The sequence below is a fragment of the Zea mays genome, chromosome 9 (assembly GCF_902167145.1).
Source record: "Zea mays cultivar B73 chromosome 9, Zm-B73-REFERENCE-NAM-5.0, whole genome shotgun sequence".
Taxonomy (NCBI): domain Eukaryota; kingdom Viridiplantae; phylum Streptophyta; class Magnoliopsida; order Poales; family Poaceae; genus Zea; species Zea mays.
Genome location: NC_050104.1, coordinates 49,775,112 through 49,847,200, shown reverse-complemented (window position 1 = coordinate 49,847,200; position 72,089 = coordinate 49,775,112). Strand labels below are relative to the sequence as shown.

The 72,089-nt window shown below is 48.5% G+C and overlaps 1 protein-coding gene and 1 pseudogene across 3 annotated transcripts; both read left to right on the top strand.

Moving 5' to 3' along the window:
• The first annotated feature begins 20,549 nt into the window (after nt 1-20,549).
• Nucleotides 20,550-47,247, top strand: LOC100277914 (uncharacterized). 3 transcript variants are annotated; one of them, NM_001279425.1, is made up of 10 exons: nt 20,550-20,821; nt 20,916-21,005; nt 22,220-22,485; nt 37,293-37,381; nt 37,471-37,574; nt 37,815-37,917; nt 38,010-38,085; nt 38,179-38,290; nt 38,874-39,405; nt 46,894-47,247. In NM_001279425.1, the coding sequence occupies exons 1-10, from the start codon at nt 20,602-20,604 to the stop codon at nt 46,982-46,984; spliced, it is 1,683 nt and encodes a 560-aa protein (NP_001266354.1). In that variant the 5' UTR covers nt 20,550-20,601; the 3' UTR covers nt 46,985-47,247. The 3 variants fall into 3 exon arrangements, with proteins under 3 accessions (NP_001266354.1, NP_001278536.1, XP_020399197.1); NM_001291607.1 differs by having other exon boundaries at nt 46,894-47,246; XM_020543608.2 differs by lacking the exons at nt 20,550-20,821; nt 20,916-21,005 and adding an exon at nt 21,864-21,943 and having other exon boundaries at nt 46,894-47,243.
• Nucleotides 47,248-50,132: 2,885 nt separating this feature from the next.
• On the top strand, nt 50,133-51,147 carry LOC109942443 (uncharacterized; annotated as a pseudogene).
• The last annotated feature ends 20,942 nt before the right edge of the window (nt 51,148-72,089 follow it).

Genomic DNA, 72,089 nt, shown 5'->3' with positions numbered 1-72,089 from the left:
GTATATAAGGCCTAGGGGGCACCCCTTCAGATCGATCGACCCGTTTCCACTTAGCCACCCACAAAAACTCTCTGCGCCATCTATCCAGAGAATTCTCTTGTAACCACGCTCATACACTCACCAGGACGTAGGGTGTTACGCACTTCTAAGCGGCCCGAACCTGTAAATCTTGTCCATTGTCCCTCGTGCGATCGGCACGAACCATTTTGCTACAGTTGTCGACACCGTCCTACTCCTAAAAACACCTTGAGGGGCAACCCCGGGTGTGCGGTCGGACCAAAAACACCGACAGCTGGCGCGCCAGGTAGGGGGTGTGTCGACGATCCAAGCTAGCTCAATGGCCGTCACCTTCCACAGCAAGATCACCATGCGTCCCGGATCCATATTCTGCTTCGGGACAATCTCATCCGTGGCGGACGAAGAAGGAATCCTACACCGCCTCGCGGATCTGCCGGAACAGAAGTCTCCTCCAACAAACTCCGAAAATGCTGGAAAACCGCTACCTCCGGCTCTTCGGAACAAGATCGTCTCCGGGGAGGCTGGAGCTAGAAGCTCGCGGACCCGGAAGACTCCGCTGTCTACTTCCCCGACGAAAGAATGGACACAGGTCATGAGAAGGAAGGAGATCAGGGATAGGCCAGTCGTTCTTCCCGTTCCTCCGACCTCAAAGGAGAACGGAAAGAAAGTCGCCGCGGCAGCAATACCGTTCTACCCCGACGTCCTCTTCATCGGGAGGGCAGAGTCGCCCGCCGTCTCCGACGATGAACCGACCGCGCCCGGAGAAGAACCGCCTCAGCGAGAATCCCGCCGACGAAGGAACCGACGCAGAAACGTTCGACGACATCACGCAGCTGGAGAACGGGATCCGGAGCAGCCTGTCTCGCGAGACGAGGTCTCAGAGATAGGAGAAACTCCGGAAGAACGCGTCTTCAGGGAACGAAGGAACTCCCGACGACGTGATCGCCGTCGGACTCAGGAGCAAGCCGAGCAAGATGCAAGGCAACGACGCGAGAATCCGCTCTTCGGGCGAAACATGAACCCTGACTTCGCCCGAGCTATGAACACGCCGAGCGAGGTCGGAGGCGTTCTAGCCCGGATAGCTGACGGACTTCCTCGGACCCCCGACGCCGAGGGATACCGGCGCCTGTTCACTCAGGCAGCCAACCATCTTCTACCGCTCGCTCACCCGCCGAACGATCTGCGACACGCCATCAACAGTCGCCGAGACGCGCGGAGCTCTATCAATGCTTCGCGCGAACGGCGGCACGAGAACGAAATTCGCCGTCGGGAGGAGTATGACCGAGATCATGGCTTCCCGACTCAAAGCCAGGCCACCCGAACTGAGTCGGCAACAGCTTCAACTGGTGGAACCACCCGGGGACGGTCGAGGAACCACCACCGCCACTCCCCTCCCCGGGACAGACGACATCCTCGACGACAGGAGGACACGTGCGGAGTATCTGCCCTTACTCCGTGCCTTAGGGCCATCCAATGGCCTCCCAACTTCAAGGTATCCAATGTCGACAAATATGAACCTAAGCAGGATCCAGGGGGCTGGTTGGCCGTCTACACCACCGCTGCTCGGGCTGCCGGGGCATCCGAGGACGTCATGACTGCGTATCTGCCCATCGTCCTCGGGCAAGACGCGCTGCAGTGGCTACGACATCTACCCCGACACTGCATCGACGACTGGGGAGACTTCAGTCGACGTTTCACCGCCAACTTCCAGTCTCTCTCCGACAAGCCAGCGCAACCATGGGACCTCAAATCCATCAAGCGCCGGGGGGATGAGACTCTCCGGTCATACCTTAAAAGGTTCCAGACCATGAGAAACCGCATCCCCGAGGTCACGGAGGCGGCCGTGATCGAGGACTTCTACAGAGGATCTAACGACTCGGCTTTCGTCCGAGCCATACTGCAAAAGGCGCCGACTACCTCCGAGGAGCTGTTCCGGGAAGCCGACCTCTACATCACCGCTGACGAGCGGGCCCAGGACCTCATTGGAGGAGCAAAGCCCGCACCGGCGGCACCACGACGCGACGCGAACCAGCCGCCCGACAAGCGCTGGGAGAAGAGGCCTCGCGAAGAGGTACACGCCGCCGGACCACCCGCCTCTCGCGCCCGAGGAGGACCTCGTGGAGGCGAACGCACGCTGGACGACATCCTCGACGCCCAGTGCCCGTACCACAAGGATATGCGCCACACTCTCCGCAACTGCCGGGATTTCAAGCACTCCGTCGGGCATGGCCGACCCTTCCAACCTCTACCACCTCCTCCGCCGAGGGGAGGACCAGATGAACCACGACAGCCCCATCAGCCGGAAGAGGGGGGAGGAGGAGCATTCCCGCGCGTTGACAGGGAGGTCAACGTCATCTTCGGTGGACATGGGTCGCAGGAGAACAAGAGACAACAAAAGCTCAACGATCGCCAGATACTGGTGGCGACCACCGGCCCTCCCGCCCCGTACCGGTGGTCGGAGCACCCAATCACGTTCACTCGGGAGGATCAATGGCTCAACTTCGACCACCCGGGCAAATACCCGCTCCTCGTCGATCCGGTGATCCGAGAGAGCCGGGTGAAGAAGGTGCTAGTGGACGGGGGGAGCAGCATCAACGTCACCTTCCCCCGTACGCTCCAAGGCTTGGGAGTTCACCTCAAAGAGCTCCACGAGTCAGATACTCCTTTCTTCGGCATCGTGCCGACGGAAGGGGAATACCCGCTGGGCCACATCTACATGCCGGTCACCTTCGGGACTCCGGATAACTACAGAACCGAGTTCCTGAGGTTCGAGGTGGCGAACTTCGACTGCGGGTACAACACCATCATCGGGAGGCCAGGGCTGGCCAAGTTCATGGCCATCCCACACTATACGTACATGATACTGAAGATGCCAGGACCACAAGGAATCATAACTGTGCGCGCCGACTTCCAAGGCGCCGCAGAATGTTTCCGAGTGGCCATCCAAGCAGCCCTCACCACCAAACCGTCAACGGTTCCTTCTACACCGGCGAACTCTAAGCCTAAAGAAGACCTCGCCGTGCCAGCAAACGAAGCTCAGGCCGCGACCTCTATGCGGCCGACTGAGGACACCAAGCGGATCAACCTGGGGTTCGCTGATGAGCGCAAGACGGCCATCATCAGCTCCAGTTTGAGCGACAAATAGGAAAGCGCGCTCGTCCAGTTCCTGCAAGATAACCGAGACGTATTCGCATGGCAACCTGCGGATATGCCGGGAGTCCCGAGGGAATTGGCCGAGCACAAATTGAAAGTCTATCCTCAGGCGAGGCCGATCCGGCAAAAGCTGCGTCATTTTACGCCCGACAAGAGAGAGGCCATTCGTGCCGAGTTAGCTCGCTTGGTCGCGGCCGGATTTATTAGAGAAGTATTACACCCCGGGTGGTTAGCCAACCCTGTTCTTGTACTCAAAAAGAATAAAGTGGATTGGCGCATGTGCGTCGACTATACTGATCTCAACAAACAATGTCCGAAGGATCCCTTCGGGCTCCCAAGGATAGATCAGGTGGTGGATTCCACCGCTGGATGTTCGATGCTGTCTTTCTTAGATTGCTATTCTGGGTATCATCAGATTAGTTTGGCAAAAGAAGACGAGGAAAAAACGGCGTTCATCACCCCGTTTGGTGCTTTCTGTTATACCTCCATGCCGTTCGGCCTCAAAAACGCTGGAGCGACTTATCAGAGAGCTATTCAAACATGCTTAGCCGATCACTGGGGCAAGCGTGTGGAGGCTTACGTAGACGACATGGTGATTAAAACGGAGAATCCGGAAAATTTCATTGAAGATTTACGGCTGGTTTTCAACAGCCTGAGAAGATATAGATGGAAGCTCAATCCTGAAAAATGCGTCTTCGGGGTACCAGCAGGAAAGTTACTCGGATTTATTGTCAGCCACCGGGGAATTGAAGCTAATCCAGATAAGATTGAAGCTATCATGAAGATGGAAGCTCCTCGATCGCAAAAGAAGGTTCAGCGACTCACTGGATGTATGGCAGCCCTGAGCAGATTCATATCCAGGCTGGGAGAAAAAGGTCTGCCATTCTATAAACTGCTGAAGAAGGTGGATAAGTTTCAATGGACTTCAGAGGCACAAGAAGCTCTAGATGCACTGAAGAAATTCCTGACAACACCGCCGGTATTGAAACCGCCCCGGCGAGCTACGCCGACTCAGCCGGCTGAAGATCTGCTGTTATATATCTCTTGCACGACTCACGTGGTGAGCACTGCGTTGGTAGTCGAGCGAGTGGAAGAAGGGCATGCCTACCCGGTACAACATCCCGTCTACTTCATCAGTGAGGTTCTAGGCCCATCAAAGAAAAAGTATCCTCAAGTTCAGAAGCTATTATATGCAGTACTTCTAACTGCCCGCAAGCTGCGCCACTACTTTGACGATCACAAAGTCACAGTAGTTACTGGTTTTCCAATAGGGGACATTCTTCACAACAAGGAAGCCATTGGCCGAATAGCCAAGTGGGCTTGCGAGTTGGGGTCCCATGATATCGAGTTCCGACCTCGCACTGCCATCAAAACTCAAGCACTGGTCGACTTCGTATCAGAGTGGACAGAACAGCAAGTGCCGGATAATCCAGAAACCGCAGAAGTATGGCGAATGTATTTTGATGGCTCGCTGAAGCTGCAGGGAGCAGGAGCAGGAATTCTCTTCACTGCACCTGGAGGCGAACACCTCAAGTACGCTCTCCAATTGCTATTCCCAGCCTCTAACAACGCAGCCGAGTATGAAGCCTTGATACATGGATTAAACATCGCTATATCACTGGGTGTCAAGAGACTGATGGTGTACGGAGATTCTCTAGTAGTCATCAGTCAGATAAACAAGGAATGGGATTGTTCAAGTGATTCAATGGGAAGATACTGCGCCGCCGTCCGAAAACTAGAAGATAAATTCGAAGGTCTGGAGTTTCATCATATAGAAAGAGATCGGAACACGGCGGCTGATGTACTGTCCAAGCTTGGATCCGGTCGGACTCAAGTCCCGTCCGGGGTCTTCGTGCAAGAAATTCTCCAGCCGAGCATCTCGACGGATCAAATAGAAGAGTGCATTATCATAGATCAACCCGAGTCAGACTCTGATGACTGGAGGCAACCGATTATTAAATATATAAAGAATGAAGAAGAGCCAGATGACAAGAACTCGGCAGAGCGCATTGCCAGACAATCAGCTCACTATACACTCATTGGGGAGGTATTATACAGGAGGGGCGCGTCAGGCGTCCTCATGAAGTGCGTTCTCCCGTCCACCGGGAAGCAACTTCTAGAGGAAGTCCATGCAGGGCAGTGTGGAGTACACGCAGCATCCAGAACGTTAGTCGGGAAGGTTTTCAGGTCAGGATTCTATTGGCCGACGGCGAAGAATGATGCAGCCGAGTTAGTTCAGAGATGCGAAGCTTGCCAATACCTGTCAAAGCAACAGCACATGCCAGCACAGCAGCTACAAACCATACCAGTAACTTGGCCTTTCGCATGCTGGGGATTGGATATGATTGGACCTTTCAAGAAAGCTCAAGGAGGATACACCCATGTATTGGTGGCAATTGACAAATTCACTAAATGGATAGAGTTCCAGCCCATTGCCTCTTTAACCTCTGCTAAAGCCGTGGAATTCATACAAAGCATAATATTCAGATTTGGGATACCAAACAGTATCATCACTGACTTGGGATCCAACTTCACCAGTTCAGAATTCTTTGACTTCTGCGAGCAAAAAAGCATTCAGATCAAGTATGCATCTGTAGCCCATCCAAGAGCCAACGGGCAGGTTGAGCGAGCCAACGGAATGATATTGGAGGCACTTAGAAAAAGGGTCTTTGATAAAAATGAAAAATTCGCAGGAAAATGGATAAGAGAATTGCCTTATGTTGTTTGGAGCTTGAGAACCCAACCTAGCCGGGCCCTGCATGGAAACACTCCTTTCTTCATGGTCTATGGGTCGGAAGCAGTGCTACCTGCTGATCTCAAGTTTGGGGCGCCAAGATTGATCTTCGAAAGCATAGCAGAAGCCGAAGCCACTAGGCTGGAGGATATTGACGTACTTGAGGAAGAACGACTGAACGCAGTGATTCAATCAGCACGATACCAGCAGACTCTAAGGCGCTACCACGACAAAGCTGTGCGGCAACGTTTCTTTTCAATGGGAGACCTCGTCCTCCGCCGAATTCTAACGGGGGAGGGACGGCACAAGTTATCACCCTTATGGGAAGGACCTTTCATAGTAGCAGAAGTCACTCGTCCCGGATCATATCGCCTCACCCAAATGGATGGCACAGAAGTCGGGAACTCCTGGAACATAGAGCACCTCCGAAAGTTTTACCCCTAGCTGTATCTCAAAACAGCCAGGGCGACCATGTATTCTGTATAAAGGAAATACGTCATCAATAAAGAGAGATTTCAAAGATACTTGGCTCATTTATGATTGACTTGCATTCTTACTTAACTCGGGGTGACCACTATGCCCTACAAACGGAGCTATCGACTTAAGTCGGCAACGACTTAAGACGGTGCAACATGCTCACGCTTACTTAACTCAGGGTGACCACTATGCCCTACAAACGGAGCAATCGACTTAAGTCGGCAACGACTTAAGGCGGTGCAACATGCTCACGCTTACTTAACTCGGGGTGACCACTATGCCCTACAAACGGAGCAATCGACTTAAGTCGGCAACGATTTAAGACGGTGCAACATGCTCACGCTTACTTAACTCGGGGTGACCACTATGCCCTACAAACGGAGCAATCGACTTAAGTCGGCAACGACTTAAGGCGGTGCAACATGCTCACGCTTACTTAACTCGGGGTGACCACTATGCCCTACAAACGGAGCAATCGACTTAAGTCGGCAACGACTTAAGGCGGTGCAACATGCTCACGCTTACTCCACCGGGGGTGACCACTATGCCCTACTAACGGAAGTTACCGGCTAAAAGTCATTGGCGGTTTAAACCAGTATAGCATACTCGCGCTTATGCGGTTCAAGGGATGATCTCCATATCCCACAAACAAACTTCATAATCATCGTGCAGCGTTACCACAAACTTGCGAACTAATAAATTCTGATACAATAAGGGAGTAATCATGTCATTCGAATGATAAGCTGATAACCTCTAGCGAGTACTTGATTATGCTAAACTGCGCGCTCAGAGCACGCGAACTGTTTCTTTATTTTCCAATGTCTTTCTCAGGAACGACCGACGAAGAAGGGCGATTCGAGGAATCAGGGGCAGCATTCACGTCGGCTCTTATATCTTCAGGGACAACCACGCCGGGTCTTCTCATCAAGATTCGTCCCGCCCGAATGGTCTTGTCCAAGGCCTTATCGCGTTGAGCTTTGAAAGTGACAGCAGCTTCTTCAGCAACTTTAACAGCCTGCTGAGCAGTTTCTAACTCCTGAGCAATGGATTTCTTAGAAGCTCGGAGTCCCTTGATGGTGGCGTCCTTTGCCGATAGCAACTGTGTAAGGCGGGCCACTTCGTCCGAGGATTCTTGCAGTTGACGGCGCTGATTGTCAAGCTCCTCCATCGTAAAACGGTGGCTCCTCTCCAAGATGGTCAGCGAGTTGCTGGAATCTCGGTACAATCTGTCCAAGTTGTCGCGAGAAGCAGCAAGGATGTGTTTTTCTTCCTACAAGCAAAAATCAACTCATTCAGAATCCAAGAGCACGATAAGGCGAAGCACAGGTTCGTAAGTTACCTTCTCAGAGTCAAGCTGAGCATGAAGAGAAGAACTCAGAGCGTTGGCATCATCCAAAGCCGCAGAGACCTGACTCAACTCGATCTGACTTTGAGAATACTTCTCCTCGAAGTCAGCGCATCGTCGAGCCATTTCAGCTTGATCTTGAGAGTGTTTTTCTTCAAGAACTGCGATCTGCCGAGTCATCCCTATCAAGAGGTATTCAAACAAAATGAGGTCAGAAGGTAAAACAACCCACGGGCAAGAACAAAGAAGAAGAAGAAAGGACACTAACCAGCATTGGTGGCCTCCAACTCAGATACACGACCCCGAAGCAACACCGGATTCCAACGCTCAAGAGATGAAGCCACCTCCGGGATGGAAGCACCCTGCGACTTCAGCTGGCCGACCATTCCATCCACCAAAGCCTGATAAGAAGAGCGGATGAGCATAATGGCAACAATTCATGCAACATAAAGATCAAACTAAAGCACAGCACAGCACCTGGAGGTTGGAGAAAAGCGAAGGGATCCCCAAGTCAGGAGAAATCAGCTGATGACCAGGTGCCAGACCACCACTCGAGGCAGCTTGCAGCAGACCAGCAGGAACGAGCTCAGTACACTCAGCAGAGCTTAACGCCAGACCAGTGGGGATGCTGCCCTCCAAAGCGACCCCCTGATCCGGAGTTTGAGCCACCATCATGCCGCCAGAGTGTGGAGGTGAACCCACATGAACATCCATGGAAGTGCAGGAAGGAGACCTCGCTCGGACACCCTCGGGGGCTGGGTCAAGGTTGGCACTGCCCACTCGAGCCGGGTTACCCCCGGCAACACCCTCGGGGGCTGGGTAGTGGCCTACACTCCTCACCTGAGTTGAGTCCTCCCCGGCGACACCCTCGGGGGCTGGGCACATGTCAGCACTATTTAAGGGATCCAAGCTCTCTGCCGTGACCACCTCTAAGGTCGACGGGCCTTCAGCTACTTCCATAGGATCAGGACGATCCAAGTCATCATCCCGGCCCTCGAGATCGTGCTCTAAGGTCGACGAGGCACGGGACGACCTCAACCCAGCATCTGGCACGGCCGCACAAGTTTCTGTTGCATCAACGTCTGCAGGTTCCAACAGCAAGTTCTCAGGGACCATATCCTCTAGAGCTTGATCAAAATTGGCCATGGACAGTTCTTGCAGACCAATAAGAGCAGACAAGGCAGGAGAAGGAACCCCACTACTACCACCGCTAGCAGCGAACTGCCGGCTGTTTTTCCGAGTTAATGGAGTTTCATTCTCTTCCTCCTCATCTTCCACAGCAACAGCACAAACAGCATCCTCATTGGGGTCAGCAGCAGGCGGAGCACACCCATTGGGATCAATGTCAGCAAGGCCAGTTGCAGTCATTTCTTCGGCAGCAGGAGCTAAGGTGCTGGCATCCTCATCAAAGCTAGACACTCGCCGGAGGCGTCTTCTTTTCTTCTTCTGCTCATCAGCAGAAGGCTCGGGCTGACTGGTTCGGCTGGGACGCCTCGGGCGAGTATTGACAGGTTTCGAGACATCCAAGGTCGCATCAACCTCTGGAAGCGGCACCACTGCCAATGTACCATCAGGAGCAGTATCAGATGAATCCTCAGCTAGCAGATCGAGCATGTCATTTATGTCTGCGTCACTAGGGTTCAGGGGCACTTCAAAATAAATCTGCCGTTCATCATCAGGTATCTCCCCGAGCGAAGCAACTAAGGAACGGACCTCTTCAGTAGAAGGTCGCACTCTAAGACCCAAATTGCTATCTGTCACGGGCGAATTGGACACAAAAAGAGTGAAATCTTTGGGAGAAGGCAGGTTCCAAGCCGAGTATGCCACTGGAGCTCCAACGTTTGAAACTTTACCCCTGAGGATCATTTCGAGTCGGCTCACCAAATCAACAGAAGGAATTCTCCTATTAGTAACTCGGGTTGAGTCGGCCAGCCCTCGGTAAAGATATGCCGGATAGGCCCTGTCCTTCAGCGGCTGAATGTTTTTGAAAACAAAATCTGTGACCACAGCTTCGGCAGTCAGACCTCTTTCTTTCAGTAATCCAACTTCAGTAAGCAACACGCCTGCCTCGGCCACTTCTTGGTCCGTGGGAGACTCAGTCCAACTCGGAGTACGAACGTCCGGCTGTCTTCCTGAGCGGGAAGGGAGAGAATTTCCATAATTATCCATTATAAACCACTCCAGACGCCAACCTTTAATGCTGTCTTTGAGGGGTATCTCGAGATACTCGGTCTTCCGCCCCCGGCGCATCTCTAAACTGGCACCACCGACCAATTGATGTTGCCCCCCGGCCATCCCAGGACGGCAGTGATACAGATACTTCCATAAGCCAAAATGCGGCAGCACGCCAAGATAAGCTTCGCAAAGGTGAACGAAAATAGAGATTTGGAGAATGGAGTTAGGGTTCAAGTGAGTCAGGTTGATGTGATAAAAATCAAGGATGCCACGGAAAAAAGGAGATATGGGAAGGCCGAGGCCGCGAAGAAGGAAAGGAGTGTAAACCACTGACTCGTGGGTATCTTCGGTTGGGACAGTAGTCCCGTGGCAAGCACGCCAAGAGCAGAGTTCCCGTGGAGGGAGAACACCGATGGAGACAAGGCGGAGAAGCTCAACTTCAGAAATCACAGACATATGGTTACCTGCGAAGGGTAACTGACTGTTGGGGTCGATGGCGGGGATCACTGCAGCAGACGAGTTCGCAGTCTTCCTCTTGGGCGCCATTTTGCTTCTCGCTGGCGAAACAGAGCAGGAGGCGAGTGGCAGAGGAAACTCAGATGCAGAAATGCAAGAACTAGGGCACGGAAAGCAAAGGCGGCTAAAAGCGCGACTCTTAAGGGGTATTCTTGAGCCAGATACCTTTTCAAAAGTGCCCAGTCATCACCCGGCGGTCATCTCCGAAATCCCAGCATGCCACGTGGATATCCAACAGTTATTTCCAAGAAAGCCAATGTGCCACCTCATCACTCGGTCATTTTCCTCAAAGTAACTTGAGAAGCTGGCTATCACTCGGCGCTGCCTCTAAAACGCCGACCACGTGCTCACTCGCTCGGCATTACTTCTAAAATGCCGACGCCGACCTTCAATCACTCGACGCTGTCCCTAAAACGCCGACCACGTGCTCAATCGCTCGGCATTACTTCTAAAATGCCGGCGCCGACCTTCAATCACTCGGCGCTGCCCCTAAAACGCCGACCACGTGCTCAATCGCTCGGCATTACTTCTAAAATGCCGGCGCCGACCTTCAATCACTCGGCGCTGCCCCTAAAACGCCGACCACGTGCTCAATCGCTCGGCATTACTTCTAAAATGCCGACGCCGACCTTCAATCACTCGGCGCTGCCCCTAAAACGCCGACCACGTGCTCAATCGCTCGGCATTACTTCTAAAATGCCGACGCCGACCTTCAATCACTCGGCGCTGCCTCTAAAACGCCGACCACGTGCTCAATCGCTCGGCATTGCTTCTAAAATGCCGACGCCGACCTTCAATCACTCGGTGTTGCCTCTAAAACGCCGACCACGTGTTCAAACGCTCAGCATTACTTCTAAAATGCTGATGCCAACATTTAATCACTCGGCGGTATTTCTAAAATGCCAGCCGCGTATTTTGTCGCTTGGCATTACTTCTAAAATGCCGATGCCGACCTTCTATCATTCGGCATTGCCTCTAAAACGCTGGTCTTGTGTTCGATTGCTCAGTGTTACTTCTAAAACGCTGATGTCAATCTTCACATCGATCGGCGTTGTTTCCACTATATCAAAAGAATCAGTTCAACATTCAGCAAAAGCAATGACAAGTCATCAAAAAGAGGGGATAAACGACAGACTTCATTAAAGGGAAGTTAACGAGCTTACAAACCAACTCTTTACAAGTTGGTACTTCCCTAATTCTACTCTACATTACTACTACTACTAAACTACAATATACTACTCTACATTACCACTACTACTAAATTACACTAATTACTACTACATTATTCTAGCTATACTAAACTATACTAATATCTAAGAAGACCAGTGGCGTCTAGCCACTGGCCCTGCCCCTGCCGCCGCCGCCGCCCTTGGTGCTGCCCCTGCTGCTGTCGCCCTTGGTGCTGTCCCTGCTGCCGTCGCCGCCGCCCCTGCCACTGCCGTCGCCGTCGTCGTCGTCGTCGTCGTCGTCGTCGTCGTCTTCACCCTCGTCGCCGTCGTCCGAGTCCTCCTCATCCGAGGAGTACTCCGACTCATCCGAGCCTTCGAGCCCGGCGCGCTCGACGGCCCGGATGTACGTCCAGACCTCCGTGGCTATCCCCTGGGAGTCGTCCGAGTCATCGGACGACGCCGGGGGAGAGACGGGAGCCGGAGACCCCTCGGGCTCGGAGGAGAACTCCTCCTCCGAGTATTCCGAGTCACCAAACTCCTCCGATGGAGGAGTCGGCTCGCGCTTGCGCTTGTTGTTCTTGCCCATGGTTGAAGCTTTGGAAGAGAAGAAAGGGAAGAGGCAGTAAGGAGCAGCGAAGAGATGTGAAGAAACCAGAGAAGCAAAGGGGTTATTTATAGAAGGAAAAGGCAACCGCTCACTTCTAACCGCGGTCACTGAACAGTCGCAAGGCATTCAATAAGCACTTCCACCCACCCGAAGACACGTCAGACGGCGGACGCCGTTTCATGCAACACTACACCCATTGGGACTCCAGTCAACAGCGCAAAGGATATGATTACACTGGCCGTCCCATCGCATTACTACTCAGAGGCAACCGGCTAAAACACTCAGCGTACCAAGCCGTCCCTTGCCCACACCCATTGGGGGGGACGCCCAGGAATTATCAGTATATTTTTCAAACGGTCACATCCGTGCAGGGCATGCAGTGAATACCTCAAGACAAAAATGAGATATCAGTAAGGATCAGAGGAAAGCCAAATATAACCAGCAAAGTACAAGATATGGCCGACAGAAGCGACGTGAAGACTAGACAGAGAGCGTCCGTCAAACGTCCAATCAATCGCAGAAGCAAATAAATTGCACTACCTAGCAAGATATGGATGGATTGCAAACTCGGCTGCTAAAGACAAAATATACGCTGACCTTTGCAGCAAAATATTGATGACATAATGCTGACCTCAAAAGCATAATGCAAAATAGCTTCATGCCAGTTTCCACAAGCGAAAGGAAGACCTTCGAATGGATTATCTTTAAAAAATCCATTTGAAGGTCGGGGGCTACACCCATTGGGTGCACCTCCGGTGCACCCCATGGAGTATTATTCTAAACCGATATAGCGCCGACTTCTAAGGCGTAGAGCAAGATTGAAAAGACCAATCCTCAACCAAGATGCAGGAGCGCGAATGGAGATAACCTTTGGAAGAAGACCTTCGAGTATATTATCTTCTAAAATCTACTCAAAGGTCGGGGGCTACAACCATTGGGTGCACCTCCGGTGCACCCAATGAATTCCGGAGCCTTACAATCCAAAATGCCGACCTCTAAGGCACGAGCACAAAGCCAAACTTTGGTCGGACGAGTGATCAAAACCAGAGAAGACAGCAGGGAATCATTTTTTGGACCTTGGATCTTTGAGTTGATTACCTCTAAATCAACCCAAAGATCGGGGGCTTGTGGGGGATAGATATCCCCTGGGTCCACTAAAGAAGTAAAAGGCCTCACGAAAGGCCCAAGGGCCCAATAATTCGTAAGGTCATTCTTTCGTGGGCCTAGGGAAAGACAGCCAACAAAGAAGACGTGAGACTGATTAGTGCAAACACAGGCGGCCCACAACGTCGAACGAATGGATCACAATAGAGACCCGACTTTCCCGCGCTGAAGCCCTCATGCAACAGAGCCATGCGAGGATAAGTCGGCGAAGGTTACGTAGGGATAAACTCAAGAGGTTCACTATCTTTTAGCTACTTGTCGTTATCGTATCACATGTACTGCTCCACGGTCGAGTATATAAGGCCTAGGGGGCACCCCTTCAGATCGATCGACCCGTTTCCACTTAGCCACCCACAAAAACTCTCTGCGCCATCTATCCAGAGAATTCTCTTGTAACCACGCTCATACACTCACCAGGACGTAGGGTGTTACGCACTTCTAAGCGGCCCGAACCTGTAAATCTTGTCCATTGTCCCTCGTGCGATCGGCACGAACCATTTTGCTACAGTTGTCGACACCGTCCTACTCCTAAAAACACCTTGAGGGGCAACCCCGGGTGTGCGGTCGGACCAAAAACACCGACAGCTTCTCCTGCGAGTTCCTCGGGCTCTTCAACCGGATCGTTCTCTAAGCGGGTGCAAACATACATACATCCATCCATTGAAATTAGGAAACCAACAGTACACCATACAAGAGAACAAGTAAAGCAAATATGCATAGAGTACCACATACGATAATGAATTTACCTTGGTTAGAAAGAAACGAGGGAAAGTTTCGCAGGGGTTGAGGCTTATACTCGAGGAACACTACGGGTAAACGAAAGACTAGACGTCACGTGCTCTAGTTTTAATTAGTTCTAACAAAAGAATTAGCTACATGCACTAATGTAATCGCAACCACTTTTAGTAGATTAACATTGAACGAGATAGATGATTAGTTATACGAATTAACTAACGTAACCAATTTCCAAATTGAGACTCCTATCTTATTAATATAAATGACGTGATTAGCGCATATAGGAGACGGGGGGGGGGGGGGGGGTAGACGAGGGGTTAGGGGGTAGACGAGGCACGACGAGTCGTGCCAAGGCACGCGCACTACGCGGGCACGCACGCGAGGTCGCACGCACACGCTACGGACTAACCGTACGCACGTCGGGGCCGTGCGCTAGCCGAGCTCAAAGCCGCGCGCCATAGGCACGCTGGGCCAAGCTCGAGGCCACGCAGGGGCCGACACGACGCGAGCAAGGCACGGCGGGGCGAGCGGGCAAGCACGCCGGGGCCAGCGAGCGCGAGCGAGCGAGGGCGCGACCGGACGAGGCCGAGCGCTGGGACGGGCGGTCGAGCCGGGGCACGGGGGCGGTTGTACCGGGGGGGGGGGGGGGGGCGCCGAGCTCGCCGGGAGGCGGGCGCGCGCGGGCGGCTCGCCGGAGCGGGCGCGAGGGCGGGGTCGAGCGGGGCCGGGCGAGGGCGGCTCACCGGAGGGCGGCGAGGCGGGGCCGACGCGGGCGCGGGGCTCGCCGGGGGCGAGGCAGCCGAGGGCGGCCAAGCCGGGGGCGGGGCCGAGGCCGAGGGGCGGGGCCGAGCGCGGGACGGGGCGGGGGCTCGCCGGAGCGGCCGGGCGCGGGCTCGCCGGAGGCGAGGCGGGGCGGCGCGGGGCAGCCGAGCTCGCCGGGGGCGGGGTCGGGGACGGGTCGGGCGGCTCGCCGGGGGCGGCCGGGGCGGCGAGGCGGGGCGCGCCGGGGCGAGGCGAGGGCGGGCTCGCCGGAGCGGCCGAGCCGGGCGGCCGGGGGCGGGGACGAGCCGGGCGGCCGGGGCGGGGAAGGGCCGGGCGGCCGGGGCGGGGAAGGGCCGGGGGAGGTCGGGGCGCGGGCTCGCCGGGGGCGGGGGCGGGCGCGGCGGCGCCGGCCGAGGACGGCGCGGGGGCGGCCGGGGGAGGCCGGACGCGGGACGCCGGGGCGGGGGCGGCCGAACCGGGTGGCCGGGCGGGCGAGGGAGGAGGAGGGAGAAGGGGGAAGGAGAGGGGAGGAGGGGGGCCTCACCGGAGGGGGGGCGGCGCGGCGGCAGCGCCGGGGAGGGGAGAGGCGGCGGCGGCGGCGCTAGGGCAAGGGCGGCGCGGTTAGGGTTTGGGGAGAGAGAGAGAGCGAGAGAATGACGGGCGGGGCCCGCGGGGGGGGGGGAATTTTTGGGAAAAAAGAAAAGGGTGGGGGCGGCTGGGCCGGATGGGCCCAAAGTGGGGGAAGGGGGGGGCGCGCGCGGCTGGGCCGGCCGGGGCCCACGCTGGAGGGGAGGGGGGAGGCGCGGCTGGGCCGGCGCGCAAGGGGGAGGGGGGGCGGCTGGGCCGAAATGGGAAAGGGAGGGGGGGAGAGAAAAAGAAAGAGTTTTCTTTTTCTAAAATCTAATTTTCTCGGGGTGAAAGCTTTTACGTTTTAAACAACCAAAAGTATGCATGGTTCGGCATGGTGCATCACACGAAATAAAGTGTTTTAAGGTTTTGCTTTACACGAGGTCTAAAGCCAAAACCCGCTGCGACTTTGGAAAAGATCAAGGCTTAGCGAGAAGAAAAGGGAAAAGGAAAGAGTAACGCCTGAATTTGGTGAGAGAAAAGAAGAAAAAAAATTCTACCCCCAAATTCAGGGCGTTACAGGTTTTGTTAGTCACCCACCTTGGTGAGGTGTACTGCGTTTGTACGACTGACGAAACCTAACGAGCAACTATGCACCAGGGGAGTCTTTGTAAAGGCTACGTAGTGAAACCTCGCCGACTCACCTTGGTAGCGTTTGAGGATTTGATCGACCCGAAGCAAAAAGGGATCACGGCTCATGGGTAAAGTGTGCAACCTCTGCAGAGTGTTAGAAACTGGTATATCAGTCGTGCTCACGGTTAAGAGTAGCCTTGGGATCCTCTTTGATTAGAAGAACTTTGGACACTTTTATGATGATATTCAATAATGATAGTTATAATTCTGGTCTCTGGTATTTTCTCTTGGAGGGAGTACTTTTGGGTAATAGCTGGGTTTAATACTAAAATTTGGCTCTACTATCAGTAATAAATACTTGACCAACTAAAAGCAACTGCTCAACCTTAACTCCACATACAACTAGTCCACTTTAGCCAAACGGGACATTTGCTGAGTACGTTGATGTGTACTCACCCTTGCCTTAAAAACCATCCCACCCCAGGTTGTCCCCACTGTATTCAGTGCTTAGTAGGATATGCAGGCAACATGGATGACTTTGAGGAGTTTTAGAACTACGACGAGTTCTAGTTATGCTAGTGGCGCACCCCCATTCAGCTGCCTATGAAGGCCTTATCTACTACGTTTCGTATTCCGCACTTTGATGATATTAAATGACTATGTTATATACTCTGTGGATGTCTTGGACATCTTGATATAATAAAAGTACCTTTCTGCTATTTACTTTGAGCAATGTATGATGATGTCCAATTATGTAATCGTTGTGTACGTGAGTTTCTGATTTTGGCACTTAGATAGTTCGCATTCGGTTTGCCTTCCAAAACTGGGTGTGACATTTTGTCTTTTGATCTTCATGAAATATCCTATCTCCATATATCCAAATGACCTTGCTTATGGAATATCCTCATCATTGCCTATTATGAGCAATCTGTGTATATGCAACATTTTCATATCAAACCATGTCTCTGGACTATTTTCAATCATGATTGCCTTTTCAACTTTCTTGTTCAACACTTAGCAAACTAATTAATCCTTTAAGTGTGTTGTTATCCAAATCACCAAAACCCACAAAAGGGATGGATGCACTTTCAACCTTGTGTTGTCGTGTGGGAGAAGACCTGTGCGTGAGAGGAAAGCAGATGGGGGCAACGACTGGTTGTGGGGAGGAGAAGAGGGATTTTCTCCAATTTGATGCATATTTATACTAGGCATTCAGGGTTAGGGTTTAGAGGGAATAAATGGGCTAAATGGGCAACACAAAATCCCAAACGGGCTCCACTAATTTGTTTTTTATCTACGTTTGATTAAGTACATATTTATGAAATCCGACACTTGCAACTACTAACTATCCGAATACTTCGATTAGTAACCTCACACCTGATTCGGTCTGGTAACGCGAGCATTCCAACGTATAACAATTCAAGTGTTTCGCAAATGCGGTGTTATATTTTGATCTTCGAAACAGGGATCTGAATTAGTCAATAATTAAATCAGCTTCGATAAGTTCGGTTTATTTGCTGAGATATATTATGGTCGAGTTCTAATAAATTCGCCTGGGCCAAAATAGCGAGATCGACTAATTCTCTAGATTCACATTGGCTTTACAGTTAAGCCGAGTAGGCACTATTCTCGTTATTTGCTGTGGCAAAATAATTCTGAATTCCACAAGATCCTTGATATCATCGAGAAAGACAAAGATGGATGTGATATAAAGATCATTATCCTCGCTAACCTACTTGCTGTGATATCCTAGCCCCGATGGATGGTGATATCCTGGCCCAGGGCTTAATATAATTAATAGAGAACTCATATCAATAAGGTGCATCTTCTTTTTTGGAAGCCTATCTCGAAAGAACCTCGGGGTTATGTGTGCTTGGCCTAGAGTAATCTTGGGATGGGTGACCGACCGAGAAGTCTTCTCCGGTGCGCATGAGTGAGGACAAAGTGTGCACAAAAGATTCATGTTGGTCTGTGGAGATGATATATGATCCTAGAAGGCTGCTAGGAGTAAGTACCGCCGGTTCAGGAGTGGATATGATGTTACAAATGGTATCAGAGCCGACCCTCGCGGTTTCACAGGCGCGTGTGGGCTAGGGGTTCGGGCATATGGTGCATGGCGCATGTGGGTCCAGAGTGGTCACATAACATGGCATACGACAACACTAGACACACATACGTGGCTTAGAGGGGAGGTTCCTATATTGGGGTTGACTGATGAGGACATCAGTTTTCTAAGGGGGTAGATTGTGATATCCTAGCTTAAGGCTTAATAGAATTAATAGAGTACTCATAACAATAAAGTACACCTTCTTTTTCGGAAGTCTGTCTCGAAAGAAACTCTAGGTTAAGCGTGCTTGGCCTAGAGCAATCTTGGGATGGGTGACCGACCGAAAGTCTTCTCGAGTGCGCATGAGTGAGGACAAAGTGCACACAAAAGACTTGTGTTAGTATGTGGGGATGATATATGATCCTAGAGAGCTGCCAGAAGTAAGTACCACCGGTCCGGGAGTGAACAGGGTGTTACACTTGCTTAGTTTACAATCGTGGTTTAGTTCATATAGAACACCTAGGGTGTTACAAGAAGTCCATCCAGAGTAAACAATGAGACTAAACATGTAGAATAGCGTGCTAGATACGTATCGATCTCCGATCTCTTGAGCTGCCATATGCACATGTTGCAACTTGCTTGTTGTAGAGTGTAGCAACCTATCAAGAAATACACATCTAGCGATGTACAATCATTATAATAACATGAAGTTTAAGACATAAATATATTGGAACTACACATGATAAACACTCAGTACAAGATCTACCAAGGTAAAATGATAATATTGTACCTTGGATAACCCTTGGAAAAGGGGCGACAATACACCAGGAGATGAAAAGCATGAGCTACTTGGTGAACGAATGTCTTCTATTTATTATGATAGTAAAATATTACATTATGTAGTCCCATGGATTTGAAGTCATAAGCACCTCCTAACAAATCTTTTAATCTAATCTCTTACATGTCTATGATATAATGAGCCATACTGTATGTCCTTCCATCTAAGCCGAATACATTTACTATCGAGTCCATCGACCAGAAAAGGTTGCACCGATACAATTAGATTTTGGTGCCAACAATAATATGCTAGTGTGGTCAATAACTAAGGCTTTCTGTAATGGCACCATGCATCACTCCTGGACTAAACATACGGACCTCGTATCGGCTCCAATGCCCCCAAAGCTTCACTGTACGTGCCAGGAGAACAGATTCACCCGGATATATACCAGGAAGCCAAGCTCCCCGCAAAGCACGGTAAAGGCAACCGCTGGCGCAGGAACCACTCACAGCTTGTTGTCCTCCACGTCCGCGACCGCAGAGAGCATAACTTTTGTGTGCGCCCTCTCCATCATGATGCCTGGACGACATCCGCAACGTATGTAATGCTCGACGTCCGTGTCCTTGTTTCCTCTAGCGTCAGGCCAACGACCTTGGTTGCCGCATACGCGCATCCTCTGGCGTCGACGAGAGGATCTCGACATCCACGTCCTTGCCGCCTCCGACGTTGTGGCTGGTGAGTCGACGTCCTCGTCTACTACTCCGTCGGCGCATTGACGACGAGCGTCTTTGACCGCTCACTATCCAAAAAAGATGACCAGTTCCTCAAGGACAACACCTCCATCCATGGATGGAGAAACACCAGGTCGGTTGCACGGCGTGGCGTGAGTGGTGACATCAATGAGTAAGAGACGAAGAAGAGACAACTACATGCAGCTAATTGATTTAAGAATCATGGAGGAAGGGGAAATCTGGGATTTTGAGGGAAGCATGGAGGAAGGAGACTTGTGTACATGTTTTTTCTCCTTTTTCTATATTTTAACCAATAATTGATGTACGGTGAGATGGATATAGGGAATGGTAGGAGACATATTGAATATAGATGGAGAATTTTTTGGAGGGAGATGATAAAATATATTAGATAGTATAAATAAGGGAGGAATATATGAGGAATTGTTGGAGAAAGTCTAAGGTAGATCTATTCAAATGTCGGGTTGGATCAAGATTGTGTCGTGAGTTGTTTGACATGTTTTGTGCTTGACCCGTGTATAATGTCGGATCGAGTCAGGTTGTCTCGTGTCTATCCGTTAGACATATTGAGTCGGATTTTTTGGTTTTGAATCGATTTTTTTCGGGCTCAGTCAGATTTTAAATAAAAAATCATGACATGTATCTGGATTGTGAATTATTACGACTAAAAAACTATAGCCTCTACCTATCTGCTATGTTAATCGGGTCAGATCGAATCAGTTTTTTTTGGCGGGTCGAATTGGGGGTCGAGTGGACGACAAATGTTTAGTTCTAGCGCTCTAGCTTAAGGTATTGTGTGGCGTGGAGGAATGGTAGACGTGGCCCCATGTTCTCGACTCGGTGCTTTCTATCCTATAAACATGTTGCTACAACAAATGGAGAAAAAAGTCGTATATGATACACTCGACCCGAAATGGACACTTGAATGAAACCCGATTCACAAAACCCTAGCGACCTCGATTCCTCACCAGCATGGCCGTCGGCCTCTACTCTCTCGGCCTCTCTCCGCCGCCGCGGCTTGATACCATCCTCTTCCCACAGCTGCGGCCTCACCTACGCCGCCGCGTGCCCGCTCGGGTTGCTGCAGCCGGCACCAGCTGGTCTCCCGCCGCCGGTGACTCCGAAGACGGGGTCGGCGGCTGGTGGTTTCCCGAGTACGAGAAATCGATGAAACAGGCGAGGGGGAGGATTGGTAAACTTATCGTTTCTAGACAAGTCAATGGTGAAATATTATTCCTTCGAGCAGATGTTCTGTTTTTATCGCGAATATTGTTGTTGATTTGTAGGGTTTAAGAGAGCTGTCGTGGTTGGGTTGGGAGCTTCTGCGGCGATCGCCTTGGCTGGGCTGGCGTGGCGCTTCCCATCTTCCCAGAAGCGTGAGTTGATTAGCTTCTGTAGCTTCACTATATTCATTCCCCTCTTTGCGTCCATGTGGTTCTGAAATTTCAACTGTGGATTGCTGTCCTTGTTCTTTTAATCTATTTCTAAATTTTCTGAAGGTTGTGATACATTTGCTTGCAATGTATCTTCTAGTCTACCTGTGAAGCGATAACCTTTGATATTACTCAACTGTATTACATTGCCAGGATCCATGTTCCATATTTGAAGTGGGTTTACCACTATGATTCTATCATGATATAATCCTTTTACTGCTTACTCCTTCAGTTCGTCTTGAAAAATATGGTTACAAAAGGTGTCTAATTGAATTTTTAGTTAGGTTTTGTAGTGGGATGTAAAGCTATGACAGCTTAAGAAATATCTGCAGCAGCTAATATCAAGTGGATATGTGGACACTGGACAGGAACATGACCTAGTTGTTGGAGTTCTGGTCTGCAAGGTTTCATGTTAGACTCAGTTCGTCACTAGCATGCCTCATTTCTCAGAGAGGACATATCTGGTGCACATAGAAGATTGGTGCACATGGTGCATATATTAAATCATCACCACTTATTTTAAATCTAACGTCTATAATTGATCATTCAATTTACAAATAACACCTTCCACCACTACACACCACCACATTGGAGGGTGTCCTTAGCAAAATATACCAAACAAATAGAGACGTTAGATCTAAAATGAGTGGTGATGATTTAATATGTGCACCATGTGCACCAATCTTCCATGTGCACGAGATATGTTTTCTTTCTCAGAACCAGCACATCTGTGTGCATGATACGTGCATGTTCACTTTCAATGAGATCGAATCATGACTCCACAGCCTTTGATGTGTGTAGCAGGAACCTTTGATGTGTGTAGCAGGAACCTTTGATGTGTGTAGCAGGAAACATAGGATGTGCACACAGGTGTGAGTGGGGTATGTTCATCGTATCTTGCACTCTTGAAAGAAACAAAAATTTGTATAATAGAAAGAACGTTCATGTTGTAACAATCTTTAGGAATGTGTGCAATGTTACAATTTGGTCTATTTTGAAAACGTTTTTGTATCGCAAATTATTGCAATAATGGTGGTAGCTGTTCTTCCTTTTGGATTTGCAGTTTAGGGAAGTCTGTTTCCTTCCTTTTTTTTTGGAGAATTTGGGTCCTTTTTGGAAGAGAACAAATTGAATTATGGAATGGTGCTGATTTTCAGGTATACAGCAACTCATTGTTGCTCCATTACACTATGTTCAAGAGAAATTGCCAACAATAGAGTCAACAGAGACAACCAAGGAGGATGCAAGTGACAGGGAATCTGATGAAATTGAAGTTTCTAGTGCAACGCATGATAAGAAGGCTGAAGCAATAACTGATGATTCAAGGCAAAACTACAGAACAACAATTGCCAGCCCTTTTCCATTTGGAGTTCCTACAGATCCTGTGCATGAGGAGGCTTTATCTGTATTGAAGAAACTACAGGTACTTTAGCATTCTGAACTATTGCCTACTAGATTTAGTTTGCTAAACTATCTTAACCGTGCATGAAGGAAATCATTTCATGACTTGCGTTGTGCATAAGGCACTATTTCCTCTTACATTTTTGTATCAAACAACTGTGGAAAATGTTTTTTTGTTACCTTCCCAATGCTGTTTCATCTCTAAACACTAGTGTCATATTATGTTTGGTGGGAAATCAATATTCACTGCATCTATGTATGTTCTTAGTTTTACTATTCATTCGTATTGTTTTGAGCCATACTAACCAGAAATCTAGGTCAACTAGGCATGGTTGAGTGGGATGCGGGTACCCGGTTTCTAAAAACATACGTCAAGGTGTTAGTTCAGATCGAGTGGTTTCATCTAATCTGGATCTATTACCTTTGGTATGCTACAAATGAGTATTTATAAAAGATGAATACAAAGCTACAAAAATGGATTCGGTACATAATGTGTGTCATTGGTTCCTTGGAAAATTCGAATCCTGCATAAGCCCAAGCCAGTCTAGCTGCATGCAATATGTTGGTGTTTGGTTGGGTTGCATAGGTCATTGTAATCTTGTGCATTGTCACACAAAAGCTTCTCCACCCAAAACAGACCCAGTTTCTATGTAATCTTGTGCATTGTTGCATGAAGCTGTTTGTCTCTCTCTCACCAAAATGAACTAACACTAGCTCTGGCAGCTCCATGTAACTGTAGCAGGGAGCCGTACTTATGGAGCTGGGATAAGCCCTCTGAAATAGCCCTAGATGGGCTTCTGTGCTCTGGCCCATACAACTTTAAGCCCAGCTCCTTTGGAACATGGGATTTCAGAAACATGGGAATAGGAAAAACACAGGAAATAGAAGATATGTTTTCTAGGATCCTATGGAATTAAAAACCGAAGGAAGTTGGTGGATGACTTGTTTGGCACCACAGGAAAAAAAATAAAGGAACTAAAGTAGTTGAAATATAATTTTTTAAGTTTCAAACTAGCCGTTGCTTGGTCATGTGGGCTCAGGCTCTCTAGCCGTTGGGTTATTGCATACACATATATTATAATTATTACAACAACAGTAAACCAAAGGTTTTAGGACCGGCCTTATGCAAAAATGCAAGCTGCCTATCCTTATGCAAAAATGTAAGCAGCCTTATGCAAAAATGCAAGTAGTTATTTATGGACGAGTGTTTCTCCATTCCATCCCATCCCAAGCACGGGAGGGTGAGCCAAGCGTGGGAGCGTTCTTTGGATTTTTTCCATGAGGTCGGAGCTCATTTTATTTTTCCTATGGAATCAATATGGTGGAACTAAATCCTATGGACTTCTTTGGATTACAGGGATTTTGAAGGAATAATGTTGGAATAGGAAAGTTTCCTATCCTATAGTTTGGCTGGCATGATGCACCAATTATATTCCATAGGATTTTATCTCTTTATGTGTTGATTCCATAGGATTTCTAACATCCACTCAGAGCTCTTGGAAAAATTCCTACACGCGAAGCACGAGAAGTGGAATGCTAATGCTAGCAACTAATGGCCCATTATAGCTTGTCCTACCCAAATTTAAATAGAGAAAAACACATACAAAGCACCCATTTGATATTGTTTTTATCCAAGCTTGACATTCATGCAAAATGAACCCTTCGTTTTTCCTTGCCCCAACCAAACAACCTTCCACTCAATATTACTACGTTTTTCAATCCTCTGATTTGCACATACAATCCTACGTTTTTCCTATTCCTATATTTTTCAATTCCTACATTTCAAAGGAGCCCTAAGGAAGTTTTCCTTTATTTTGTACCAACCAAAGGAGCCTGCTAGGATTTTTTTTTTTGCTTAGGATCCAAATCCTTTAAAATTCCTATAAATTTCCTTGAATCCAAATGAGACCTTAGTCTTTCTCTCTCACTGCATATGCATGCTACCTACAGTTTCCTTCTTCCTCGTTTCTCTCTGCTCCCAACTCCATCAGCATCACCAGTACTTCACTGCTGCCCAAATTTGTTTCCCATGGCTGGTAAAGTTAGCTGCTCTTGTGCATGTCTTTGCTCCAGTATTCTTGGTTCCATTGGAGACCTCCGTATTGGCTGTGGCTGCACTGTCAACAGTGTGATGCTATCTGTCGCCGGTGGTGCTCTTCAATGTTGGGTGCTTCCCAGATCTTAGCAACAACATGTTCCTCCATAGTAATGGGGTGGCAACCAGCGACTCTTGTCACAGTAGAGGACGGATATAAATTAAGGTGTGGCACAACTACAACGATAGAGCTTCATAGCTCAATTTATGGTGGAGACATATGGGAAAGTACTAGGGAAAACCGAGATGCAAAAGATGGAAATATGATGCACTAAAATCAAGCTATGGCAGAGATGCTACCTAGCCATGTTGAGTCTTCTGCCTCTGCCTTATTGTGGGGGAACCTCCAATTTGCACTCGGTCTAAATAGATTGGTAACCACTCCATCATGATTAGAGAAGACATGTGCCCACGCCTTGGCTATTAACATGAGTCACCACATCAAAAGGTACATGGTCGCACAACAACCCATTTAAAACGAAGGCAAATCTTATCGTCCCAGTACATGTCACACCAGGATTGACACATGTACCTCACAAGTTGCACATTACCATACAACCAAGAGAGCAAAATTTTAAAGTGCAATATTACATCAAGCTAAGATACATTTGTTCCCAACATAAATAGAAGTTCAATGTTTCATCTTCTTCAACGACATAGCCCTCTACTATACGGTGACACCAACTCCTCGCACAACATCTTTATTATAGCAAAATGGTCAATAAGCAATATGGCTGTCCACAAAGCATTGCTTATTAGCCACAAAAGCAACAAGGACCATAATGGCTCACTCCTCTCCCGTCGAAGGAACGACAAGAAGGAAGTAGCCATATACAACATCTGGCCCACCTGCAAACTTATCCAACATAGCACCATGAGTACAAGAATGTACTTGCAAGACTTACACAATATAAATAGATACAAGGAGTATGCATGTGGTAGTAGCAAGGGAAGCTTTAAAGGTTAAGTAACATTTGCTCAAAGCCGACTATAACATGTCCTTAGTTTTTAAGAGTTAAAGGGTGATACAACTCCTATACCTTTGAGTTGCTTTTACTTGTCTTGCCCATCCCACGATCAAGTTTTAGTTGCAACATAATACAGAGTAAGGACAATAAGTAAAGCAACATTTACAACTTTTAAACACAACCGTAAACACTACGATGTATCCAATGGCAAAGAGTATTGCTCGTAACCGTGAGCACGACAATTCAAATTGATTCATGAATCCTTGCAAGGGGGTGCCACTTTACCCACATGAGAAAGGACCATATAACTTATCCACTGTGAACAAGGAGGTACTCATGTCAACCGTTTACAAAGAGCCTCAGACATATGAATGCACACCTAGCTCATGTGGATGCCTACCTAGGTCCACCGGGGACAACCCTAGGCATCCTCTACCATAAAAGGTCCACCGGGGACAACCCTAGTCACATGGGACCACATGTCTAGGACTGTGTCCATAGGAACAAATCAACTAAGGTAATTAGCTCATCCTTCCCATAAAAGGATATGTGGTAGCACGGAAATTTGCTCACAACAAAACAACGGACGGTCCTTAATCAATTCAAGCGGTATATGCCATCGAGACTCCATTCTCATGACCCTACAATCCGCTCAAGTCTCGCATTACTTTTATCAACATTTCAAGTGTACCAACATTATACAAGGACACTTCTAGAATGAGGTTGATTATCCTACAAAAAGACTTCATCTCATCATAGTTCTTAAAGCGGTAAGGCGAGACAAGGCGTTGGACCTTTGCTTGGACGCCTAGGCGAAACCTAAGGCGAGCAAGGTGATGCCTTATCTATCTAAGAACCAGCAAGACAGTAGCATGGAGAGGAAGAAAAAGAAAAAAAGAAAAAAGAAAAATGAATGGGGGAAGGGGTAGCAGGCCCAGCCCACCATCTAGCCCATATATCCTCCATGTTGCCCTCCTCGCGCCGATGGAGCCGCCCCCGCCCCGAAGGAGCCGCCACCACCCCCGATTTGGCGCCGCCGTTGCCGATTCAGGCACTGGCGACCCCGATTCGGGCCGCCGCTGATGGAATAAGTCTTGAGCATCTAGAGGACAGCAGTCGCTTTTGACTGTCCTCTGTAGTCCCTTTAGCATCTAGAGGACAACATTCCCTTTTGACTGTCCTCTGTAGTCCCTTTAGCATCTAGAGGACAACAGTCCCTTTCGACTGTCCTTTGTAGTATCTTTAGCATCTAAAGGACAACAGTCGCTTTTGACTGTCCTCTGTAGTCTCTTTAGCATCTAGAGGACAATCCTGTTGTGTAGTGTGTGTGAGAAGGTGTGGTAGTGCAGCCTCTAGGGCTATAAATATGTGTCTCCAACCCTTAGATGGGTATGGCATTGTGTAGTGTTTGAGGATATAAACAGAAAAATTGCCCCAACTCATAGTGTCATCCTCTTGATGAGAGTTAGAGTCCCTCTACTTACAATTGGTATCAGAGCCAAATTATCCTGCAGCCTAAACATCTCTTGCTCATCTCCTTCCCGCGCCTCTCCCCACACTCAGTCGGCAGCAAGAGCTCCAACTGTTCCTTCCTCTCCTGCTCAGACGAGCAGCCTTTCGGCTGAGACAGCCTCTTCCACACGCAGCGACCCCTCACTAGCCCACCATGTCCCTACGCTTGGTCACTTCGAGTGCGCGGCGCCAGCAGGAGGCCGAGGTCGCCGCGACACAAGAACGCGAGCGAGCAGCAGCGGCGGCTGCAGCGACAACGACGAGGGTAGCACGGCTGGCGGCGGCGGAACTAGCAGCAGCGAGAGCGGAAGTAGAAGCAGCGGAGGCTGCACGTGCGGCGGCAGCAGAGCTCGAGGTTCTGCGCGGCAGTAGAGCTGACAGCTCTGCTTCTGTCGATGACAACACCGACGAAGAGCTCAGGCTGGCGAGGGAAGCAACGCGAGAGCAGGCGGCACAGTGGGCAGCCGCACATCCCCATGGGGGCGCGCATGGCAGCAGCCCAGATAGGCGCCAACGCGCTGACGGCGCTCCGGGCGAGGGCGCACGCGGCGGCAGCCCAGACGGGCGTAGACGCGCCGGCGGAGCTCCCGGCGGCGGCGACCGAGTCGACGGAGACCGCGGCCTCTACAGGCGGCGCGACTCTCCCTCCCCGGATCGGTACCATGGTCGCCGCATGGCCCAGGCCATTATCAGGGACATCGGTCCCGGCGGTGGGTGGCCTACCCTCACCAAGACCAACTACGTCGAGTGGGCCGCGGTGATGAGGGTACGGCTCCAGGTTCGCCACATGTGGGAAGCAGTTCGGTACGGCGACGTCGACTACCACGAGGATCGACGGGCGCTGGATGCCCTCATTGCTGCAGTCCCGTCCGAGATGTAGTTTTCGCTTTCCCAGAAGCGGACTGCCAAGGAGGCCTGGGACGCCATCGCTGCGACCCGCATCGGTAGCGACCGTGCCCGCAAGACCACACTGCAGGGACTTCGCAAGGAGTGGGAGAACCTGGTCTTCAATCCAGGTGAGGATGTTGATGACTTTGCTCTCCGCCTCAACACTCTGTTGCAGAAGATGGTGCAGTTCGGCGACGACACCTACGATGAGGAGAGAGCTGTTGAGAAGCTCTTCCGTTGCATCCCCGAGAAGTACAAGCAAATTGCTCGCTCGATCGAGTCTCTGCTAGACCTCTCCACGATGACGATCGAAGAGGCGATTGGTCGTCTCAAGGTGGTCGACGGCCACGAACCACATGCTCCCTCTGGGCCTATCACTATCGGCAGGAAGCTACATCTCACTCGGGAGCAGTGGGAGGCCTGTCAGGGTGACAAGAAGATGGGGGAGTCCTCCTCGACACGAGGCCGCAAACGCGGCAAGCCGCGCAAGGCGCGTGGAGGCGCCCAGGCCGGGGCGCGAGGACATGCTGAGGGTGGTGCCCGTGGAGGTGCCCAAGGCGGCGCCGTCGGCAACAAGAAGCCGGCACGAGACGACGGCTGTCACAACTGCGGCAAGCTTGGCCACTGGGCCAGGGACTGTCGACATCCACGACGTGGTCAGGCCAACGTCGCACAAGCGGAGGCGGAGGAGGAGGCTCTGCTCCTAGCACATGCAAGCATCGAGCTATCTCCAGCGGCACCGGCCGCAGTGGCACTCCACCTTGATGAGTCGAAAGCACGCGCTTTCCTCGTCGACGGCTCCAACAAAGACATGATCGAAGGATGGTGCCTCGACACCGGCGCCACTCATCACATGATCGGCCGACGGGAGTTCTTCACCGAGCTTGACTCTAGCGTCCGAGGCTCCGTCAAGTTTGGGGACGCCTCCGACGTAGAGATCGAGGGTGCCGGCTCAGTCGTCTTCACCGCCGCGTCTGGTGAGCACAGACTGCTCACCGGAGTCTACTACATCCCCGCGTTGAGGAACTCTATCATCAGCTTGGGACAGCTGGATGAGAACGGTTCGCGCGTGGAGGTCGAGCACGAAGTCATGAGGATCTGGGACCCCTCTCGTCGCCTTCTTGCCAAGGTACGCAGGAGTCCAAATCGACTATACATCCTCAAGGTGAAGGAGGCACAACCTTGCTGCCTTGCTGCTCGTCGAGACGACGGGGCATGGCAGTGGCACGAGCGTTTCGGGCACCTTAACTTCGAGGCCCTGAAGCGGCTCAGTAACAAGGAGATGGTACGAGGCCTGCCGTGCCTTGACCATGTGGAGCAATTCTGCGATGTCTGCGTGTTGACAATGCAGAGACGACTCCCCTTTCCCCAGCAGTCGAGCTTCCGAGCCAATGAGAGGCTCGAGCTCGTGCATGGGGACTTGTGTGGCCCGGTGACACCAGCCACACCAGGAGGACGACGCTACTTCTTGCTGCTCGTCGACGATCTCTCCCGCTACATGTGGGTGATGATCCTTGGTAGCAAGGGAGAAGCTGCGAACGCCATCAGGCGTGTGCAGTTCGCTGCGGAGGCGGAGTGCGGCCGCAAGCTGCGCGTGCTGCGCACCGACAACGGCGGCGAATTCACGGCGGCTGAGTTCGCGTCGTACTGCGCGGATGAGGGCGTTCAGCGCCACTACTCCGCGCCGTACAGCCCGCAACAGAACGGTGTCGTCGAGCGGCGCAACCAGACGGTTGTGGGGATGGCTCGGGCTCTCCTCAAACAGAGGGGAATGCCGGTTGTCTTCTGGGGAGAGGCGGTGGTGACAACGGTTTACATCCTCAACCGCTCGCCCACCAAGGCTCTCAACGGGATGACACCGTACGAGGCTTGGCATGGGCGCAAGCCGGCGATCTCTCACCTACGGGTCTTCGGCTGCCTCGCGTTCACCAAGGAGCTCGGCCACATCAGCAAGCTCGACGATAGGAGCACCCTGGGGGTGTTCATTGGCTACGCGAAGGGCTCGAAGGCCTACCGCATCCTTGACCCAGGAACACAGCGTGTGCGCACGACGTAGTGTTCGACGAAGGGCGAGGATGGGCGTGGGACAAGGCGGTGGACGACGGCACGACTTCGACGTACGACTTCACCATCGAGTACGTCCACTTTGAGGGAGCTGGGGGAGTAGGCAACTCTTCTCCGAGCAGGTCTACCCCAGCCCCCAAGTCTCCACCGACTCCAGCGCCATGCTCTCTAGCTCCGGCTACAACGAGCTCTTCACCGCCACGCACTCCAGCCACGCCTCCGGCTACAGCGAGCTCTTCGCCACCACGTACTCCAGCACCGACGATACCCTCTCCGGGAACGTCCTCTCCGACACCAGCTCGTGTCGAGCACGACCCAGTGGAGCTCGTGACCCCGCTCTCCCACGACGAGGAGCGCGTCGACGCGTGCTACGACGGCGAGCCGTTGCGGTATCGAAGGGTGGAGGGCCTTCTCATCGACCCGTCGGTGCTGGGCCCGGTGTCTCGCATTCTGGCAGGAGAGTTGCATCTTGCATGCGACGATGGTGAGCCTCGGTCTTTCGCGGAGGCCGAGAAACATGCAGCTTGGCGTGCCGCGATGCAGTCGGAGATGGACGCGGTTGAGACGAACCGCACCTGGGAGCTCGCTGATCTCCCTCATGGTCATCGCGCGATCACCCTTAAATGGGTCTTCAAACCGAAGAGGGATGGAATCCGTGCGACTCCTCCTTGCGCTGTCAGCCCAACAGGGCTGGCACGTTCATCACATGGACGTCAAGTCGGCGTTTCTTAACGGCGACTTAAAGGAGGAGGTCTACGTACACCAGCCGCCAGGTTTTGCGATCCCTGGCAAGGAGGGCAAGTTGTTGCGCCTGCGCAAGGCTCTCTATGGCCTGCGACAGGCACCGAGGGCGTGGAATGCCAAGCTGGATTCCACGCTCAAAGGAATGGGTTTCACGCCAAGCCCGCACAAGGCGGCCATCTATCGGCGGGGCAATGGAGGAAGTGCCCTGCTGGTGGGTGTCTACGTCGACGACTTGGTGATCACCGGCGCCAAGGATGCAGAGGTGGCAGCGTTCAAGGAAGAGGTGAAGGCCACCTTCCAAATGAGTGACCTGGGGCATCTCTCCTTCTACCTGGGGATTGAGGTGCACCAGGGAGACTCCGGGATCACACTTCGCCAGACTGCCTACGCCAAGCGCATTGTTGAGCTGGCTAGGCTCACCGACTGCAACCCAGCTCTCACTCCAATGGAGGAGAGGCTGAAGGTGAGTCGCGACAGCACGACGGAGGAGGTGGATGCTACACAGTACCGACGTCTTGTGGGGAGCCTTCGCTACCTCGTCCACACACGGCCTGACTTGGCATACTCCGTTGTCTACGTTAGTCGGTTCTTGCAGCGACCGACGACGAAGCATGAACAGGCTGTGAAGAGGATCATCCGCTATGTTGCGGGGACTCTCGACCACGGTCTCTACTACCCGAGGTGTCCTAGGGAGGCACACCTTGTCGGGTACAGCGACAGCGACCATGCCGGTGACATCGACACTAGCAAGAGCACAAGCGGGATCCTCTTCTTCCTCGGCAAGTGCCTCATTAGCTGGCAGTCGGTCAAGCAGTAGGTGGTGGCCATGTCCAGCTACGAGGCCGAGTACATAGCGGCCTCCACTGCTTCGACTTAGGCGCTCTGGCTGGCTCGACTGCTCGGTGATCTCCTCGGGAGAGACACTTTTGACTGTCCTCTGTAGTCCCTTTAGCATCTAGAGGACAACAGTCCCTTTTGACTGTCCTCTGTAGTCCCTTTAGCATCTAGAGGACAACAGTCCCTTTTGACTGTCCTCTGTAGTCTCTTTAGCATCTAAAGGACAGCAGTCGCTTTTGACTGTCCTCTGTAGTCTCTTTAGCATCTAGAGGACAATCCTGTTGTGTAGTGTGTGTGAGAAGGTGTGGTAGTGCAGCCTCTAGGGCTATAAATATGTGTCTCCAACCCTTAGATGGGTATGGCATTGTGTAGTGTTTGAGGAAATAAACAGAAAAATTGCCCCAACTCATAGTGTCATCCTCTTGATGAGAGTTAGAGTCCCTCTACTTACAGCCGCCATCCCGATTTGGGGCCGCCACGCTGATTTGGCCGCCGCCGCCCTGATTCAACGCGCCCCTTCCCCTTCTCCCTCTTGCTGGTTCTTCGCAGTGCTCATGAGAATGTTATGAACATGGATGATGCAAGAATATGGAGTAAACATCACATCATACAACACAAGGGTGGAGGTTAAGGGGTGCATAACATGTATAGAGATGAAAAACAAGCTTAACACATTTCCCAACTTCAAGGGACATTAACCACCATATATACTTTCACAAAATAGAAAAGATGACTTCATTTGTTTCATCATTTATGCACACTTATCCTTTATCTACTTTCATTTTTAGATTACTTAGAGAACAAGTTAACACATAACAGGGAAACATTACTTTACAAAAACAGCAAGGTTATTTTAACTAACAAATCTACTTATCAAAACTGAGTTCATATTTTTAGCATGCATCAATGTATTTCTACACATTAAACCATTTTCCAAGCAATATATGTGAAATAAAAGCATAAACAGAGAATATATTATTTCCAGGTCCAAAATTTCAGATTAGGCAGCCTTGCATACAAGAAAGTCAGCAAAAGTGGTTTTACCATTTTTACTACTTTACATTTTTTTCTCGAACGCGCAGGAGAGCTGCGCATCATTATATTAAGAGAGGAAAGGTCCAAAGTGGACCGAAATACAACACACAGAGGGCAGAAAAAGAAAAACAGACCAAGACCAAACCCTCAAGCCTCCTCTCCAGCACCCCAGCAAGGTGAAAACATAGGGGAGGGGAAGCCTGACAGGCCCTACTAGACCCTATTTAAGGTGACAATAATCCCCAAACTGTCTAAATGCTTCGCTCCCGCCTTATTCCAACTGATCAATTCATCTAAAAACAACCTCTTAGTCGAACTAATGGAAGGGCTCACTCCATCAAAAAATATTACGAGTGAGCCATAAGCACCAAGCTCCAAGAATAATGACAGTATTGAAGCCCTTCCTCTTGCACCTATGCACTTTTTTAGAAACCTTCCCCCACCACTCAGCAAATGACTGTTCAGCAACAATCGGAGTGAGGTTGCCAAGCCCGATGGACGACAAAATGAGGTGCCAAAAATCCCTAGAAAAACTGCAGGTGCAGAGGATATGCTGAACTGTTTCCTGCTCCTGATCACATAAGGGACAACACACCGGGTATTGCAAACCTCTCCTTTGGAGTCTGTCTGTAGTCCAACATTTATTCCTTATAGCCAACCAAAGGAAAAACTTGCATTTAGGGGGCCCAAGTCTTCCACAATCGTTTCCAAGGCTCAAAGGAGATGGACCCCAAGAAGAAGGCATTGTAACAGGACTTTGAGGAGAACTGCCCAGAAGCCGTGTGCCTCCAAACAAGCCTGCCCGCCTCCTGTGAAAGCGTCACCTCTCCAATTACATCCCATAACTTCAAATACAGCTGCAGCCCAACCAGAGAAAGATGACTCCCAATATCCCTAACCCATCGCCAGTTGTCCATAGCCTGAGCAACCGTCCTGGTAGAGCTGACTCTACTGTCCACCAAACAGACAACATCTGGTGCAATTTCAAAGATAGCCTTCCCATTCAACCATTTATCTAACCAAAAAAGAGTGGTGGTCCCATTTTCGACCATAGTTAAGACCGAAAGATTGAAAAGCTGTCTTACTTGCTGCTGAATAGGAAGATTCATTCCATGCCATGGTCTGGACGGATCAGTTTTTTGCAGCCATAACCATTTCACCTATAAAGCCCAACTTTTGAATTGTAAATTAGAAACTCAGGCCGCCATTTTTTTGAGGCCTTGTAACTATCTCCCAAGGAACAAGACAGCTTTCACCGTTAACATTCTTCCTTCCTTTCCATAGAAACCCCCTCCGGATTTTATTGATGGACTTGATCACCCATTTGGGAACACTCTGGCCATAAGGAGATAAACAGGAATCGCCGAGAGCACATGCCTCACTAACGCTGTCCTACCAGCCAGACTGAGCAAACGAGCCTTCCAGTTGGGAAGCCGGTCAGCAATCTTATCAACCCACACCATAAACTCCCTTCTCCTTAGCTTCTTATCAGAGATAGGCAGCCCCAAATAGCTGCACGGAAAGGATCCCGAGCTGCATTGCAAAATATTACAGCCAGCCTGAACCTCCAGCCCATCACACCTAATTGGTATAGCAAAACTTTTGCGCAGATTTGTTACCAGCCCCGTTGCTTCACCAAAGCAATCCAAAATCAATCTAACACAATTCAGGTCTTCAACCAAAGGTTTAACAAAAAACACCACATCATCAGCGTAGATCGAAAGCCTATTCCGGACCCTAGCTTCCTCTAAACCTTGTAACAGCCCCCTGCTTTCAGCTGCCCTAAAAAGACTATTAAGAACACCCATAACCATCACAAACAACATAAGAGAAAGGGGATCACCCTGACGAAGGCCTCGCCGATGAGCAATACGATCACCAGGAAACCATTTAGAAATACTTGCGTAGAAGATGTGTAAGTTATGCATTTAATAGAGCAAACCCTAGTTAAATAAATAGAAGTATAGTCTAAACAGTAACATATGCCAAAACTATTTTTAAACTGAAGACAAACATATTTCCTAGCCACAACACAAATTTCATAATTTTTGGATCAAGCAAATTCAAGATATAGCTTTTTCAACATTCAAACATTTTTTTGAAAATAGAAAACGAATTTTCTTGGATTTTCTCCCGGTGTTACACTATTCCTACCGAAACTCATCTAGCCCATTCGGTTGGCAAGCTGGTCTAGGCCAGGTTGGCCGACAGCTAGGTCAAAACTGACCCGAGGCCAAGGCTGGAACGCAGGCGCGGATGATTCACGTCTACGGTGTGGCCAGAATGCGCACGACGTGACGAGCCGGTGGTGAGGCATGTGTCTGGGCGGAGCAGCGAGAAGAGAGGAGAGGAGAGTGTGTCCATGCACTAGCTCATGGCTCGCTGAGGCTTACCACGACGACGGGGAGCAGTAGAGAGGAGTGGAGGGGGCTTGTTGGCGTTGAGCAGAGTTGGTGGGTGGAGCTCCGCGCGGACAAAGTCCATCGAGGCTTTGGGGAAGGCAACAGAGGGCCAGGAGACGAAGAGGGGGACAAGGCGAAGCTCAGTGAGCTCCCATTCGGCCGGAGAGGGGGACGACGACGGCGAATCGACGAAGCAAAGCTCAACGACGACTATGGTGGAGGAGAGGAGATAGGGTTCGGGGAACGGGGCCAATGACTTTAAATAGAGCGTGTGGGTTGGGGGAGAGTCGGACAGAGGCTGTTAGCACGACCATGGTGGCCAATCTATCGCGGCAACTGACGCGCATTGCGGTTGTTGCCCAACGGGCGTGCTCGGCTGACAGCATGGGAGGGGAAGGGACTGACAGGGCGGGGCCACACGGTAGAGAGAGCGGAGCGCGCGACGTGCTAGGTTTTTTTCTAGGCATGGGCGCGACGGCTGACATACGGGACCCACATGTCTGTGAGAGAAGAGGGGTTAATAAAAATACATCTTACAAAATCTGCAGAGAAAGCTCCATAAATTACATAAAAGATAAAAATATGAGGATCCCTCCTTTATAAACCATATAGCCAACGTAACTCAAAAATTGCCTTTATTAAATAAACATGTCTCTCCCTTAAGACGAGGCGATTTTTCTTGGAACTTAACTTATTAAAAGCATATTAATGGAAAGTAGCATATAGCCTGTGCTAACGCTACGACCCCGAGAGGAGGTGAGGGGTCGACAGCGGCGACAACGCGAGTCACCCAACCAAATCACCCAGTGCGTCGGTCCTGTTCATCGGATCCTCTCCCGGTCTGACGGTCTCCCCTTTTCGGAGAGGAAACCCCATCTCCGTTCCCATTCCCACCTAGGCCCTTGCTTCCTCCTATTATGCTATTTCCTGTTCCTGTCGTCCGGCACACCCATAATCTCCACTAAATCCACCAATCTCTAGCAGCGCAACTTTCCAACCCTAGGATGAATCCTGCCCGCGAATTTCCCAACTCTCCAAGGCCCATTCCGCTAAGCGCGCACGAGAGTTTTTAGGGGTTTTCTCTTCCGCACGCTAGACTCCACCTCCACCCACACAACAACAAAGCAGACCACCCAACACCCCTCCCCCCGAAATAGATGCCACCCTTCTCCGCCTTGTCTCCTTCCGCTTCGGCCCGGCTTGGCTCTCGCCACCCTAGCTAAGATGCGGTCGCCGCCGCTCCCACCGTGGCGGCCCCGACACCTCCATTCTCCGGTCCCCATGCTTCTGCTCGTTGTCGCGGCGCTGGTGGGGGCTGACGACCTTGCGAGCGACGCGTAGGCGTTCCGTGACGCCGTGGGGCGTCGCTTGGCATGAAATGCCTCGGGCGTCGAGGGAGCGTGCTCGTGGATGGAAGAGGGGGAGGGATGAGTGATGATCCAAATAATATTGTCCATTAGATTTGAGTAAGGGAGAGGGGGTTATCCAGCGATCTGAACAGTTGGTTTTGATGGCGTGTTAAGTTTGTGTGCAGTTTGTTTGGTGGATTTAGTGGAGATTATGGGTGTGGCGGTGATTTGGTTGGGTGGGCTTTGCAAGTTTAAACTGGTGGATTATATATTGGTATAGATGAAAAAGGTTGACCTCATTCCTTATGAAACTCACTTATGGTAGGAAGCATCACAACAATTCTATGTTACTTTTGTGGTTATTTAATGCATAAGCTCAAGTTATAACATAAGCAATCAAAGCAATTATTTCACAACATGCATATGAGTGCTTCATGAAATTGTAAAATGATGCTCGGGGCATGTCTTAAGAATCAAAATTTAGAGGCGTGTGAGTCTGTGACAATTGTCAGTTTGAACCCACTATTCGGGACAATGTCGATCCTATGATCGGTCTTAATGTCAATCTTAATATCGTTCTTAATATCGTTCTTAATATGGTATCAAAGCCCAAGGTCTCGAGTTTCAATCCTAGTTGACATAATTAAATAAAATAATTGTTGCTTGCTCCTATTCCATGTACGAGGCATGTTAGAATGCAAGTGACCATCAACTTAAGCTTTTCGGTTGAACTGGTCGGTGCATGCAATTTAATACACATAACATATTGCTGTTTAAATTATTACAAGTAGTCTGAACTTATCACCTACGTATGGCTGTTTCAATGGTGATGTTGTTTCATGTATGATTACTCATTCCTAATTTTATACTGTAGGCAACATTTATTAGGAAGCCATATATTAATTATGTTTTACTCATATACTGTGTTTGATCAGATAATTGAGAAAGATGTTAGCTCCAGTGATTTTTGTACACGGAAGGAATTTGCAAGATGGTTTGTTAAGTTGTGCTCAAAGTTTGAGAGGTAATGGGGCAAGAGAGTATACAATATATTTTAAAGCTATGCATCGCGTTTGCTAGTTTCTTTATGTTACATTTTTTTGCAATTTGTAGGAAAAAGATGCAAAGAATTGTTCCTAATAAATTAACTTCTGGCACAGTCCAATGTGCCTTTGATGATGTAAATATAGACCACCCAGACTTCCTGTATATCCAATGTAAGTTGCAGTATTTATCATATTGGTATTCTAGAAGGTCTTCCTACATTTTGGAGACAGTCCTCTTTATCTAACTATTCCGCGTTGCATTTGCCAGTGTAACATGTAGTGAAACTTTTACGATATTGTCCATTTTCTTTTCTTTTTCCTTACACTAGCTTCTCTCGAAGTTCCAGATTATGTTATTTGAGTAGCTGACACTGTAAAAAAAAATCTAATTTCTGAATTGGTGATGGAAAGCTTTAGGAGAATCTGGTATAATATCCAGCAAGTTGTCAAACTCCTTGGAAACATTAACAACTGGCTCTCCTTCCCAGGGAAATTCCTTGTTCCTACCTGATAGGTACTAGCTTAACATATGGCATTTGATTGTTCGTACTGTTCAATTTGATAATTGAAATGTGATTCTTGGTTATTTGATCTTTGTTGTTGTAGTTACCTCTCTCGTTTCGATCTTGTCAACTGGAAAGTGCTTGTGGAGCATCCATGTGCATTGGAAATAGACCAAAAGGTACTCATGTCTTTTATTTGATATTTTCTTTCAACTTTAGTTAGATGCTTTGTTTCATTCTTTTTGTAAATTCTGACTCTGGTTACAGTCCAGATGCTGAGTCAAAATGTTTGCATTTTGGATCTGCGTGCTTGCCCAGATGTGTCTCCATCCATGCTCATAGAGCTAATGGCTGGTGAAAACAGCATCATCAGCAGAGTTTTTGGTATGATCTGTTAATATTTATCTGTGTTTTTCAGTTACATGCGAGTAAATTTCTGCAACATGCAAGAAAAATAGTAGAGCAGCAGGACCTCCTTTTTAGTATTTAGATTGACCATTATAGTGATCAAAAGCAACTTATTTTGGCATCTTCTAATGGTGTTTCTCAAGTTATGTTAATATGTTTCACTTTTCTGTTCACAAGTGGAGGCATAAGCCTTTTTGTCCTCTATTCAAATGAATGCGGCAGTACTCAGAACTGTTATCTACTACTTAGTACTTTATGTTGCATTGGTTTGGCCTCAATGTTGAGGTGATTGCTTTGACATTAAATGTCAAACTCGTACTCTTTCTGCTTATACTTGAGGTTGCCATGCTTAGCTAGTTTTAGTCATTCTCTTGAAAAATATTTTTTATCTGACTTGGTCATGTATGAACTTACCAAGCAGTACCTGATTTGTTGCTCCTAGTAGGCCTTACCCTCTTCTGGCAGCTCATGACTATGGTTTACAATCTTGGCAAGGCCAATTGACATACATCAATATTCTTGCTATCTTTATTCTCTCTAAAATCATGGAACATTACAGGAAATACTAGGCGCCTTCAACCGCACAAACCTGTAACTAAAGCGCAAGCAGCTGCTGCGCTGACCAGTGGTCGAATGAAGGAAGCAATTCAGGAAGAGTTAAATAGACTTGAAGCAGATAACCAAGCCCGTCTTTCTGTTATAGCTGAAATAACAGAAGAATTAATTAATAGGGGAGATATACAACAACAATGGGAGGAAAAGATGAAAACGGAGCAAGAACGGGCTCTTGAAGTTGACAATAATCTTCAACATGTGTTGGATGAGCTTGCAAATGAGAGGGCAGACAGAGAAGAGGAACTAGCAGTCTTGTTGAAAGAACGAGCAGCTTTAGAACGCAAGAACCAGGAACTCATAAATTTAAGGTTAGAAGTTGATGGCATGTACGATAGATTGGCAACTGAGAATGAAGAGGTCATGGCTGATCAGCAAACTTTGGAAAACCAGTTGTCTGACATGACCAGTAAGCATCAAGCTGTCAATGAAGCTAAATCATATCTTGAAGCTGAGAAGGAAGCTCTTACAATGCTAAGGTATGTATTCTATACAACCTTAATATTTTGGTAATCACATGTTCAAATTAACTAGTTAACTGTCCGTGCATTGCTACGGTTTCTATATATTATTTCTTCCGTTTTAATTTATGATTCGTTTGACTTTTTTACACTAATTTTTGACTGGTTGTCTTATTCAAAAATTTTCATTTATTATTGCCCGCACATTGCTACGGTTCCAATTTATGATTCGCCTGACTTTTTTTTGACACTAATTGGACCGGTTCGTCTTATTCAAAAATTTTCATTTGTTATTGTTAGTTTTTATTTTCAAATTATTATTATATAGATATTTATAATATCTTTCTCCCTCCATATTATTTTTTATTATTGCCACGTGGCTCTAGAACGCTCGAGCGCTGTAGGGAGGGAACACGCATGGAGAGGACGCCAGACGTACGAAGGGAGATTATTCCTACTTAAATAAGTTGGAATGAAACCCTAACTCAGGGTTGGGAGTTGTATTAATAGACTCATGTTGTTGGTCCTAGCCCATTACACAGGGGTAACTGTAATTACAATGGGCTAACCCCAAAACCCTAAACGGGTACTCTAACACCACCCACATTCTCAACTCTATCCTGTACAGATGTTGAGACTAGATCGAAAATCGGCGAATACACTCGACGATAGCCCATTGTTGAAGATGTCGGCGAACTGTAGCATGGTTGGGACGCTGAGAACCCGAACGTCACTGGCAGCGGCACGCTCGCGGACGAAGTGCATGTCGATCTCCACGTGCTTCGTGTGATGATGTTGCACGGGATTGGTGGAGAGGTAGACCTCGCTGGCGTTGTCGCAGTAGACGAGGGTGGCGCGCTAGAGGGGGCTGTGGAGCTCCTGGAGAAGCTGGCGTAGCCAATTGGCCATTGCCATGCCGTTGGCCACATCGCAGTACTTGGCCTCTGCGCTGGAGCGGGAGACGACGGGCTGCCGCTTGGCGGCCCAGGAGACGAGGTTGACGCCTAGGAACATGGTCTAATCGTAAGTGGACCTGCGTGTGTCGAGACAACCAACCCAGTTAGCGTCGGTGTAGACCACGAGCTTCAACGTCGGGGAGGGTCGGAGGAGAAGGCCGTAGTCGAGGGAGCCACTCAGCCACAAAGGTAGTGCAGGATCCGCTTGAGAGCGGTAAGGTGGGGCTCCCTCAGGGTGTGCATGTGCAGGCACACCTACTGGACGACGTAGGCAATGTCGGGCATGGAGAAGGTCAGGTACTGGAGGGCGTCGATCAGGCTCTGGTAGGACGCCGCGTCGACGACTGGGGGCCTATCGTCCTCAGAGAGCTTCACCTGAGTGTAGACATGCGTGGAGCAGGGCTTGTAGTCGGACATGCCAGCTCGCTTCATGATGTCGATGGCGTACTGATGGAGGAAGAGACCCTAAGGCCGATGCTTGGCAGTGATGCCGAGGAAGTGAAGAGGCCCTAGGTCCTTCATCACGAACTCCCGTTGAAGGGCGCCGATCGTGCGCTGTAGAAGGTCGGCGGTGGACGCTGTGAGCACAATGTCGTCGACGTAGAGCAGGAGGTAGACGATGTCGTTGCCGCGTCGATAGATGAACAGGGACGTATCCGACTTTGCTTCGATGAAACCGATGGAGGCCAAGTAGGAGGCGGAGCGATTGTACCAGGCTCGCGACGCCTGCTCGAGGCCGTACAGGGAGCAGTTCAGCCGACTGACTAGATCCGGAAAGTCGACGAAGCCGGTGGGCTGGCTGCAGTAGACAATCTCCGTCGGAGTGCCGTGGAGGAAGGCATTCTTGACATCGGGCTGATGAATCGCCCAGGTCCGGGAGAGGGCGAGGGTGAGAACAGCTCGAACAATGGTGAACTTGACGACGGTACTGAAGGTCTCGTCGTAGTCGACTCCAGGGCGCTGGGTGAAGCTCCGAAGGATCCAACAGGCCTTGTAGCGGTCGAGGGAGCCATCCAAGGTCAGCTTGTGGCAAAAAATCCACTTGCTGGTGACCACGTTGGTGCCTGGTGGATGCGAACCAGGTCCTAGGTCTGGCTGGCTAGCAGGGCCTCGTACTCCTCAATAGCGCCGCGAACGGTTTAGGGGACCGAGGATGCGTCCAGAGGAGCGTCAGACGTCAGGATCAGCCGATTGATAGGGCGCAGAACGTCGACTGCGTGACGAGTCACCATCGTGTGGACGTGCCTGGGGTTACAGTGGATGGCGACTGGGTGGTACACGGGAGGCTTGGTGCGGGCCGACGAGTCGACGGGAGCCAAGGGAGTGGCCTGCTCGTGGTGGTGGTAGACGAGGGCGGGGTCGACGAAGCGAGCCGCGCTCGTCGACAGGGCTGGTTTGGTGGGGGCTGAGGGAGTGACCTGCCGGCGGCGGTGGTAGACCAGAACGGGGTCTGCAAAGCAGGCCACACTCGTCGACGGAGCCGCGCGTGGCATAGGCGGGGTTGACGGGGCTGCGCGTGGCGTGGGAAGAGACGCGAGCGGAGGCGTTGAGACCGCGCGTGGCGTGGGTAGAGACGCGAGCGGTGGCATCGGAGCCGCATGGGTAACGACACAAGGCGGGGCGTCTGGGCCACACGTGGTGGGGGTAGAGGCGCGACCGGTGGTGTCTGACCTTGTGGAAAAGTAGGCCAGAGCGACCGGGGTGGGAGGGGAACCGAATCAGACTTAAGGAGAGAGTCGAGATCGGTGGGTGGGGAGGAGCCAGCAAGGGGTAAAACATCTTCGTCGAAAACAACGTGACCAGAGATGAGTATGTGGTGGGTGACGAGGTCAAGACAACGATACCCCCTGTGGTCAGGGGAGTAACCGAGGAAGAGGCAGCGAGTTGAGCGAGGAGATAGCTTATGGGGAGCGGTGGCGGGACTGTTGGGATAGCAGGCACAACCGAACACGCGAAGGTGGTCGTAGGAGGGGGCTGTGCCATACAGGGCAAAGTGGGGAGTGGGGTGGCTCATCGCCTTCGAGGGGAGGCAGTTGAGGTGTGTGGCGGTGTGCAGGGCCTCTGCCCTGTAGCTGGCATGGAGAGACGCCTAGAAGAGAAGGCAACATATCATATTGGTGGTGGTGCGAATGATGGGTTCGACCCGACCTCTTCTGAGAAGAGGTGTAGGGGCAGGAGAGGCGCAACTAGACGCCATGGGTGAGGAAGGAGCGAGAGTTGTTGTCGAACTCGCGACCATTATCACACTGGAGGGCATGGACCGGGCGACGAAACTGGGTGGAGACCCAGGTGAAGAAGTGAGGGTGGTGAACATGTCGAACTTTAGCCGAAATGGGAAAGTCCAAAGAAAATGAGAGAAGTCATCCAGAATGACCATGTAGTATTTGTAACCCGAAAGGCTGAGGACATGAGAGGTCCAGAGATCACAATGAACTTGATCAAAGGCCTGAGCAGCTCTGAACGTGGAAGTGGGAAAAGGAAGACGAGAGTGACGAGCAAGCTGACAAAAATGACAGAGGTGTCTAGATGGACACTAACTGCAAGAGATGTCAGAGCGACTAGAGAGCTGGGACACCACGTCAGGTCCAGGATGACTGAGGCGACGATGCTAAATGGCGGAGGTGGTGGCAGCAGTAAGAGCATGGGGGGAGGATACACTAGTGGGGGAAGTGGAGGATAAGTGAATAGAGTAGAGGGGGTCGGAGCTGTCATAGCGGGCGAGCACGACACGAGTGGGAAGGTGGCGTATGGTGAGCCCCCAGGGATCGAACTCTATAGAACAATGGTTGTCACTAGTGAAGCGACGAACCGAGAGAAGGGGATGAGTAAGATGGGGAGCAACAAAGACATCGTTAAGGTACACTGGTCCCGGGAGAACCGATACACCTATTGAGGTGACCGGGAGGGTAGAACCGTTCCCCACAACAATAGATGAAGGATGGGAGGGGAGTGGAGGATGGTAGTGGGATAATGAGCTGGGGGTAGGACTGGTGTGGAAGGAGGCTCCAGGGTCGACCACCCAATCAATGGGAGAAGAGGGGGTGGTCGAAGGCATGGTGTGCAAGGAGCCAGGGAAGGTGCTCTGACGGAGCCACTGAGAGGTGAGGGAGAGAACAAGGACTCGATTGTCAGGGAGGCAATCCCATCACGGGGGAAAACAAGTGGCCCAGGCACGTAGCGACCCACTTGAGGGTGGAGCTCGACGCAATCACGAAAAACAGGGTTCATGGCTGGTCCACGCCTGCGAGCAGCCCGGCAGCGGTTAGCGGGACCGCAGAGGTGGCTGCTAGAGGTAGCATGCTTGGGCCGACGAGCGTAGAGGAAAGGAGGCCATACGTCGTGGGGTGCAACACGCTGGCGTCGGAGAAGGCGACAATGGTGATTCCGCCAGTACTGGAGAAGGGCTCGGCGACAACACGAAGAGCGCGTATCGCTGCCAGTGTGGGTGTGGAGAATAGGGTTGGCCGCAGCAGGGGAAGGAAGATCACTCCGACACGCTAGGGAAGGGGAACACCCGAGCTAGTGTGGTCGCGACGGCCATGAGAGAGGTGGCCGCACACAGGAAGGAGGAAGAGGACGCCATTGACCTGGCCGGGCTGACGGCGGGAGGAGGGAAGGGGGGTGCTGGACACAGCCTCGACGGCTAGGGGAGGGCGCTCACCACTGGCGAAGAAGACGGCGGCCAAGGGGCGGCAGCGGGGCAACCCGAGGGCGGGCAGGACCGACGGTGGCGTGATGGCGCGTTCGTGACCAAGGGTGGTCGGAGGTGGAAGGGAAGGAGCGGCCGGGCGCGGGCTCGCCCACTATGCGGACTGCGGCGCGACTCTTGTTCAGTGGAGAAGGGTCGTCGGCCTAGGGTTGGCCGACACTGGGGAAGGAGGCGTCCATGGTGGGAGGTTCGACGACCAGAGGAGGGAGTGCGGCCGGACAGGGAGGAGGCCAGCGGCAGTGGGGGTGGACAGACAGAGAAGAGTCTGGCGGCTGTGGGGGTGGGAGAAAATTGGCTCTGGTACCAAGTTGGAATGAAACCCTAACCCTAACTCAGGGTTGAGAGTTGTATTAATAGACTCAGGTTGTTGGGCCTGGCCCATTAAACAGGGTAACTGTAATTACAAGGGGCTAACCCCAAAACCCTAAACGGGTACTCTAACAAAATATAGTAGAGATATACTTAACAACATCAATGTGGTTGCATGGGGCGATCCCTAAAAAATCTGCGAATCATCGGTGGTCGTGGAGACCAATCCATAGTGCACTTGTGCATGATTATCTGGATTATCTGGTTTGTACCTTCTTTGCTGGTTGCATTGAAAAACAATGGAGGGGGCAATTGCATAGTTGCCAGTACTCGGGTGGGGCTGCAACTTTGTTTTTACCCTTGTTTTTTTAAAGTTTGCACATATGCCCCTTTTTTTGAAACAAAGCCATTTTGCCCCTATTCCGTTATCGCGGCTTAATGTGTTAACTCAGCCCGCAAAGAGACGTTCATACCCTAGCACCATTGCCCCTCTTTTTATTAACTGTTTGCAAATTTACCCTCATTTGATATGTAAGTTTGGAATATAACCATAACATAAATCTAACCTTGAGTTTGTAGATGAGGAAAAGCAAAAATGGGTGCCAAAGGTCTTTACTTTTTGGCTGCCCCTTCTCCTACTGCTTAGGGGCTTCAGCTAGGTTGTTTTAGTTTTTTGCTGTGTTATGGATCCCTACATGTATGCTTCTAGCCTTCGTAAGGAGTGTCTTGTATTTTGGGTCTTCTCGAGACCTTTTGTTTCCTTCCTCCTAATATATAAATGGGGCGCAATTCTCCTCTGCTTTTCAAGAAAAAACATAAATCTAACCATATTTTTTGAAATCAATATTTTAACTTTTTCGAAATTGATAACAAGTTTGAATTTAACGTTAAATTTTGACAAAGCTGACACCATTTTAATTTTTTTGAAAATATAATAAAACTAAAATATTTTCAAAATTAAAATTAAAATGTTGACATTTGTTTTTTAAAATTTAATATTAAATTAATTTTCATCAATCTTGAAATATTTTTAAGCTCAAAGTTAAAATATTGTTTTTTCAAAATTTATGATCGAATTTATGTTATGATTATATTCCAAACTTTCATATTAAAATACGGGCAAATTTATAATCAGTTAATAAAAAGTGGGGAAATGTTGCAAGGGTACAAACGTCTTTTTGTGGACTGAATTAACACCGTTAGGACTTGTTTGCGAGATGGGGATTGAGGGGGGGCTAAAATTCATTTCTGTTCAATTTTGAACAAATCCTCTCGTCTCTCCTACGACAAAGCACATGTCTAAGGTCAACCTTGGTTTTGGTCGGGTTCAAGGTTCTCATATGGCCTATGGTGCCGTTGTGTATGGTCACATGAGCTACAGGGCTGATGTGTATGAGTGGGGCAGTTCGAGGGTTTTCTCGACCTATATTTCTTAATTCAATGTTCGGGACTATCTTACCTCCTAGGCCGAGTTTTAAAACTCCAGAATCAATTTCTACTATATTGAACCATACCAAGCTTTTATGCTGGTAAATCTGCTCATCTGCATTTGTGTTAATTAAAGGAAATAGGGGTCCCTTGATGCAATTTTAATGCGAAAAATAATATACACGTTGTTTCAGTGACAGCACTATGCCGTTGATGTTTTCTAAGGCTTTGGTATCTAACTCAATCGTCAATCCATGTGTGTTTGGGTGGATTCGTGTGGATTTTAACTCAATTCCACATCATAATTCTATATCAATCCATCCCATCATATATGGATTGAGATGAATACATGGATTGAGGTGTTTACATGGACAAACCCTAAAATGTAAAATGTGTTGTCGTTGCTGGATACCAACTGTACAACATTTATCATCATATATGTATTGAGATGAATACATGGACTGAGGTTTTTACATGGACAAACCCTAAAATGTAAAATGTGTTGTCGGTGCTGGATACCAACTGTACAACATTTATCTATCTAGACTTGGTACTTTGGGGTATTTATAAGTTCACATTTAGGGCTTGTTTGGGAGCAAGGGTAATGGAGTGGATTGAGGGGCTAAAATCCCTTACTATTCAAAATTGAGGCGGTGTTTGGTTTCTAGGGACTAATTTTTAATCTCTCCATTTTATTCCATTTAGTCCCTAAACTAAAACTCTAGTTTAGTTTATTTATTTAGCAATTTAAGGACTAAAATAAAATAAAATAGAGGGACTAAAAATTAGTCCCTAGAAATCAAACACCCCCTGAATAGTAAGGAATTTTGGCCCCCTCAATCCACTCCATTACTCTTGTTTCCAAACAACCCCTTAAGGCCTAGTTTGAATACTTTGATATTAGAGTGTTTTGGAGGGATTGGAGAGGGTGTAAATCCCCAATAGATCAAATACTCTCTTAATACATCTCAATCCACTCCAATCCCACTCATTACTAGAGTACCTAAACTAGGCCTAATTTGTTGTATGGGTACTCTTGGGCTAAATTGAAAAGGAAAAAAAGATGTTTGGTACTGATCTTACACATATACCATCTTATTTCAGAACTTGGGTGGAAGATGAAGCAGCACATGTCCATGAACGAGCTGAGACACTTGAGAAGGCTTTGAGAAGATGGCGAATCCCAGAAGATTGATCCCTCCAAACTAACTGTGCTTTGCATTGGTAAAGTTTTGTTCAAAGTTTTTGGAGCTCATTGGCTCCAGAGCATCTACCATCTGAATAATTCTCAATAGAATGGAATGGTTGTGCCTTAATGTTCCTTGCGATGGTTTATTTTCCTTTAGTACATCTTGACATCTTGTCCACATTCTGAGGGAACACTGGCACCTGGAAACCTTTTCCCCATACTTTTTCCGCAATCAATGTAGATATTTTCATGCCTTGGTGTTTTAGCTGTTCTCATCAAGTCTAAACTGGATCTTGGTACATTGGTGTATAGTTAAGTGAAACAGTGCAGCTTGGAAGGATGTTTGCCCCTTCCAATTTTTTGCTATAGTCTTGTCTTCAAGAAATTAAGATACGGTAGCTGGTCTTGTTCACTGTTCAAGTAGACAAACATACTAAAACCCTAAACCCTAAAACTGATTCGACAAAACTATGTATACTTATACTCGCTCTCCCTCTTGTAAATTGTAAGTTTTTTTTATAAAGATAGATTCCTTTTGATCAAGTCTAGTTAGGCTACCCGCGACGCTTCCCGCGGCTGCCCCCCCCCCCCTCGCAATAGGCAGCCGCTAGACGCCGCACCACTGCCCCCCTCTCCTTCGCTGGATGCAGCGTGCGCTCGTTTCCTCTCCCTTCTGCTGTGTTATGGGTCCGCGATTAATTGTTAGTAAATGAAAAATTGATATGAGATGAAAAGTAGGTATAGAAAATGATATTTTATGGTTGTAGTGTGGTATATGGGGATAAAATAGGGGGAACCGCTGCTGGAGATGAAAAAATAGGGGATGAAATGTTGATAATGTGACATAAAAAAATTATATAGAGAAAAAAATTTAAAGGAAACCGCTGCGGATAGCCTTAGAACCCTAGAAAACAAGTGTATCACCCTAGGCTTGGAAATGGAAGGGTAAAATTTTATTCTGACTTAATCGTTTTTCACATTTGATGAAACTGTTTTTGTAGTTGCGAAAAAGAATTTCGGAAACGAGGCAGAAACGTGAGTGTCTACCTCACTCGTTTTTGTGGATCCATTTTTAGCTGGGTTACCTATATTTATCCCGTATTTAAGAAACCAAAATTGTCTTAATATGCATTGGTGTATTAGCTAAAGTTTATCAAAATTGTCTTAATATGTATTAGTGTATTAGCTAAAGTTTATCCTGTTTTTAGCTGGGTTACATGTATTTATCCTGTATTTAAGAAACCAAAATCGTCTTAATATACAATAGTGTATTAGCTAAAGTTTCACATCGTGATAAATTATAGCACAAAATGTCATTCTAGCCATTCACTCTTCTCAATGTCAAGTGGTTTAATGGCTCAAAGAACAATGACCATAGTATATGTACACCACTGACAAGCAAACAACAACAAAATGTTTTCTCTGTATCTATTTGTTTTATGTTGTTGCTCGATGTAGGTTTTTCCATCCATTTCCTTTAGTTTTTATCTCTATTAGACCCTCAAAAAATAATCGGGTCGAATTTCTTGTTCTCTCCTTCGTTCTCCTAACTTTTTTCTTCCAAATATTCTCTCTCATAGTTCACCGTCTTGCCCATGAGTCCATGGGCGCGACGACCACCATGTTGGCAGCAGGTAGGCCCATGAGCCTAGCGACGAAGATGTGTATCGTGGCGGTCGGGGAGGCATGCGAGCCCTGGTAGCTTGATGACCGGCGAGGTGCTAGCGTAGCGTCCTCACCTACTCCCCACGAACCGCGCATGCTCATGCAGCCATCTTAGTGTTCTCCATGTGTTTTTCCCAATCACTATAACAATCTACCAAGTAGATTGGAACGTGGCTTGTCAAAGAGTTGATGAGCACTAGAGGCTGGTACAGTGCAGGATGAGGCGGGTTGTTAGTCAACCTACAAATTAGTTTAATTTTACAGGTTACAATAAATAAGTTTAACTTTGTGAGTTACTGTAAATTACATAAATAAGCATATTTCTAGGATGTGAGGACCACCTCCTATTCCAACAAGTAATTAGACTTAGGACATGTTTGGAACCTCTAGAGATAATTGTTACCAACTAAAATTAGAGTTCCAAACTACCTAACTAAAATCTCAGCTAATCATTAGTTGAACCTTAACTAACAATTAGTTCATTAGCTGGGTTTTTTCAATGTAGACGACGACCTCCACTCGACGAAGGGGTACTACATAAAACCAATAGATTCAACCAACCTATTGTTTGGAGCTCTCAAATATCCCTTTGCTAATAGTTAACTGGACTTAGGCCCTGTTTGACATGACTCCAACTTCAAACTCCAGGATGGAGTTGAGTTTAGCCAGCCAAACACCCCAACTCCACAATTTTGTGCAGCATCATAACTCCATGGAGTTGATCCTGGATTTTAGAGCACCTCTTTTCTAGCTCTAAAACACCCAAAACTGGACGCAAACATGGAGTTCTATATTATTTATCCATCAATGCCATCCATTACAAAAAATATTTAGTTTCTAACCTATTCTCCATTGCGCCCCATCTATGTTCTTTTCACGAGGCCGAGTGCACAACCATCGGCTAATTCTCGGCGGTGCAGGCCAGGGTGGTTGTTCCCTCGGCTTACGTTTCCACCTTATCGCCCCACCGGCTACCTTCCTCACCGCCTCGGCCTTCCCTTACTCACCCGCGCCACCGCCTACTCTGGATCGCAAGTGCCACCCCCTTTCCCTGCTTGCCCGCGTCGCTAGCTACCAATGCACGCCCTCGCCTGCTACGCGTGCCCGTCGCCATCCAGCTCCCTGCGCACGTGGCTACATCGCCACCTGCTGCACGCACCCGCCGATAACCCTACGCCTTGCACGCGTGCGTCGCCATCCGCTCTGCATGCTCGGCCCGTCTACTGCGCACGTCCGCCGATCTTTTTCAATAAATAGGGAAGTGCAAGCAAGGGAAGGCCAATCTGCACGCTTGCCAATCCCCTACAATGGTCGAATCAGGGAAAGTGCAAGCAATTGGTTGTCCATATTACATAAAACATCAAGGCATACAATTTCTTTACTAAAATTACAATGAAACTCCTCATGAATGTGATTTTTAGTACATAAATCATGTGCACGTTGTTGTCAGTTTTTAAATGCATATTTGAAATTAAATTTGTGAGACTAGATGCCATAAATTGATTGGGATATTGACAACACTTGGATTATACGTAAGTTGTTTGCTAAACAAGTTGCGAGAGGGAATTGCCCAAACACTTGTTTGAATTCAGTTGGTTATTCTAAGGTAGAGAAAGAGTTCAAAGAAAGGACATGTCTTATGGTGACTAGGTTACAACTAAAGAATAAATGGAACAAATTAAAGGAGGATTTCAAGGTATGTAGGAAACTAAAGTTGAGGGAAACAGGGACTAGTTGGGATCATGAGAAAGGCACTATTGATATGAATGATGATTGGTGGAAGAAAGCTAGAGCAGTAAGTGTCATATCATATTTTTGATACGTGGTACCATTATTCATTGATGTTTTCTGATTATTTATTCATGGTGCTTATACATTTCAGGACATTAGAGGATGTGGAAAGTTCAGAAAGCTTGGTCTTCAAAATGAAGATGAATTGGCTAGGTGCTTTGGATACAAATATTGAAACAAATCATGATGCAAATGTTCCTCCAGTCCCAGTTGATGGTGGCACACAAGGGGAGGCATCTAATTTTGATGCACAAGATGATGCATCCATTTTTGAAACTCAAGAAATTGAAGATGATGACGTTGCTGCCATTCCATCCCAACTACTGGCAAGAGGATAACAAAGCCAATAAAAGATATAGGAAAAGGCAAGAAAGCTAAGACATGAAATGCACTCCTCATCAAAGAAATAATCACAAGCATGGCTAGTTCTACAAATGATTATGTTTCTAAGAAAGAAGGAAAATTTTCTATTGATCAAGTGATCTGATTGCTTGTGGTGCTGGCTATGAGACCAATGAACATTACATTGCTTCTGAATTGTTTGTGAAGAAGGAGCAAAGGGAGATGTTTATGACCTTGCCTACTAATGACATAAGGTTCAATTGACTGAGAAGAAATTATAATGACAAATATGCAAAGTAGAATTGATCCTTAGTGGGCTTTTCTATTTTTACTTTCCTTTGTGGCATTATCGATGTACCTTCTTATTTTTATGTTCCTTTCCAATTGTCATTGAACCTTTTTTTACTTTGTGTGAACAATTTGAATATGTCATTAAAGTTATAATTGTTTACAACAAATGACTAGAAGTGAGAGTGATGAATCTAGCGATGATGGTGATTTTCTTGATCTAGTTCTAAAGTGTGCCAAACTTGTTGATACTTATGTTGACATGTACATGGATAAGGCACCACCAAGGACTTATCAACTAAGTGGGATGGGGTGGCTTATAGAGACAATAAACACTCCAGGTGAATGTCATAGAATGTTGCGTATGAACAATGATTTTTTATTTGGTCTTCATGATGTGTTGGTAGCTATGGACTGAAACCATCCAAACACATGAACACATATGAAATGCTTGCAATCTTTCTATTTATATGTGGTGGTTGTGAGTCGAATAGAAGATGTCAAAACAAGTTTAAGCACTCTGGTGAAACCATTAGTAGAAAGTTTTATGAAGTTCTAGAGTGTGTGATTGCAATGGATGAGGATTACTTGAGACCAACTCCTAATTTTCACATAGTGCATAAGAGGATTCGAAATGATAAAAGAGCTTATCCACACTTCAAGGACTGTATAGGTGATCTTGATGGAGCTGATATTCATGTCACTCTTTCTCATTAAGCGCAAGTGAGATATCAGACAGGAACAGAAACTCAGAATGTGCTTGCTGTTTGTGATTTTGATATGCGATTCACTTATGTGGCTACATGTCAACCAGTGTATTGTACCATGCATTAGAAGCGTATGTAGGTATCTTCCCACATCCTCCTCTAGGTACAAATTTTATAGTATCATGGATGTTATTATTGTTTCTAATAATATGGCTGCATATATTATTATTATTATTTGTAAATTGTATGCATGCAAGTACTATGTTGTGGATGCAGGTTATCCTAATTAACCGGGTTGCCTAGCTCCGCACAAGGGAGAACGGTATCACTTACCAGAGTGACATCGAGGTATGGAACCAAGTACTCCAAAAGAGAAGTTCAATTGAGTTCACTCATCTATTCGAAATGTCATAGAGCGCTCATTTGGGGTATTAAAGATGAAATGGTAGGTCCTCTATAAGATGCCATGTTTTTGTATGCTGACACAAAATAAGATAGTTGCTGCTATCATGGTTCTTCACAATTTCATACGCGAGAATGCAAGTGAGGACAAAGACTTTGCTAATTTTGATCGAGATCCAAACTTTGTTCCAACTATCCCACAACATGTATGCAATGTCATAGCATGCCTCTGATGGAACAACATCGGAATCAAGCTTCACCGCCATGGATGCATTTCGTGGTACTTTAGCTACTTCCGTTGCCTTAGCGTGTAATTAGATACAAATGAATACCATGTCGACAATGGACATGTCATATTTTGTGTTTTAAACATTTTTAATGGTATTTTTATTTCATATGCGTGGCAAAATTATTTGTACATAAATTATTTGACTAAAATGGAACGACGGGCAAGAATGTCAAAGCAGCCGCAAAAACCTATTTTCTAGAGTTAGGGACACCCTGCTAGCCAAACACCTCCTCTCAGTTAGTTCCAACTCCATGCAGAGTCTACTCCACCTAGAGTTGTGGAGTGGAACAGAAATCTATGGAGTTAGAGCCACACCAAACAGGGCCTTAGTGGCGGAGGAGAAAAGCGAGGAATGATTGAGGGAGAAAGAAGAAATAGGAGGCAAAATACTACACATAACAAGATTTGAGCTCAGAACCTATTAAATTAAAATGATATACAATAACCATTGTACAACATGTGCCTTTGAGTATGCTTACTAACATATACATGTACATTCGGCCATCCGGCCATCAGTAAAGCTACATGTGTGTGGCAACTCATTTTGTTGATGAATCATGGTAGCTACAAAAGAGGATTATACGATTCTCATGGTTAAGGGTCACATGGCAGATGCCATAGGGAAAGACATGGATAAGTGTCTGGCTGATTTGGGATTGGACAAGGTGTTTACCATCACCGTTGATAATGCTTCAACTAATATTGGTGCAGTTTCCTACATGGCAAATGTGACTAATAAATCGAAGACTAGCATCTTGGAATCCAAGTTACTTCACATGAGGTGTGCAACACATATTGTGAACTTGATAGTTTAAGAGGGATTGAAAGAGCTTGACATATCTATCAAGCATGTCGGTGTAGCTGTTAAATCAATAAAGGGCTCGCCTGCTAGGATTGCCAAATTTAAGAAGTGTGCAAAGCTAGAGAAGGTCAACACCAAGGCTTTCTTGTCGCTTTATGTTGTCACACGTCGGAACTCAACATACAATATGTTCAAGGTAGCTGTAGCATATGAGAGTGTGTTTGAGAGGTATACAAAAGATGATTCATACTATGCAATTGATTTAAATGGTGAAAACAACATGATGTGCTAGATTCTGATGATTGGAAAAGATGCCACTCTTCACCCTACAACTCACATATTCTTTCACGAGGTTGCTGAACTTAACATATTGCCATAGTCTTGGTGTGATAGTGATCCTTTATGCAAGAAAATGACCAAAAGAATATTGGGGTGATGAAAGGGAAATGAGGTTTAACTCATTTCTAGATTTGTTTTGGTGCTTGATGACCATCACAACCATTTGGGCTAACTAGTTTGCTAAGTGTTTGGTCACATGTTCATAAGATCGACAATTTAGATTCTAAGTTAGACAATAGCTCAAATCCAGCTAAAAGGAGGCAAAACTTGGAAAAGATGAACTATTGATAATTCAACCATTTGGATAAGATCTAAATACCTCTAGTAAGATATTTGAGCAATCTAGAGAAGTTGGAGAAAGTAGAATTGAAAATATCACTTTAGAGCTAAGTTTGAGCCTGAATTGGAAACTGAGTGAGAGGTATTAAAATGGAAAAATTTCATGACTTAGACTAGTTAGATAGTCTCTAGATATGTTTGTCTAAGTTATGAGAACATCCTCGAGGACAATGAAATACATATCAGTCGAAACATAAGCCGAATAGAACAAATGGCTCGGTACCAACAAGGATGACCTCAAACACATTATATATCAAAGGAAAATCAATATTAGATGCAGCAACCACGTTTCACTTCCTGACAGAACACATCCTCCATTTCATTTCCATTTTTCTACTTCTTCTTCTTCTTCTACTTCTACTACTACCTACTACCTACTACTACACTACACTAATACTTATGCCGGTGGCGCACTGCCACCGACATTGCTGCTGTCGCCCTTGCCGTTGCTGCCCTTGTCGCCACTGTCATAGCCGCTGTCATCGTCGCCGCTCGCACCGCCGCTTCCCTTGTCGCTCCCATTGCCGTCGTTGCTGCCCTGGTCATCGCCTTCGTAGCCACTCCTGTCGCTGCCTCCACCACCCTCCTCCTTGGAGTCGTCCGACCTCTCGAGCCCTACTCGCTCGATGGATCAGACGTAGGCCCTCTCCGGTACTAACAACCCCATCGAGTCATCCGAGCAATCGGACGACGACGAGAGGGGGACTGGTAGTGGGGACTCCTCGCCCTCGGAGGAGAACTGCTCCTTTGAGAACTCTGAGTCGCCAAAGTCCTCCAATGGAGGAGTTGGGGGGGGGGCTTCCGCTTTCCATCCTTCTAGCTGTGCTTGCCTTTGCTGCCCTTGCTGCCGGCCATTATGGTTCTACTCGTGGAGAAATGAGAACGAGAAGAGAAGCAAGCGGGTGGTTTATTTGAAGAGGCCAAGGGACGACCCTTCGGCTCCCCCCGTACAACGGACAGTCGCGAGGACTTCAATAGTCACATAAATTTCCAAGAAAAGGAGTAGGTCACTGACACCCATTGGCGTAACATGGCACTGAGGAGGAGTAATACCAACCACTCAGTGCATTATTACCCCCTGTCGCGTTAGGTTAATATTTTGGGACAAGACAGCGTACACACCCATTGGGCGCACTCATTGGGTGTACAAACCAGAATTTTTGGGATTTTCTAAAGAAACACGATCCACAAAATATTCACAGGAGTTACAAAGTGATAAACTCATGATTGGTCAAACTGAAGTCAGCCAGACCTTTATCGGCCAGAACCTAGTCAGCGGTCGCGTTAAAATGCCATCCAGCCAGACCTCTATCGGCTTGAAATCAGTCGGCTAGGCCTCAATGAACGCAAGTTCAATCGGACAAACCTCAGTTAGGTACGATCGTTATAATAAATTAGAGTTTTCTAAAGGCAGATTGTGAAGACCTTTGAGTTGATTAGTACTCAAATCAATTCAAAACTTGGAGCTACATACGGTGCACCCAATGGACACAAGGACAAAAAGAAAATACTGAACTCAAAAGCAGACAATGAAGACCTTGGAGTTGATTAGTACTCAAATCAATTCAAAGCTCAAGGGATACACCCATTGGGTGCAGCTACGGTGCACCTAATCGACACAAGGATAAAAAGAAAATGCTGAACTCAAAAGCAGACAATGAAGACCTTTGATATGGTTAGTACTCAAATCAATTCAAAGCTTAGGGGCTACACCCACAAGGACAAAAAGAAAAATGCTGAACTCAAAAGCAAACAATGAAGACCTTTGAGTTGATTAGTACTCAAATCAATTCAAACCTCGGGGCCTACACCCATACCCAATGGATACAACAATGAAACAAAATGACCTTCGAAAAGCTTAGAAGAAACAAAGGGCATCATTCTTTCTCAGAGTCTCGAGCCAACTACCCTCAAAAGTTGGCTTGAGCCTCAGGGGCTTGTGGGGGATAGTTATCCCCCGGGTCCTCATGGACGCTAAAACGTATCACGGGCCGCCTGACATGCCTCCTACTGGGTCATTCTATGGGACGAGCCAGCAGGATGTAGCCGGGTTAGGCGAGCCCGATCCAAGATGACAAAGACCGATCTACAAGTTAGACCCTACTGAAGCACTGATATCTCGGGTGACACGGTTACAAGCACCCGAAGAGCTATGCATTCAGGGATAACTCGGGCGATAATGCGATCAAGACTCCGGATATACAGGACTACAATCTACAATAAAGAAGGGGATAAGTGAAGTAGATAGTGATCACAACTTGTAAATCGATAACTATCTAGTGGTGTATATAAGACCGAGGGGGAACCCGTACAAAATGATCTCATAATACACCATTTCACCCCATCCTCATCCACAGCAGCTGAGACATCACAAAGCTCATTTGTAACCCTCCTACTCCAGAAATCAATACCTAGCCACAACAGGAAGTAAGGTATTACACAATTCAAAGCAACCCAAACCTGTATAACTCTATGAGTAATACCGACGTGCCTCTGCACATACCATCGAGTCGCAATCAACGGCGCCGTCTTACCCAAAAGCATCACTTGGGTAATCCCGTGGTGCGCGGTCGGTGTCGGTGTTTGGGACTCGACCGCGCACCCGGGGTTACCCCTCGAGGTGCTTTTGGGTAGGACGGTGTAACCGACTGTAGCTCGATGGTTCGTGCTGAGCGCACGAGAGACAGTAGACAATTTTATACAGGTTCGGGCTGCTTAGAGAGGCGTAATACCCTACTTCCTGGTGTGGATCTTTATGTGGTGGGTTACAGGGGATTCTCTAGTGTGAAGGATGCTAGAGAAATGAGTAGATGGCTAATGAGTGACCTGTTTTTTGATGGGGTGCCCCCTAGGCTTATATACTCGACCGTGGGGCGTTACATGCGGGTATGATAACTATGTGCCCCTAAGTAATAGTGAACCGACTGAACTTATCTCCCTATTATCCTGCCGACTTATCCTCGTTCAGTTCCGACGTCTGAGGGCGCCGCGCGGGAGAATCAGATCAATGCTGCGGATAACGTTTGAATTCAGTGAGCCGTGTGGGCTTGAGTTGATCCGATCTTATGTCGATCCATTCTGCCAGAGATTCCTCCCCTGGCCCACGAAGGGGTGGCCTTGCGAAATAATGGGCCTAGAGTCTTTCGCGAGGCCTTCCAGCCTTCTAGTGGACCCGGGGGATATCTGTCCCCCACAAGCCCCCAATCTTTGAGTTGATTTTGAAAAAATCGGCCCAAAGATTCTAGGTCCAGCTTGCGGTTTTGATTTTAAACTGTGGATGCTTTGACAGTACACTTGTCAAGTCGTTGCTTCTAAACTTTGATCGGTTCGGTAAAAACAAACTTCTGCTATGTTCTTCGGCTCTTTTAGCGGTCTTCGCTTTATACTTCAGAGATTAGTGCTTGGTTACCAGCTTATGCTTTAGAGATCAACATTTCGTCTTTAGGGGTTGAAGATTCATTGGGTGCACCGGAGGGTGTAGCCCCCGAGCTTTGAGTGGATTACTGAAAATAATCCACTCAAAGGTCTTCATCTCCTACTTTTTAGAAGTCATTGGTTCATCTTCGTCCCATGCTTTAGAAATCAGCATTTCATCATTGTTCCATGCCCTAGAGATCAGCGTTCTACCTTCGGGGTTGAGAACTCATTGGGTGCACCGGAGGTGCACCCAATGGGTGTAGCCCCCGAGCTTTGAGTGGATTACTGAAAATAATCCACTCAAAGGTCTTCATCTCATGCCTTAGAATTTGGCATTATATCATCAGCTTATGCTTTTAGAGATCAGCCTGTTGTCTTTAATTCTTGCCTTAGAGATCGGCAACGCGGTATACCCATGTCCTGTTATGTTTGAAATTTATTTGATTGGCGACAGATTGGACGTCCGGTAGATGGCTCTTGGCTGGTCTTCATTTCACTTCGTGCTTTAATGCTTCTGTTGATTAGACTTGTACTTCAGTAGCTATTTTTGGCTATCCTCTGATCTCTATCGATATCTTCCTTCTGTCTTGATACATTCATTGCGTATACTGTATGGGTGTGGCTGCTTGGGAAAATCTATTGAAAATTCCTGGACGTCCCCCCAATGGGTGTAGCCAAGGGACGGCTTGGTGCACTGAGCGTTTAGCAAACTGCCCTTGAGTAGTAACTTGACGTGACCGCGGGGCGTAATCATATCGTCCAAGTAGTTGACCTCAGTCCCAATGGTGTCGTGTTACGTGAGACGGCGTCTGCCACCTGACTTGTTTCCAAGCAGTTTGAATGGCTTATTGAATACTTGCGACTGTTCAGTGACCATGGTAGGAGATGAGCGGTTGCTTCCCGCCCCTATAAATAGACTGCCGGCTTCACTGGTGTCTTCACACATCTCCCGACCGTTTGTTGCTTATTCTTTACTTTTCTCTTCTCTTCCAATCAACTATGGACAAGAACAAGAAGGGCGGAAGTTCATCGCACCACTCCGGCGACAAAGCGGAAGTGCGAGCCAAGTCCCCCCTCGGAGGACTTTGGTGACTCCGAGTACTCGGAGGAGGAGTTCTCCTCCGAGTCCGAGGGGTCGCCGGTCTACGCCTCTCCCTCGGTATCGTCCGATGACTCAGACGATTCCCAGGGGATCGCTGCCGAGGTGTGGACGTACATCCAGGCAGTCAAGCGCTCCGGGCTCGAGGGCTCGGATGAGTCGGAGATCTCCTCGGACGAGGAGGACTCCTCCGACTCGTCCGAGGAGGGGAGCGGTGGTGACGGCGACGACGGCGACAATGGAGGCGACGACGGCGATGGAGGCGATTGCGACGGCAAGGGCAACGGCGACGGCAGCAGCGGCAAGGGTGACTGCAGTAGCAGCAAGGCCAGTGGCAAAGCGCCACTGGCTTAAATATTAGTATAGATAATTAGTAGTAGAAGTAGTATTAGTAGTAGTGGAATAATGTAGTAGTAGTTAGTAGTATAGAGTAACGTAAGTAGTGTAGTGATGTAGTAGTGTAATGTAGCCAAAAAGGGGAAGAAGGCCAGCTCATAATGAGTTGGTCTTTGAGTTTGTGGAAGAACTTCCCTTCTTAATATATTGAAGAAAATTTCAGCTCGTTCTGAGTATCTCCTTTGCTTTTCCATCGTTCTTTTATAGTCAATCGGTAGCTTGTATTCATGCCCAGCGTTGCCGTTGTTCTTAGAGATAACACCCAAGTAACTGGTTATTGTTGAGTCGTATTTGGTTCTGCCAGCATTTACATAGAGAAAACGACTGAGTTATGGTAGGCATTGCCGGTGTCTTTTATAAGTAACTGCCGAGCTGCTCTGGACCACGCCGGCGTTTTTGAGGTAACAACCGAGTTATGCTAGATGGCGTCGATGTTTTAGAAGTAACAACCGAGCTATGATGGGCTACGCTGGCGTTTTAGAGGTAACAGCCGAGTTACTCTAGGCTATGTCGGTGTTTTAGAGGTAACAGCCGAGTTATGCTGGGCCACGTCGGCGTTTTAGAGGTAACAACCGAGTTATGCTGGGCCACGCCGCCGCTTTAGAGGTAACAACCGAGTTACGCTGGACCACGTCGGCGCTTTAGAGGTAACTGCCGAGTTATGCCAAGAAATCTTGTCTTTCCTGAGTGATGACTTAGCACTTTTTGGAAACGGTGTCCAACCCGGGAAAACCCCATTTATATCTCGTCGCTGCACGCCTCTGCATTCTGAGCTCTAACTTCCCCTTTCTGCCTCAAAACATTCCTATGTTTCCTCTGATTTCGCTTCCGTTCAATCCACCGACGAGATTGCGATGGCGCCCAAGCGGAAAAACCAGAATTCTGCTGCGGTAGTGATCCCTCCCATCGACCCCAACAGCTAGTTGCCCTTCGTAGGTAACCATATGTCTGTTGTATCTGAATCGGATCTCCTCTGCGTTGTCGACGTTGGAGTTCTTCCTCCGAAGGAGCTTTGTTCTTGGCGGATTTGTCGTGGGGTCACTGTTCCAACAGAAGATACCCACGAGTCCGTTGTCTATGTTCCTTTTCTTATCCACGGCCTTTCTCTTCCCATTTCTCCCTTCTTCCGCGGTCTCCTTGACTTTTATAATCTGAACCCGACTCATCTGAATCCCAATTCCATTTTGCAAATTTCTATCTTTGTTCATCTGTGTGAGGCCTACCTCGGAATTTCCCCCCACTTTGGTTTATGGAAGTATTTGTATCACTGTCGGCCTGGGATGGCTGGGGGGTAGCACCAGCTCGTGAGTGGTGTGAGTCTGGAGATGCGCCGCAGAAGGAAAACAGAATACCTTGATATTCCGCTTAAGGACATCATTAAAGGGTGGCGCCTTGAGTGGTTTATTGTGGAAAACCATGGCCAGTCTCTCCCCTCTCGGTCGGGGAGACAACCAGATGTGCTTACTCCAAGTTGGATTGAGTCTCCTACTGCCTTGGAAGTGACAGAAGCTATGGTTCTGCTTGCTGAAATCTGTCTGCTGAAGGAGAGAGGTTTGATCGCCGAGGCTGTGGTCGCTGACTTTGTTTTTAAGAATATCCAGCCCTTGAAGGACAGAGCATACCCAACTTACTTGTACAGTGGTGTTACCGACTCGACTCGGGTTACTAATAGGAGAATTCCTGCTGAGGAATTGGTGAGCCGGCTAGACATGATTTTGAGAGGCAAAGTATCAAATGTTGGTGCTCCTGTTGCCTACTCTGCTTGGAATCTGTCACCTCCTAAGTCCTTTTTCAATTTCGTGTCCAATCCTCCTGCTGGTGATAGTGGTCTGGGTCTTAGAGTGCGACCCTCTCCTGAAGATATTGAGGTCTTAGTTGCTTCTCTTTGTGATCTTCCTAATAATGAGAGGCAAGTTCATTTTGAGATACCAACGAGTCCAGATGATGCAGAAATAAATGCTGTTCTCGATATGTTGGCTGGAGAATCTTCCGATTCGGCCCCTGCTGAAACAATGGCTGTTGCGGTTATACCAGAGACTGTCAAAACAGTAGACACCCGAAAGCCTGAGGGTACTCGCCCAAAGCGTCTTCGCCAAGTCAGCCGCCCAACTGCGCCTGCTGAGGAGAAGAAGAAAAAGAAACGGCTTCGACGACTGTCATGCTTGGACCAGGATGCTGGACCTTCTGCTCCTGTTTGCGAAGAAGTATCAACAGAGGTCTTTACTGAAGTTGACCCCAATGGTGGTGTACCTGCTGAAGTTGACCTCAATGGGTGTGACCGTGCACCAGCTAATCCCAATGGGTGTGATCCTATCAAAACTGACCCAATGGGTGTGATCCTGCACCAACTGACCTCAATGAGTGTACCCGTGCGCCAGCTGATCCCAATGGGTGTGATCCTGTTGAAGCTGATCCCAATGGGTGTGATCCTGCACCATTTATTGTTCGCATTTTTGACGAGGATGAAGAAGAAGAAGAAATTCCACTAATTCATAAGAATAGCCGGCGTTACAGAGGTAGTAGGGGGATAGTGATATTCCTTCTCCAGCTCTGTCTGCTCTTGTTAGCCTTCAAGAATTATCCATAACAGATTATTATCAAGCCCTTGAGGATGTCATTCCTGGAGATATGCTGTTGGAACCGACTGTTGATGATATGATGGATGTTTGCTCTGACGCTCCAGACGTGGGATTAGAGGTATCCCGGGCAGAATCTCGCGCATCGTCGACTTTGGAGGGCAGTCTTCGGTGTCAAGAAGCTGGTCAGGATTGTCCGACTCCCATGGAGGTGGCTGAGGATCCTTCGGCCTCAGAGGTGGCTGTTGCAGAAAATTCAGCCCCCAAGGGTGATGCTGGCGGTTACCCAGCCCTTGAGGGTGTCGCCGGTAATGAACCGGCTCTGGTGGGTAGCGCGAGCTATAACCCAGCCCTCGAGGGTGTTTCCAGTAGTGATCCGGCTCTGATGGGTAGTGCGAGCTACAACCCAGCACCCGAGCGTGTCCGAGCAAGCTCTCCTCCCACACCTCCATGGACATCCACGTCGGGTCGTCCCCACCATGATCTGATGGAGTAATAGCGATGCATAATTCTTTAGCTTCGAGCGAGGGAGTCGCCTTAGAGGTCGGCGAGCCGGATGCCAGAATTCTGATATCTGCTAGTGGAGCTGAATCAACCCCCGACGATGCTCTTCAGATTGTTCCAGTTGATCTTCCTTCGTCGAGCTTCAACATAGCTTCTCATGACTTAGGATTGCCCTCATTCTTTTCTAATCTTTAGGTAACTTGGCTTTTTTGTTCCGTCATTCCTCCTGATAAATCACTTTCTATGTACTCATTTGTTTTTAATAACAGGCTTTGGTTGACAGGATGTCTGCCTAATTAAGATCACATGGTGCCTCTATCCCAGAAGGAGCTCTGTCTTTGACGCAGTGGAATCCATTGCTGCTTCAGAAGCAGATAGCTGATTTGAAAGTGTCAAATGTTAGTTGGTATCTTTGTTTCTTCCTTGGCTGATTGATTAATTTGTTTTTAACCGTGTATCCTTCTTCGACTGCTTTATGTCAGATATGACCCGACGGTACTCTGAGCTTGAGGAGAAACATCTTCAACATCAAGCCGACTCAACCCGACGGTACTCCGAGCTTGAGGAGAAGTATTCCCAAGGTCCGATCGACCTGGCTCGGGTTTCTGCTTCTTTAGACGACGCACATTGTTTGAATTCTTCTCTTAACGTTCAGCTTGACTTTGAACGGGCAGCTAACAAGGTAAGCTTACTCGGTTGGATCTACCATGCTTTTACTGCTTAATGGATGCTTGAGAGTTGATCCTTGTTTGTAGGAGGAAAACGAGCACTTGCAGCTTCTCGCGATAATCTGGATAAGTTGTATCGTGACGCCAGCAACTCTCTAACCATCTTGGAGAGGAGCCACCGCTTTGCCATGATAGATCTGGATCATCATCGTCATGAACTGCAAGTATCCTAGGATGAGATCCTGCGGCTTAGGCAGTTGGTGTCCAGCAAGGACTCCGTCATCAAAGATCTGCGTGCCTTTAAGAGATTAGTCGTCCAGGAGCTAGAGGCCGCTCAACTGGCTACCAAAGTTGCAGAGGACAACTGCGCTGCTCGGAAAGCCCAGCGTGACAAGGCCATGGACAAAGCCATTCGCGCGGGGCGAATCTTGATGAGAAGGCCCGATGTAGCTGTTCCTGATGACATTGTTGCGGACGTCAAGTCTACGCCTGATGCTTCGAGTCGCCCTTCCTCCTCGATTGTTCCTGCGAAAGACATTGCCGAATAGAGAAGTTTTGCTGTGTTTAGAAGATACTGAATGCATTTGTGAACTATATGTGTGTGTGATCAGTGCGCTCGAATACTCGGTAGGATATTAGAATGTGTTCTTGGCGTTGAAAACTATAACATTTTGTTTCTGTTGTTAGAATTCAACAGTCGCTATGAACGTTTGCAGAAGTAAGCGTGGCATGCTGGTTTTTGGAATCTTTTCCTAATTTATGCCAATTGATCAGCTAGTAAGGCATAGAGATCGCCCTATGACGAGTAAGCGTGAGCATGTTGTACCGTCTTAAGTCTTTGCTGACTTAAGCTGATGGCTCCATTAGTAGGGTATTGTGGTCACCCTAAGTCGAGTGAGCACGAGCATGTTGCACCGTCTTAAGTCATTGCTGACTTAAGCCGATTGCTCCGTTAGTAGGGTATAGTGGTCACCCTAAGTCGAGTAAGCGCGGGCATGTTGCACCGTCTTAAGTCATTGTCGACTTAAGCCGATTGCTCCGTTAGTAGGGTATAGTGATCACCCTAAGTCGAGTAAGCTCGAGCATGTTGCACCGTCTTAAGTCATTGCCGACTTAAGCCGATTGCTCCGTTAGTAGGGTATAGTGGTCACCCTAAGTTGAGTAAGCGCGAGCATGTTGCACCGTCTTAAGTCATTGCCGACTTAAGCCGATTGCTCCGTTAGTAGGGTATAGTGGTCACCCTAAGTCGAGTAAGCGCGAGCATGTTGCACCGTCTTAAGTCATTGCCAACTTAAGTCGATTGCTCTGTTAGTAGGGTATAGTGGTCACCCTAAGTTGAGTAAGCACGAGCATGTTGCACCGTCTTAAGTCATTGCCGACTTAAGCCGATTGCTCCGTTAGTAGGGTATAGTGGTCACCCTCGGTTGAGTAAGTGCTCTGATTTCAAGTCTAATCAAGTCGAAGTCGATGGATAACCAATAGTTTGAATGCTTTTCAGAATGAAATCTTTTATTGATGACGTATTTTCCAATTACAGAATACAACATTGCTCCGATAGTTCTTACTAAGGGTAAAACTTCCTGAGGTGCTCTATATTCCATGATTTCCCTTCTTCCGTGCCATCCATTTGAGTAAGCCGGTATGATCCTGGCTGAGTGACCTCCGACACTATGAATGGCCCCTCCCATAGCGGCGATAATTTGTGCCGTCCTTCTCCCGTTAGAATTCGGTGAAGGACCAAATCTCCCAGTATGAAGGATCAATTTCGTATAGTCTTATCATGATAGAGCCTCAGGGTCTGCTGATATCTAGCTGACTGAATTACTATGTTCAACCGCTCTTCTTCCAGTACGTCAATATCTTCTAGCCTGGTAGCTTCCGCTTTAGCTATGCTTTCGAAGACCAGCCTTGGTGCCCCAAACCTGAGGTCGGCAGGTAGCACTGCCTCCGAACCATAGACCATGAAGAAGGGGGTGTTTCCATGCAGAGCTCGACTGGGTTGAGTTCTTAGGCTCCAAACCACGTAAGGTAATTCTCTGATCCACTTTCCTGCGAACTTTTCATTCTTGTCGAAGACTTTTTTCCTGAGTGCTTCCAGTATCATTCCATTAGCCCTTTCCACCTGACCGTTGGCTCTTGGGTGTGCTACTGACACATATTTGATCTGAATGCTCTGTTTTTCGCAGAAATCAAAGCATTTAGAGCTAGTGAAATTGGATCCCAGGTCGGTTATGATGCTATTTGGTATCCCAAACCTGAACATTATATTTTATATGAATTCGACTACCTTGGCTGAAGTTAGAGAAGCAATGGGTTTATATTCTATCCATCTGGTGAATTTGTCTATGGTGACCAACACATGAGTGTAGCCTCCCTGAGCTTTCTTGAAAGGTCCAATCATGTCCAGTACCCAGCACGCAAATGGCCACGTTATGGGTATGGTCTGCAGTTGCTGTGCTGGCAAATGCTGCTGTTTTGATAAGAATTGGCAAGCTTCACATATATGGACTAACTTGGCTGCATCACTCTTTGCCGTCGGCCAGCAAAAACCAGACCTAAAGACCTTCCCAACCAGAGTTCTGAATGCTGCGTGTATCCCGCACTGTCTGGCGTGAACCTCATCTAGCAGTTGCTTCCTAGTAACCGAAGGAATGCACTTCATGAGGACTCCTGTTGCACCCCTTCTGTATAGTGCGTCCCCTATGAGGTTGTAGTGGGCAGACTGCCTCACGATGCATTCCGCTGTGGCTTTATCATCCGATTCCTCTTCATTCTTTATATACCTGATGATAGGCTCCCTCCAGTCATTAGAGTCTGACTCTGGCTGGCTCAAAACATTGCATTCTTCTGCTTGATCTGAGGAAATGCTCGGGCGTGGCACCTCCTGGACGAAAACTCCAGGTGGGACCTGAGTTCGACTGGATCCTAGTTTCGACAACGCGTCGGCTACCACGTTGCGATCCCTTTCCACATGATGAAACTCCAGCCCTTCAAATTTGTCTTTCAGTTTTTGGACGGCTGTACAGTACTTGCCCATAGAATCATTCGATCAATCCTATTCTTTATTTATCTGACTTATGACCACTAGTGAATCTCCGTATACCATCAACCTCTTAATGCCCAGTGATATGGCAATGTTCAATCCGTGGATCAGAGCTTCATATCCTGCTGCATTGTTGGATGCTGAAAATAACAACTGAAGAGCATATTTGAGTTGTTCACCTCCAGGGGTAATGAAGAGGATCCCTGTGCCTGCTCCCTGCAGTTTCAGCGAACCATCGAAGTACATCCGCCACACTTCTGCAGCCTCCGGGTTATCTGGTACTTGTTGCTCGGTCCACTCTGATACGAAGTCGACTAGCGCCTGAGTCTTTATCGCAGTGCGAGGCCGAAACTCAATGTTGTGAGCTCCCAGCTCGCAGGCCCACTTGGCTATTCTTCCAATGGCTTCTTTGTTGTGGAGAATATCCCCTATTGGAAACCCGGTGACTACTATGACTTTGTGGTCGTCAAAGTAGTGACAGAGCTTGCGTGCAGTTAGAAGTACTACGTACAATAGTTTTTGAACTTGGGGATACTTCTTTTTAGAGGGTCCCAGGATTTCACTGATGAAATAAACGAGATGTTGTACCGGATATGCGTGTCCTTCCTCTGCCCGCTCGACTACTAACGCGGTGCTCACCACGTGAGTCTTGCAGGAGATGTACAACAACAGATCTTCTGCCGACTGGTCTGGCATGGCTCGGCGTGGCGGCTTTAGCACCGACGGTGTAGTCAAGAACTTCTTCAGTGCATCAAGAGCTTCCTGAGCCTTTGAGATCCATTGGAACTTGTCCACCTTCTTGGGCAATTTATAGAATGGTAGGCCTTTTTCTCCTAACCTTGATATGAACCTACTTAAAGCTGCCATGCATCCAGTAAGCCTCTGCACTTTCTTTTGTGATCGTGGTGCTTCCATCCTCATGATAGCTTCGATTTTTTCCGGGTTAGCTTCAATTCCTTGGTGGCTGACAATGAATCCGAGCAATTTCCCAGCTGGCACTCCAAAGACACATTTTTCTGGATTGAGCTTCCACCGGTACCGCCTCAGGCTATTGAAGACCAGCTGCAGATCCTTGATGAAGTTTTCTGAGTTTTTTTGTTTTAATCACCACATCATCGACATAAGCCTCTACCCGCTTGCCCCAGTGATCGGCTAAGCATGTTTGAATAGCTCTCTGGTAAGTCGCTCCAGCGTTCTTGAGGCCAAACGACATGGAGGTATAGCAGAAGGCTCCAAACGGGGTAATGAATGCAGTTTTTTCCTTGTCTTCTTTTGCTAGGCTGATTTGATGGTATCCAGAGTAGCAGTCCAGAAATGACAACATAGAGCATCCGGCGGTCGAATCTACCACCTGATCTATTCTAGGAAGTCCGAAGGAATCCTTCAGACAGTGTTTGTTGAGATCTGTATAGTCGACGCACATGCGCCAATCCACTTTATTCTTTTTGAGTACAAGAACAGGATTTGCTAACCACTCAGGATGCAGTACTTCTCTAATGAAACCAGCTGCGACTAATCGAGCTAGCTTGGCACGAATAGCTTCTCTCTTGTCGGGCGTGAAACGACGCAACTTTTGTCGGATCGGCCTTGCCTGGGGATAGACCTTCAGTTTGTGCTCGACCAGTTCTCTCGGGACTCCCGACATATCCGCAGGCTGCCATGCGAATACGTCTCGGTTATCTTGCAGAAACTGGACGAGCGCGCCTTCCTATTTGTCATCCAGGCTGGAGTTAATGATGGCAGTTTTGCGTTCGTCAGCGAACCCGAGGTTGATTCTCTTCGTTTCCTCAGTCGGCCGCATAGAGGTCACGACTTGAGCTTCATTCGCGGGTATCACGAGGTCTTCCTCAGGCTTTGAGTTCGCCTGCACGGAGGAAGTCATCGGTGGTTTGTTGGTGAGGGTCGCCTAAATGGCCACTCGGAAGCATTCTGTGGCGCCTTGGAAGTCAGCGCGCACGGTGATGATTTATTGTGGTCCCGACATCTTCAATATCAAGTATGAATAATGCGGAATGGCCATGAATTTCGTCAATCCCGGACTGCCGATGATGGCGTTGTATCCGCAGTCGAAGCTTGCTACCTCGAACCTCAGGAACTCGGTTCTGTAATTTTCCGAAGTTCCGAAGGTAACCGACATGTAGATATGTCTGAGTGGGTATTCTCCTTCAATCGACACAATGCCGAAGAAAGGAGTGTCTGACTCATGGAGCACTTTGAGTGCGACTCCCAAGCCTAAGAGTGTCCGGGGGAAGGTGACGTTGATGCTGCTTCCCCCGTCCACTAACACCTTCTTCACCCTGCTCTCTCGGATCACCAGATCATCGAGGAGCGGGTACTTGCCCGGATGATCGAAGTTGAGCCATTGATCCGCCCGAGTGAAGGTGATCGGGTGTTCGGACCATCAATACAGGGCGGGAGCACTGGTGGCTGCCACCATTATCTGGCGATCGTTGAGCTTCTGCTGCCTCTTGCTTTCTTGCGACCCGTGTCTGCCGAAGATGACGTTTACCTCTCCATCGACGCGCGGGAACGCTCCGCCTTCTCCCCCTTCCTGCTATGGAGGTTGTCGATGTTCTCTGGGTCCTCCTCGTGGTGGGGGAGGTGGTAGAGGTCGGAAGGGTCAGCCATTCCCGACGGAGTGCTTGAAATCTCTGCAGCTCCGAAGAGTATGACACATCTCCTTGTGGTACGGGCACTGGGCGTCGAGGATGTCGTCCAATGTTCGTTCGCCTCCGCGGGGTGCCCCTCGGGCACGAGAGACGGGTGGTCCAGCGGCATGAACTTCTTCGCGAGGCCTCTTCTCCCAGCGCTTGTCGGTTTGCTGGTTCGTGTCACGCCGTGGTGCGGACGGAGCCGACTTCGTTCCTCCGATGAGGTCCTGGGCACGTTCATCGGCGGTGATGTAGAGGTCCGCCTCCCTGAACAGCTGTTCAGAGGTGGTCGGCGCTTTTTGTAGTATGGCTCGGACGAAGGCCGAGTCATTAGATCCTCGGTAGAAGTCCTCGATCACTGCAACTTCTGCAACTTCAGGAATACGATTTCTCATGGTCTGAAATCTTTTGAGGTACGACCGAAGAGTCTCATCTCCTTGGCGCCTGATGGATTTGAGATCCCATGGCTGCGCCGGCTTGTCGGAGAGAGATTGGAAGTTGGCGATAAAATGCCGACTGAAGTCGCTCCAGTCATCGATGTAGTGGCGGGGTAGGTGTCGTAGCCATTGCAGCACATCTTGCCCGAGGACGATGGGCAAGTATGCAATCATCACATGTTCAGTTGCCCCAGTGGCCCAGGCAGCGGTGGTATAGACAACCAACCAGCCTCCCAGATCTTGCTTAGGCTCGTACTTGTCGACATTGGAGACTTTGAAGTTAGGGAGCCACTGAATGGCCTGAGATGTGGAGTGAGTGCTGATACTCCACATGTGTCCTCCTGTCGACGACTGTGGTGTCGGTCCCGGGGAGGGGAGTTACCGATGTGCTGCCTCGACCGTCCCCGGGTTGTGCCGCCAGTTGAAGCCGTTGCTGACTCAACCCTGGTGGCCTGACTTCATGCAGGGACGCCGTGATCCCGATCATACTCCTCTCGGCGCCATATCTCGTTTTCGTGTCGTCGTTCGTGTGAAGCATTGATGGAGCTCCGCATGTCCCATCGACTGTTGATGGCGTGTCGTAGATCGCTTGGAGGATGAGCGAGAGGCAGGAGATGATTAGCTGCCCGAGTGAGCAGCCGCCGATAGCCCTCGGCGTCTGGAGTCCGGGGGAGGCCATCAGCTATCCGAGCCAATACTCCACCAACCTCTCTTGGTGTGTTCATGGCTCGGGCGAAGTCGGGGTTCAGGTTTCGTCCGAAGAGAGGGTTATCTCGACGCTGTCTCACTTCCTGCTCGGCTTGCTCTTGAGCTTGCCGACGATCACATTGGCGGGAGTTCCTCCTTTCCCTGAAGACTCGTTCATATGGAGTCTCTCCCACCTCTGAGATCTCGTCTCGCGATATAGGCTGCGCAGGATCTTGTTCTCCGGCTTCATGATGTCGCCGGGCGTTACGACGTCGGTTCCTCCGTCGGCGAGCTTCCCGCTAAGGAGGTTCTTCCCCAGGCACGGTCGGTTCGTTGTCGGAGATGGGGGATGATTCCACTCTCCCCCAATGGAAGAGGACGTCGTGGTAGAATGGAGTTGTCGTGACGACAAGCTTCTTTCTGTTCTCCTTTGAGGGCGGAGGTGCCAGAAGGTCAGCTTGATGGGTCTTTGTTTCTTTTTTCCTTGTAACCCGTGTCCATTTTTCCGTGGATGAGGTGGACAACGGGTTCCTCCTGGTGAACGAATTCTCTGCTCCTGGCTTGCAGGAGGTAGTCTTCGTCTGGAGCGCTAGAGGTTGCGCTATTTCCTGCTTCGTTCCTGCCTTCTCGGAGATTTTCAAGGAAGGCTTTTTCTCCGGCGGATCTGCTATACGATGTAGAGTCCCTTCTTCGTCTGCCACGAACGAGATGGTTCCGAAGGAGAACACGGATCCAGGGCAAAGAGCGATCTTGTGCTGAAAAGTGATGGACATTGAGCTAGCTTGGATCAGTGACACACCCCCTACCTGGCGCGCTAGCTGTTGGTGTTTGGGACTCGACCGCGCACCCAGGGTTACCCCTCGAGGTGCTTTTGGGTAGGACGGTGTAACCGACTGTAGCTCGATGGTTCGTGCTGAGCGCACGAGAGACAGTAGACAATTTTCTATAGGTTCGGGCCGCTTAGAGAGGTGTAATACCCTACTTCCTGGTGTGGATCTTTATGTGGTGGGCTACAAGGGGATTCTCTAGTATGAAGGATGCTAGAGAAATGAGTAGATGGCTAATGAGTGACCTGTCGTTTGATGGGGTGCCCCTAGGCTTTATATACTCAACCGTGGGGCGTTACATGCGGGTATGATAACTATGTGTACCTAAGTAATAGTGAACCGACTGAACTTATCTCCCTATTATCCTGCCGACTTATCCTCGTTCAGTTCCGACGTCTGAGGGCGCCGCGCGGGAGAATCGGATCAATGCTGCGGATAACGTTTGAATTCAGTGAGCCGTGTGGGCTTGAGTTGATCCGATCTTGTGTCGATCCATTCTACCAGAGATTCCTCCCCTGGCCACGAAGGGGTGGCCTTGTGAAATAGTGGGCCCAGAGTCTTTCGCGAGGCCTTCCAGCCTTCTAGTGGACCCGAGGGATATCTGTCCCCCACAGTCGGGTCACAAACACCGATAGAGTTCGCTACCTATTAATAATACTTGGGGCATGTTTAATTGTCAGCACAATATTTCGAAGACCTTTAGCTAAGGAGGCACCCAATAGTCATGCACAAAGTCAATTTCATTAGAGGGTGCACCAATCGGAGCGAAAATATCTTTAAGCCTCTTGTATCATCAGGCTGTGACACTGAATCCGTTTTCTAGTGAGCTTCATAAGGTTTCAACAATTTTCTATAGTTTATCCTTCTCATCACTATGGATTTGTCTCTTGGCCTTTTCCAATTCTAAGTATTCATACATATTCTCCATTTTCTCTTTTAGCTTGGCCATTTCGACCTCATGTGCCTTGGCAGCTCCTTCGCTTGTTCTTCAAGTTTGTCGATCCACTTCAAATGTTTCATGCTTTCTGATTTGAGTTTTATAACTTCATAATTCTTCAATTTTTCATTTTCCAATGCTTTATCTTTTTGTTCAACAAGAACTCGAAGCTTGAATCGACTTTCTACCAAGTCAATGGTTAGCTTGTCTAACATCTATCATTTTTCTTAATTTTTATAATGAAGCTCAATTATTTGTGTCTGTAGATTATTTATTGCTATGGGAACCTTTTCTTCAAAATCTCTTTGCGTTTTAGTGCTTTACTCTGAATAAGCCCCTACACAGCACAAAACAAACCAACCCGTTACTCCAACTTTGGAATAGATATATTTCACAATTTAAACCAACAAAACACTTACCTTTAAGCTCGTATACGCAAAGCAGTCTGCAAGCTCTCCTTTAGATAATGTAGACAATCCTTATTTGAGCTTCGGGTAGCCAACACTATACATCATATTTCTAGCTACATCTAACTCCTTGCTATCTGTCAGGGAGTATAGGCAATCCTCATCACTTCCACATAACATCGTTGCCCATGTCGGTACCTTAGGTCTTCGGCATAAGTTTGTAACTCGACAATTTGTTCTACAGTTAGTTCCATGTCAACCGCATGACGAAGGGCACATTCTATCTGTTTTGGTTCCTTCATCTTCTTTGAGCCCTCAAGTAACATAATTTGTTCTTGAATTAGATTTTCTGTTTTTCCTTCTGGCTCTACCTCCTTCTTTTCTTTAGCACTTGTCTCTTTCTCACAAGTTACCTTCTCCTCGTGAGTAACGTCTTCAACTTCAATCTCCCTTGGTAGTGCTACAATAGTTATATTTTCACCTTAGTATTTTTTTGAA

What these genes read in the sequence shown, in the direction of transcription:
- LOC100277914 (NM_001279425.1), top strand. Translation starts at nt 20,602, where the DNA reads ATGGCCGTCGGCCTCTACTCTCTCGGCCTCTCTCCGCCGCCGCGGCTT. An exon ending in CTTCCCATCTTCCCAGAAGC is followed by an intron (nt 21,006 to 22,219) that starts GTGAGTTGATTA and finishes GCTGATTTTCAG; the next exon opens with GTATACAGCAACTCATTGTT. An exon ending in CTGTATTGAAGAAACTACAG is followed by an intron (nt 22,486 to 37,292) that starts GTACTTTAGCAT and finishes GTGTTTGATCAG; the next exon opens with ATAATTGAGAAAGATGTTAG.